The 60,948-nt window shown below is 32.7% G+C and overlaps 2 protein-coding genes and 1 long non-coding RNA gene across 22 annotated transcripts; 2 read left to right on the top strand and 1 right to left on the bottom strand.

Moving 5' to 3' along the window:
• Positions 1–3,308: 3,308 nt before the first annotated feature.
• LOC127711805 (transmembrane protein 199-like) lies at positions 3,309–15,411 on the bottom strand. Its single transcript, XM_052217961.1, has 6 exons — positions 15,219–15,411; positions 14,819–14,895; positions 14,226–14,318; positions 13,189–13,219; positions 3,899–4,026; positions 3,309–3,591 (listed from the first exon to the last, which is right to left on the bottom strand). Exons 1-6 carry the CDS (start codon positions 15,397–15,399, stop codon positions 3,511–3,513), a joined length of 591 nt encoding a protein of 196 aa, XP_052073921.1. The 5' UTR covers positions 15,400–15,411; the 3' UTR covers positions 3,309–3,510.
• Positions 15,412–15,611: 200 nt separating this feature from the next.
• On the top strand, positions 15,612–51,756 carry LOC127711801 (splicing factor, suppressor of white-apricot homolog). 20 transcript variants are annotated; one of them, XM_052217943.1, is made up of 21 exons: positions 15,622–15,814; positions 23,792–23,952; positions 25,092–25,199; positions 26,652–26,710; positions 28,745–28,906; positions 28,994–29,060; positions 29,496–29,582; positions 29,844–29,930; positions 31,745–31,831; positions 31,919–32,005; positions 33,967–34,144; positions 34,672–34,956; positions 35,702–35,927; positions 37,156–37,297; positions 39,620–39,745; positions 43,084–43,236; positions 44,075–44,288; positions 44,779–44,958; positions 48,058–48,171; positions 50,751–50,829; positions 51,592–51,756. In XM_052217943.1, exons 1-21 carry the CDS (start codon positions 15,636–15,638, stop codon positions 51,673–51,675), a joined length of 2,865 nt encoding a protein of 954 aa, XP_052073903.1. In that variant the 5' UTR covers positions 15,622–15,635; the 3' UTR covers positions 51,676–51,756. The 20 variants fall into 20 exon arrangements, with proteins under 20 accessions (XP_052073917.1, XP_052073903.1, XP_052073898.1 ...); XM_052217938.1 differs by lacking the exon at positions 28,994–29,060 and adding an exon at positions 43,996–44,020 and having other exon boundaries at positions 28,745–28,973; positions 29,409–29,582; positions 44,100–44,288; XM_052217952.1 differs by lacking the exon at positions 28,994–29,060 and adding an exon at positions 20,041–20,085 and having other exon boundaries at positions 15,723–15,814; positions 28,745–28,973; positions 29,409–29,582.
• Positions 51,757–52,697: 941 nt separating this feature from the next.
• LOC127711807 (uncharacterized) lies at positions 52,698–55,234 on the top strand. Its single transcript, XR_007986889.1, has 2 exons — positions 52,698–53,483; positions 54,054–55,234. It is a non-coding gene; the product is annotated as an uncharacterized LOC127711807 (long non-coding RNA).
• The last annotated feature ends 5,714 nt before the right edge of the window (positions 55,235–60,948 follow it).

The following is a 60,948-nucleotide window of genomic DNA, read 5'->3' as shown; positions in this document are numbered from 1 at the left end:
GAGGTCCTACCCTGAACAGTTGGGGCAAAAATGGACACAATATTCAAGCTTGATACAGGTCTGAATTTGGATTGTATTAAATATTTGACATATTATAGGTTTCTGAATAAATGTAGTCAAAGAACTTGAAATTGGTTATATGAATTGAATTTATATTCAATTAAAGATTTCTTGCTGTTGTGCAATACACTGTGCTATTGCGCATTCTTAGTAAATCTGTTGTCAGACTATAAACAAATAAAGTTCAATTAATTCTCAATGTCATATTAGAAATTTATGAAAATGTAAAGGGAGCTTACACAATAGATATAAACAATTCACCAAAGTTTCATACGAACTGCTGAAAGCATTTTTGATTTTTTGTCCGAAAACTGGAAAATCCCCCTTTTTTATGAATAAAACCCTGTAACTAGGAAACGTAAAATCTAAAATATAAAAAATCGAAAGGGAGCTCATGTCAATAGATATAAACAATTCACCACAATTTCTTGCAAGTTGGTGAAAGCATTCTTGAGTTATTGTCCGAAAACTGGAAAATCAGACTTTTTTTAATGAATAAATCCGCATAACTCGGAAACGTAAAATCTAAAATTTATAAAAAACGAAATGGAGCTCACATCAATAGATATAAACAATTCACCAAAGTTTTATGCAAATTGGTTAAAGCATTTTTGAGTTAATGTCCGAAATGTTGACGACGTACAGACAGACGGACGGACAACGGTATACCATAATACGTCCCGTAAACGGTCAGTCAGCGGTTGATGTCAAGACTTTATCGAATTAAATGCAATCATTTAAACACACAGTCCTTCCTTTTCAACACTGAAATTAAATATTACTGCCATACTAGTTTTTATGGTTCTATTAAGTTTGAGACAACCTGGGGAAAATGCTCCAATTTTTATTGAAGCACACAAATTAAGGAAATTTGTTGGGTTTTGACTTTATTGAAAAAGATATTAGTATACTGATGTAGTTCAATCCCTACATACAGTATTTTGCATGGGGATTATAATCAATTCACTCATTTTTAGTTGCTTACATCCGTCATTTGGTTTAATTTGATTTTTTGATTTGATTTTTGTTCTAATGCCACTTTTAAGCACTGCTTTTGGGCTGTTTCATGGCAGTCAGTTTTTATTGGTGGAGGAAGCCGGAGTGCCCGGAGAAAACCACCGACCATCGATAGGAAAACTGACAATCCTAGTCAATTAAGATTGGAGTCGAGTGCACCCGCACGAGCGGGGTTCGAACTCACAACCTCAGTGTTGACTGGCAAGTGATTACAGTAGTAACTACTTAGACCACTCGGCCACCGAGGCCCCCTCTGTCATTTGGTCTCTGGTAGATAGTTGTCATTGGCAATAATACCACATCTCCTTATTTTTATATAATGTATTAAAAAATAATTCTACTTTAATATTGTATACAAATTTACTAAAACCTTGCACAAGATCATGCATGGCATCTTGTAGTGTTAATAATATTCCTGTATGAAATCTACATTGAAGTACTACAGATGATACTAGAGTTTAGGACAGCATGATTTCATATCAGCAGATTAAAGAACTTTGAGCTTGCTTTTGGTAACTTGGAGCATTCTTTAAAAAAAAATCAATTTATTTATATATATACCTGTACTTCTGGTGTATATAATATAGTCTAGTGCATTTTCTGGATTAATTTAATTGTAAATTATGTTCTCATATATTATTGTTTGATATCCATAGATCAAGATTAATAGTAAAATGGGTTAAAATCTCCTGAAATTAGCTTATTCCTGCCACTGTTTCTTCAGTGGTTGTCTTTGGTTATTTTTTAATGTTTTTGTCATTTGGAGAATTTGGTGTTAATGACATATTTTGGATAGCCTCAGTGACATACATTCACAGCGCCTTTTAGACTCTGACCAATATAGAGCATGACAGGACATCTAAAGTTGAAGACCATGTAGTAACATCTGGTTGTTTATTGCTTTCTTGTGTTGTTCAGTTGCTTCTCATTGACACAACCCCCACTCCCTTACCAATATTTTTTTTTATCGTTCAGCCTGCAACATTTTGTCTCCGAAGCGAGACATAGCAAATTATAAGCAATCCTATTACATCATTGTCAACATGAAGGTGCATTTACAAATTTTTCTATAACACATTTTTATGGTACACTTTCTATACTTTAACTGTAGATTCATAATTCAAGTTGGGATAATTCAAATGAAATTTAAGTCAAGAAACAGAAAATCAGCAGATTTGTTTGTTGTATAGGAAACAAGCCTTTGTCATTTGAGTATCAACACTTTTCTTGTGTGACACAAGTCATGCAATTAAACTAAACTCATTCAAAAGAAAGAACTAGTTTCTCTCTCATGCATAGCTCCTTGTTTAGGTTTGACTTTACTTAGGATCCTTTTCTGTAATATCAGCACTTCAACATTGATATTAGGTTTTAGATTTTTCCATAGTTTGACCTCTAGCATCCTTTTATGAGGCATTAGTTGACCAAATGCACAACTGGTGCATTAAATTGGTACCATGTAATGTCATTCTGTCCTTAGATGTCTCTAATTTAAGTTTCAACAAAAATGTGTCCATAGTACATGGATGCCCCACTCGCACTATCATTTTCTATGTTCAGTTGACCGTGAAATTCTAATTTTACATTAAAGTTAGAAAGATCATATCATAGGGAACATGTGTACTAAGTTTCAAGTTGATTCAACTTCATCAAAAACTACCTTGACCAAAAACTTTAACCAGAAAAACTTCAACCTGAAGCTATGCAGACAGACAAACGGACAGACAAACGGACACATAGACTGAAAAACATAATGCCCCTAGGTGGGACATAAAAATATCTCTCCTCAAATGGATTTTAATGCTTTTGCTCATTCACATGTATAGGTACACAGCATGTGTCGACAACATATTTCTACTGCTTATTCAAGTGTGAACTGTCTGTGTCGACCACAGATTTTCTACTGCTTATTCAAGTGTGAACTGTCTGTGTGTCGACCACAGATTTTCTACTGCTTATTCAAGTGTGAACTGTCTGTGTCAACCACAGATTGTCTACTGCTTATTCAAGTGTGAACTGTCTGTGTTGACCACAGATTTACTACTGCTTATTAAAGTGTGAACTGTCTGTGTCGACCACAGATTTTCTACTGCTTATTCAAGTGTGAACTGTCTGCCCTTTATAGGTGAGAAATGTGTGAAAATAGAATAGTCCTTGAACAAATCTGGTAGAATTTGAAGAAAAAATAATGAGAACTCTTTCATATAGGCAAATTAACAAAGCAGTCATCAACTTAATCTCTGTTTATTATTTCAATAAATAGATAAATAACGAGTCTTGATTCTAGCACCGACTTCATCTACAATTCATCGTCTTCATTAGTGGTTTGACTTGGTCTATAGTTCTAGGCATTCTGATTGGTTTGGCTCCATTCAGTTTCATATTAAATGTGACTGCACTGTAAAAAACAGACTGGATTATCTCCCTTATGTGTCACCTCATGTCCTCTTTCACTAAGAAATATAGGTCAGCAAAGAACACGATGGTACCAAGTATTAATCCAGACATCAATTGCTGAAATTCAAAACAGATATTGTTATTACTGGTGTAGGAATACAAGAACCTAGGTAGACCTCAACACAATTTTTCTTTATTATTCATGTGTTGGATTTCTGTCTTATTGATGTATACACTAAATCTTATTTTATTTAAAGCTTATGTCTACAATTATTTAAAACTAAATCATGTGCTCAAAATTAATTTTTTTGCATACTTTGCTGTTTAACAGATGACGTCACATACTGCGTTCCAACAGATATAATTAGACGGAGAATAACTTCCCTTCAAAATATCAAAATTTGTAACATTCCTGTTAACTTACCAAAGGGAAAGTATCTTGCCCAGAATCTGCAAATGTGTACTGTGTAGCCTTGTATCCAAAGACAAAAGCCCCGCCCACTGTCAACACAAAGTTAAACACTCCTATCATCTGATTGTTCAGTTGTTTCACTGAAAAATAAACACAATGCTGATATAATGAACTTTTAATTTTTGTAAGAATAATCCAGTTGATAGTTGATTTTGAAAGACATTTAATATATTTCAGACAGGAGTCATCTTTGTTTCAAATGAAAATGAGGACACAAATGCCCCCACTCTAGCTTTGCAATTTTCCAAGTTAAAAAGAGGCATAACTCTAAAAAGATAAATTACTTACATCCCAAATTAGAACTCTGTCTGCGTGTTGTGGTTCTAAGCATTGTGTAAGAGTTTCATAAAATTTGGATGCATCAGACTTAAGTTAGAGTGCGGAAATAAAAAAAATTGCAATTTTCCAAGTAATAAAGGGCATAACTCTAGAACAGTAAGTGACTCACTGCCCAAATTCAAACTATGTCTGTGAGTTATGGTTCTTAGCATTGTGTATGAGTTTCATAAAATTTGCATGAGTCAAACTTAAGTTAGAGTGTGAAAACGAAAGTGGGACAGATAGAAGGACTTTTGTTATCAAGTACAGATTGTTCCCCTTTATATGAGTAAAACAAGATGTCGGGTATATATGTCAATGTCACAACAAATAGGGACACAAATAACTAAAATACATCTAGAGGGCAACATACTGTCTTCAACAATAGAGACACAAATAACTAAAACACATCTAGAGGTCACCATACGGTCTTCAACAATAGGGGCACAAATAACTAAAACACATCTATAGGTCAACATACCGTCTTCAACAATAGGGACACAAATAACTAAAACACATTTAGAGGTCAACATATGGTCTTCAACAATAGAGGCACAAATAACTAAAACACATCTAGAGGTCAACATATGGTCTTCAACAATAGAGGCACAAATAACTAAAACACATCTAGAGGTCGACATATGGTCTTCAACAATAGGGGCACAAATAACTAAAACACATCTAGAGGTCAACATACCGTCTTCAAAAATAGGGACACAAATAACTAAAACACATCTAGAGGTCGACATATGGTCTTCAACAATAGAGGCACAAATAACTAAAACACATCTAGAGGTCAACATATGGTCTTCAACAATAGAGACACAAATAACTAAAACACATCTAGAGGTCAACATACCGTCTTCTACAATAGGGACACAAATAACTAAAACACATCTAGAGGTCGACATATGGTCTTCAACAATAGAGGCACAAATAACTAAAACACATCTAGAGGTCAACATATGGTCTTCAACAATAGAGACATAAATAACTAAAACACATCTAGAGGTCAACATATGGTCTTCAACAATAGAGACACAAATAACTAAAACACATCTAGAGGTCAACATACCGTCTTCAACAATAGAGGCACAAATAACTAAAACACATCTAGAGGTCGACATATGGTCTTCAACAATAGAGGCACAAATAACTAAAACACATCTAGAGGTCTTCAACAATAGGGACACAAATAACTAAAACACTTCTTAAAAGCTTTATATTTTAGAAGGTGGAAGACCTGTATGCTTCATACTTTGTATATGGATGCCTCATGTTACGAAGTTTCTGTCAGTCACATGTCCAATGTCCTTGACCTCATTTTCATGGTTCAGTGACTACTTGAAAAAAAGTTAACATTTTTTGTAATGTTAAATTCTCTCTTATTATAAGTAGTATGATAAATATATTTGGTATGTGCGTACCTTGCAAGGTTCCTCATGCCCGTCAGACAGTTTTCACTTGACCTCGACCTCATTTCATGGATCAGTGAACAAGGTTAAGTTTTGGTGGTCAAGTCCATATCTCAGATACTATAAGCAATAGGTCAAGTATATTCGGTGTATGGAAGGACTGTAAGGTGTACATGTCCAACTGGCAGGTGTCATCTGACCTTAACCTCATTTTCATGGTTCAGTGGTTATAGTTAAGTTTTTGTGTTTTGGTCTGTTTTTCGTATACTGTATGCAATAGGTCTACTATATTTGGTGTATGGAATGATTGTAAGGTGTACATGTCTTGCTGGCAGGTGTCATTTGACCTTGACCTCATTTAAATGGTTCAGTGGTCAAAGTTAAGATTTTGAGTTTTGTTCTTTTTTTCTAATACTATATGCAATAGGTCAACTATATTTGGTGTATGGGAATATTTTATGATCTATATGTCAGTCGTGCAGGTTTTATTTGACATTGACCTCATTTCACAGTTCATTGCTCAGTGTGCATCTTACAATCATTCCGTCTGCCAGAATTATTCTGCCCCCCTGCTTACCAACGGGGAGGTGGAAGTGCTAATAAAGCAATATATAGTAGCACTATTATCGATCTATTTATTTATGTATTTATAAATATATTTTCGACAACTGTCTTTAAAATGACATGCTTTTGAATAAAGCAATATGTAGTAGCACTATTATAAATCTATATATATATCAATATATATTTGAAAATTGTCTTTAAAAAGACATATAGTAGAACTATAATTTGTGCTATCTGAACTGGTTGAAAGTCAGTGCAGATATGACTGAACAATTGAGTAATTATTACTAGGTGAGTTAAAAGTTAATCTGTACTCTTGAACTTTATCAAATTTCTTCTTTGATTGGATTCTAATTGCCAACTGATTATATAAGGTAATTCAATTAAATGTATTTGTTGTTTCAGGTGTAAAAACTTTAATGACATGTTATTTGGCTTGATTGGTGATTACGAAAAGTGTCAAAATTAGATTAATCTAATTAAAAATAAGTACTTCTAGTGTGCCGTGGTGAACTCACTCAAATCAACATTTTAGGCTCAAAGTTTTTACTATAAAGTTTATATTTTCGTATAATATATTTATTAATCTCACAGATTCATTAATTTCATGGACAGATATTATAAAACAAAGAAGAGATATTAACACTTGTGTCGATCAGTTCAATATATTTAAAGCATATATCGGCGAATATTAGTTCCGTCCGGTCAACTTTTTTTGAAGAAAAACATTTTTTTTTACTATAAAGTTTAAATTTTCGTATAAAATATTTATTAATCTCCAAGATTCCTTAATTTCATGGACAGATATAGTAAAATAAAAGAGATATTAACACTTGTGTCGATCAGTTCAATATATTTATTAGCATATATCGACGAATGTTAGTTCCGTCCGGTCAACTTTTTTTGAAGACAAACTTTTTTTTACTATAAAGTTTATATTTTCATATCATATATTTATTGATCTCGTAGATTTCTTAGTTTCATGTAAAAATATTGTAAAACCCAAAAAAATATAAACACTTTTTGTCGATCAGTTCAATATAATCAACGTGTACATCGGCGAATGTTAATACCGTCTGGTCAACTTTTTTTGCAGAAAAACATTTTTGTTTACTATAAAGTTTATATTTTCGTATTATATATTTATTATTCTCACAGATTCCTTAATTTCATCGACAAATATTGTAAAACAAAAGAGATATTAACACTTGTTTTCGACCAGTTGAATATATGTATTGCGTGTATCGGCGAGTGTGAAATCCGTCCGGTCAACTTTAATTGCTCAAAAATATTTTTTTTCACTTATTTTGTTTTATTTTCATAAAATATAGTATAATATCTCTAAGGTCTACAAATATTAAAAAAATCTACTGAATAACAAAAAATTTATGACTATTTATATCTCATCCGGTCAATCGTCCTGTCATTAGTGCTCCTGGATTATACGCAAATCTATAACATGTATAATAAATTATATTTTCAATCTTAAGCTAAGGGAAGTAATTTGATCAAAAGGGACAAAGTCACGTGGTGCAAATGATTTAAATAAAGTACCTTTGATTTTGCCATATGTAGTACACGTGTGCGCATGTGTCTATTGTGCGCAGGTGGGAAATTTAATTATGCATCCTAATTCTTCAATAATGCTTAAATTATCATTAATACCTTTGTCTAACGTTCATTTCGAGTATTTTCTTGAAGAAATAACTTGAAAAGGCTACTTAACTCAATCGTAAACGTACACGGATATTACGTATCCGTCTCTGATCCGTGATTTACCATTGTCAAGTCAACATCCGGCATTAGGAAAATGTGATTTTAAAAACGAAAGTAAAGTTTTTGACAACGTTATTTTGCACAAATAAACAGTCTAAAGCAGAATTAGTACGCCGATGTTGCACACTTCGAATGCTGCACTTTCAATTTAACACTTTACATCAGAACATCGAATTTATATCAAAATCAAGTTTAATATCGTTTTAATGTCAATCATTGCCATTGGTTATATGATGGCCAACTGATTATCATAATTGCCTAATTTACTAAGTCTGAAGGGATTTAAAATCAGGATAAGATATGAATTGTCCGGCTGGCTCAAAAATTTTTTGGAAGCCCTGCTAGAGGTCAACATACCGTCTTCAACAATAGAGACACAAATAACTTAAACACATCTAGAGGTCAACATACGGTCTTCAACAATAGAGACACAAATAACTAAAACACATCTAGAGGTCAACGTACCGTCTTCAACAATAGGGGCACAAATAACTTAAACACATCTAGAGGTCAACATACCGTCTTCAACAATAGGGGCACAAATAACTAAAACACATCTAGAGGTCAACATACCGTCTTCAACAATAGGGGCACAAATAACTAAAACACATCTAGAGGTCGACATAAGGTCTTCAACAATAGGGGCACAAATAACTAAAACACATCTATAGGTCAACATACGGTCTTCAACAATAGGGAGGGTTTTACAATCATGATAGTATGTATTAACTATTCTTTTAACAATAGTGCACACGCTGAAATGTCTCGCCTGTTTTAATGACCATTGATTTTATGTTGAAAGTCTTAAAGATGAAGGTTTTACTACAAGTATCACATAAACTTAACATTTTTAAAGATCCATGAAAATGAGGTCAAGGTCAGACAAGAGGCTGTCGAGTGACAGCAAACTGGATTTTCCTGTAGAGGTCGAATCCTGAACAGTAGAGAAAGAATGGACAAAACATTTAAGCTTGAAACAGCTCTGAATTTGTATTGTGATTGAATATCTTAAATAGATTATTATCTAATTAATAATAAAAATGATATTTGCAAATCTGAACCCCTAACAGGATCATGTAAAAATTAAACATTAACACACACAACAAAAATAAAATACCACATAACATTGTCAACTGTGATTTCTACCTTCATAACAACATGACTTAAAAAAAATAGTTGTAAAGAAATTTTGATTTTATCATTAATGGTTCATGGAGTAAGTTTGAGTTATTTCCCTTTGAACAGAAATATGGTTTAACATAGTACTCTGTCATTAGATATGATTCATGATTAATAATTCTCTAAAATAAGATATGATGTAACACAATGTATATCTATTTTCAAATTATAATCAAATATAATCAAGATAATTAATAGTTCCAAATATTTTTCTTTCATTTATCACAAACAAATACAGGTCTGCAACTTATCAATGTCAACAACTTTAAATTATTATCTAATTAAAGTAGTTCACTTCATAAAAAAATATATAAAGCATACAGAAAATTAGTTTATACAGAATAACAAACCAACCTACCACAAAATTCTTCAAAAAGTTTACCAAAGAAAAGAAAAAAATATATAGCATTCAGAAAATTAGTTTTTACATAATAACAAACAAACCTACCACAAAATTCTTCAAACAATTTACCAAAGAAAAGAAAAAAAATTCAAAATTTTATTTATCATTAATACAATGACTTTTAAAAATCTATAAAACTTATCTGTAATTATCTTCAAAATGTCTAATAATGAACAGTAAATTTCTAACTTTATTTATACAGTTCTATATAGCTTATAATCATCAACACTTAGAAAACAGAAAATTTTCAAATAAACCTGTCAATCCAATTATAATTGTGTGAGACATTTACCAGATGCTCTTATCTATCAAGAGGTGAAAATAAGTCATGTTAGTGTAATCAAACTTCATATATATAATTAACCATTTCTGTTCAAAGAGAAATAACTCCATCACATTAAAAATACCACTTTTGGATATTAAAAAGGGCGATAACTCAACAAGGAGAAAAGCTAAAATCGTGAAAATTGAACTGACCTTCATTTAGTCACAGGTAACAACATATCCAAATTTGAAAAAAAATTGTCAAAGCATTTTCATGTTATTGAGGAGACACTGTTTGGCAGCCGCCCGCTAGCCGTACATCCCGAAATCAATAACCGATATTTCCTTCGAAAATCCAGTTAATAAAAACTGTCACACAGAAATGATCACCTTACAATTATTCCATACAACAAATATAGTTGACCCATTGCTTATGTTAATTGAAAAACAGACCAAAACACAAAAACTTAACATTGACCAATGAACCATGAAAATGAGGTCAAGGTCAGATGACACCGGCTAGACAGACATGTACACCTAACAATCATTCGATACACTAAATATAGTTGACCTATTGCTTATAGTACTTGAAAAACAGGCCAAAACACAATAAAATGCTCCGCAGGGCGCAGCTTGATACGACCGCAGAGGTCGAACCCTGAACAGTTGGGGCAAGTATGGACACAACATTCAAGCTTGATACAGCTCTGAATTTGGATTGTGATTAAATATTTGACACAGCATAGGTTTCTGACACGAAATGAATGTGGTCTAAGAACTTAAAAATTTTAAATTGGACATTCGCCTATTATGGTCAAATATCCAAAATCTAAATACATGGTTAGATTCAGCATATCAAAGAACCCCAAGAATTCAATTTTTGATGAAATCAAACAAAGTTTAATTTTGGACCCTTTTGACCTCAATGTGGACAAAGTTGATAACGGGGCCCAAAAATCAAAAATCTAAATACATGGTTAGATTCAGCATATCAAAGAACCCCATATATTCAATTTTTGTTGAAATCAAACAAAGTTTAATTTTGGACCCCGATTTGGACCAACTTGAAAACTGGGCCCATAATCAAAAATCTAAATACATGTTTAGATTCAGCATATCAAAGAACCCTAAAAATTCAATTTTTGTTAAAATCAAACTAAGTTTAATTTTGGACCCTTTGGACCTTAATGTAGACCAATTTGAAAACGGAACCAAAAATTAAGAATCTAAATACACGGTTAGATTCGGCATATCAAAGAACCCCAATAATTCAATTTTTGATGAAATCAAACAAAGTTAAATTTTGGACCCTTTGGACCTCAATGTGGACCAATTTAAAAACGGGGCCCAAAATCCAAAAACTTAATACACGGTTAGATTCAGCATATTAAAGAACCCCAAGAATTCAAGAATAAAACCCCATTGAAATTGATCAAGAAATAAGCAATTTATACGAAGTATCTTCTTTTGCACAATACTGTGCAATTGAATATTTCTTGCTATTGCGCAATACTGTACAATTGACAATTTCTTGCTATTGCGCAATATTGTGCTATTGGATATTTCTTGCTATTGCGCAATACTGTGCAATTGAAGATTTCTTGCTATTGCGCAATACTGTGCAATTGAAGATTTCTTGCTATTGTGCAATGCAATTGAAAATTTCTTGCTATTGCTCAATACTTATTATATAATAATTTACACATCCTGTTTGGTGTGTATCTCCTACCATATCATTATTATTTGCTTTTAAATATAAATCAGAAATAACCAACTTAAAATGGAAAATTTTAAAAGAAAAAAAAAATGAAAAAAAGAAAAAAAAAATCCCCCCCCCAAATTTTTTGAACCCCCTTATGATTCATCACCCCCAAACTCAATCCCAGCCTTCCCTTTGTGGTATGGTACCTTGCAGTACAATTTCAGAGAGATCCATACACTTGAACACAAGTTATTGTCTGGAAACTAGAAAAATGCTTATTTTTGGCCCCTTTTTGGCCCCCAATTCCTAAACGTTTCGGGCAATTACCCCCAAACTCAATTTCAGCTTTCCCTTTGTGATATGGAATCTTGTAGTACAATTTCAGAAATATCCAAACACTTACACACAAGTTATTGTCATGAAACTAGAAAAATGCTTGTTTTTTGCCCCTTTTTTGGCCCCTAATTCCTAAAATTATGAGGCAATTACCCCCAAAATCAATTACAGCCTTCCCTTTGTGATATGGAACCTTGTGGTACAATGTCAGAGAGATCCATACACTTACACACAAGTTATTGTCTGGAAGTTACAAAAATCTTATTTTTGGCCCCTTTTTGGCCCCTTATTCCTTAACTGTTGGTACCATAACCCCCAAAATCAATCCCAACCTTCCTTTCGTGGTATTGAACCTTATGGTAAAATTTTATGGAGATCCATTCACTTAAACTTAAGTTAGAGTGCGAAAACCAATGTGTCTTCGGACGACGACGACGCCAACGTCATACCAATATGCGACCAAAAAATTTTTAATTTTTGCGGTCGTATAAAAACTTATCATTGACCAATAAACCATTAAAACCAGGTCAAGGTCAGATGACACCAGCTAGACTGACATGTACACCTTACAATCATTCCATACACCAAATATAGTTGACCTATTGCTTACAGTACTTGAAAAACAGATCAAAACACAAAACTTAACATTGACCAATGAACCATTAAAATGAGGTCAAGGTCAGATGACACCAGATAGACAGACATGTACATCTTACAATCATTCCATACACCAAATATAGTTGACCTATGCTTACAGTACTTGAAAAACAGACCAAAACAAAAAGAATTAACAATGAACAATGAACCATGAAAATGAGGTCAAGGTCAGATGAAACCTGCCAGTCTGACATGTATCCCTTACAATCATTCCATACACCACATATAGTTGACCTTCTGCTTGTAGTATCTGAGAAAAGGACCTAATCACGTAACTTTAACCTTGATCACTGATCCATGAATTGAGGTTGAGGTCAGGTTAACCCTGTCTGACGGACATGTAGACGTTGCACATGAAAATGAGGTCAAGGACAATGGGCATATGACAGACGGAAACTTTGTAACATAAGGTATATAAATACAAGGTATGAAGCATCCAGGTCTTCTACCTTCTGAAATATAAAGCTTTATACAAATAGTTTACGCCGCCGCAGAATAGTAATACCTATGTCTGGCATACTGAGACAGGTGAGACAAAAATCATATCTTCAAATAACTACCTCATTTTTGTAATTTGTAATCTTTAACAAACATGTTTTTATCTTTGTCATAAGGGGAGATAACTTACATTCTTTTCCAACTGAACCTGGTTCATGAACCTGAAAATAAACAAGATTTATATTGATCATTACAGTTTAGTTTGAATGTCACGCATGTAATAACAGTTGAGCAAACTACACATGTGTTTTGTGTTGGGGGAATCATATGAAAGACTGTAGACATGAACTCTAATAAAGTAATGCAGAAACAGAACTTATCACTAAATTCAATACTAATCAATGAACCATGATAATGAGATCGAGATCATAAGAATCCAGTCAGAGTGATATGTGCACCTTAAAGACCAAGTATATTCTAATTATTGCTAATTGTAGCTGATAATCTAAAAGTTGAAGCTTACTTCATATCTTATTAATATAAGTGCCTTTTAACCTTGAAAATGAGGTCAAGGACAACTCAAATGTGCCATAATGAACTTTTATAAAAACAAGAATGTGTCCATAGTACACAGATGCCCCACTCGCACTATCATTTTCTATGTTCAGTGGACTGTGAAATTGGGGTCAAAACTCTAATTTGGCATTAAAATTAAAAAGATCATATCATAGGGAACATGTGTACTAAGTTTCAAGTTGATTGGACTTCAACTTCATCAAAAACTACCTTGACCAAAAACTAAACTTTAACCTGAAGCGGAACAGATGGACGGACAAGCGGACACACAGACCAGAAAACATAATGCCCCTACTACTATCTTAGGTGGGGCATAAAAAATAGTTAACAAAATCTCTGCCTGCCTGAAAGAAAGCTTTGAAAATGCTGATTAAAATAATTAAAACTAATGTCTGTATGATACAGGAATAATCACTGAATAAACTTTGTAGTCTCATGTATATGATTGTCATAGGACTGAAACTGATTCAAAATGAAGTAGCCTCTGGTGTCTAGTATACTCCACAGTAAATGAAAACATCTTTTCTAGCTGTATAAGAAGTAGTTGTAATAAAGGTGTTCTGTTGGAAATCATTTCAATTTTGTTTACCCTAAACTATACAAAGTATATATCTTAATGTCTGTTTTAACACTATATTAACTATACTTTACCTTGAATGTTCCAACATTTTTTGTCATCTCTTTGTAGTCTTTGTTCTCTTGTTGTGTCTTCAGTTTTTTAATCCTAGCTTCAAGTTCTGAATTCTAAAAACAACAAAAATGATAGAAACTGCTGTGCAATTATCTTTTAGGAATAAAATTACTAAGATCTTTTTCATATCATGCCTTACATTCGTTTCAGTGAAAATGTTGTGATTCCTAGTCAATTATAAACTGCTATTTCACATGTGATATAAATCCTGTATATTTACCTCTGATGTCATATAACAAACGATCAAGAACAAGCAGAAAAAGATAAAAGTTCCTTGAATTTTCTACTTTATTGACATTCATGACATTATAAGTAATAAAGTGCATACTGAAACTTCAGAAATGTTTGCAAAGTTTTAACTATTGTGAACAGTGAATGAAAATTGTGACATGATAAGATTTAGTGAAAATAAAAAGTTGCCTGTAAATTTGATAGCATTATTTGTATCCAGCTGTTCCATAGACATAAAAGTGAAATGTGTCTGTGTGTGTGTTCTTCTGGGAGTTTATATTGCCAAATCTTTGAAAGTTTAAACATATAATAAGCAACTTACTCTTATAGGTGGAATGTATTCCTCTAACACAAGATCACTGTCTTCTAAAAGTTCATTTAAATATAAACTGCTTTTTTCTGAAAAGGAAAAATTATTTTAACATTATGTGTCACTAATTTTGAAAGATCGGAAACTGAAAAATTACAGTATTATTTTCATATGGTTGAAAATGAATCATCTACACTGTAGCTGGCCCGAGAACACAGTTATTTCGTAGTGCATTTCTTTTAGACAATAAATTCAAATTAAAAAAATCGCACCTGCTCTATCTCAAAAAGATTTTTACAGTGTAGTTTACTACTATTGATACAAATAAAGCATTGAAACTGTAAAATTTCTTCATAAACAAAGTTTTCATCATTTTCATAATCAAAATTGATCATGTGATGTCAAACTGTACCTGGTTTTCTGTTTTTATATGCAAAATGAACAAGTTTAAATGGTATTTCGGTATTCTTTTCATTTTTATGAATGTATTTTTTTATTTCTTCTATCTCATTTGTTGTGTCAGTTTCCAGTCTTTCAGTTACATCTTGAAGTAACTCTCTGATTCTTTCTGTAACTTTCACTTTAGGTTCCATTATGTACAGGAAATGAAATGGGGTAATCTTATTTTTGCTCTTAGGGTTATCAGGTTTCTTTTATTATGTGTAAATGCTAACAATGTTTGGTGACTGTAAAATAAATTATTCTTTGAAAAAGCTATTCAATAGATATTTGGAAATAATATGAAAGAGAAAATTGCGTTATATAAAAATATCTTTATGAAAATTTGTCCCACATTGGATTATTCCATTCGTGAAACTAACGTCGGAAGATGGCGGCGCTCATATGGGACATACCTGAGGAAGAAAGTCAACAATCAAAGGAACCAGAGGAGCTCTCTGTGTTTGGATATGCTTGTAAATTATTCAGGGATGATCGAAAAGCCTTTTCCATTGACGAAGGAGAACATCTGATACCATGGATGGGAGATTCCAGTCTGTTGATTGACAGGTCGGTTCTCAAGAAACAGCTGCTCTTACAGGTCTCGATTAGCTCGTATTTATCGCGACGCGAACGCGTTAATGACGTCATTTTCGTTTCAGGATATTTTTATTTGAATGAATGAATAATTTGTTAACATGATTGATGTATTAAGGAACTATTATATCAATACACAATACAGCAGAAATGGAGAAAATAATTTCTTTTCTAAATGACCTTGACCTTATGAATGAATGGAATGCCCAGCCATATGACAAATGTTGGTGGAAGCTTTTGTCAGTTGATAATATAAACTATAGTCTCTGTCATGTAAAATTGGCACCAGTTTTTTGCTCAAATATTTTTAATATATCATTCACTTTCATGGATCTTTTTCATTACAGTCTAGTCCAAATGTTTATCAGGTTGGGAACAAACCCCCAAATGAGGAACCGTCCCTCAGATAAGGGGTCATTTTGCTGTTGTAGAAAAGAAAACAGAAAAACTTAGCTTTTTAACTTGTAAGGGGAAAAAATCATTATATTTGGAACAACTTTTTTTAAAAAAGGGGTCCACTTATTATTAACAATAAATTTAAAGAAGATATAAGTCCATGTATATTACAAAATTTGACCATATAATACCAGATAGATATTTAGTTCTTTGGGAAAAGTTTCTTCAAATTATATAAATATGTGCCCTTTTGTATTTAAAAGTGGTTTTTACAAAAAAATATTTTTTATCACTTGAAATGTACCCCTCATAAAAGGGATAGTCATTACATTGAGGGGTTGTTCCCAACCTGATTATGAAAGGGTATTTTAAAACACCAAACTCCGTAAAATTTGGTGAAGCTGAATTTCTGTCCTATATACAGTGACATAAAATGAATGTTTTGGAAATTCTGATCCATCAAATTTACAGAGTTTGGTATTTTACACTCTCTGTAAGTCAGAAGGTTCTTGCACACATCTCAAATGGAATCATACATGTAGCTTATTTTATCATCACTTCGTTTTAGATATTTCTGCAAATATTTTGCACCAACAACATGAACAAGCACACAAAAGGTCAGAATTTGTATATATATGCAAAAATTTCTAGCCGTCAATAAAGATTTCATGGCAAAATTGGGTTTCGTATTTCCGCCAAAAGTTCTCTCTCACAGTCCAGACGAAAAAATGGCTTCAGCTTTATGACGTGGTAGGAAGACGTCACAGAAAAAAATTCAAATAGCCTTTCAAAACATAATAATTATTTGGACTAACTACAGTCTTACCTTTTATTGTGATTGTACTGTACAATCCTGACCTTCACATTATCCTGGAAGATTTGCAATGGTGGAATCTGACATTCTTTTCACCGGAAGTGTTACCCTGGAATTTCACATGCAGTTTATTTGCATATTTTTCAGACCACTCTGAAGTTTTGCGTTATTGCAAGGTAAGTTCAGAGAAATATTCTATATGCTACTCTAAAGCATGGGAAACTGTTCACATCAACGACATGAATATCATCGAAAAGTAACAAATTTTATGTAAATAAATATAAAGAAGTTATAGAAACCGAGATGGAGGATTTACAATGGAAAATTGTTTAGGATAATGTGAGGGTCAGGATTACATTTAACAAGCACAAAGAAAGGTATGACTGTAATGGTTTTTATACGACCGCAAAAAAATTTTTGTGGTCGTATATTGGTATGACGTTGGCGTCGTCGTCGTCCGGCGTCGTTGTTGTCGTCGTCCGGCGTCGTCCGGCGTCGTCCGAAGACACATTGGTTTTCGCACTCTAACTTTAGTTTAAGTGAATGGATCTTTATGAAATTTTACCACAAGGTTCAATACCACAAAAGGAAGGTTGGGATTGATTTTGGGGGTTATGGTAATAACAGTAAAGGAATTAGGGGCCAAAAAGGGGCCAAAAATAAGCATTTTTGTAACTTCCAGACATAACTTGTGTGTTAGTGTATGGATCTCTCTGACATTGTACCACAAGGTTCCATATCACTAAAGGAATGCTGGGATTGATTTTGGGGGTAATTGCCTCCAAATTTTAGGAATTAGGGGCCAAAAAAGGGGCAAAAAACAAGCATTTTTCTAGTTTCATGACAATAACTTGTGTGTAAGTGTATGGATCTTTCTGAAATTGTACTACAATGTTCCATATCACAAAGGGAAAGCTGGGTTTGAGTTTGGGGGTAATTGCCCTAAACGTTTAGGAATTTGGGGCCAAAAAGGGGCCAAAAAACACATTTTTTTCTAGTTTCCAGACAATAACTTGTGTTCAAGTGTATGGATCTCTCTGAAATTGTACTGCAAGGTACCATACCACAAAGGGAAGGCTGGGGTTGAGTTTGGGGGTGATGAATCATAATGGGGGTTCAAAAAATTTTGGGGGGGGATTTATTTTTTTTTCCTTTTTTTTTTTTTTTCCTTTTTTGTTTCTTTTAAAATTTTCCATTTTAAGTTGGTTATTTCTGATTTATATTTAAAATCAAATAAAAATGATATGGTAGGAGATACACACCAAACAGGATGTGTAAATTATTATATAATAAGTATTGTGCAATAGCAAGAAATTTTCAATTGCACAGTATTGCACAATAGCAAGAAATCTTCAATTGCACAGTATTGCGCAATAGCAAGAAATCTTCAATTGCACAGTATTGCGCAATAGCAAGAAATATCCAATAGCACAATATTGCGCAATAGCAAGAAATTGTCAATTGTACAGTATTGCGCAATAGCAAGAAATATTTAATAGCACAGGATTGTGCAAAAGAAGATACTTCCTATAAATTGCTTATTTCTTGACCAATTTCAATGGGGTTTTATTCTTGATTTCATGGGGTTCTTTAATATGCTGAATCTAACCGTGTATTTAGTTTTTGGATTTTGGGCCCTGTTTTTAAATTGGTCCACATTGAGGTCCAAAGGGTCCAAAATTAAACTTTGTTTGATTTCATCAAAAATTGAATTATTGGGGTTCTTTGATATGCCGAATCTAACTGTGTATTTAGATTCTTAAATTTTGGTTCCGTTTTCAAATTGGTCTACATTAAGGTCCAAAGGGTCCAAAATTAAACTTAGTTTGATTTTAACAAAAATTGAATTCTTAGGGTTCTTTGATATGCTGAATCTAAACATGTATTTAGATTTTTGATTATGGGCCCAGTTTTCAAGTTGGTCCAAATCGGGGTCCAAAATTAAACTTTGTTTGATTTCAATAAAAATTGATTATATGGGGTTCTTTGATATGCTGAATCTAACCATGTATTTAGATTTTTGATTTTTGGGCCCCGTTATCAACTTTGTCCACATTGAGGTCAAAAGGGTCCAAAATTAAACTTTGTTTGATTTCATCAAAAATTAAATTATTGGGGTTCTTTGATATGCCGAATCTAACCGTGTATTTAGATTCTTAATTTTTGGTTCCGTTTTCAAATTGGTCTACATTAAGGTCCAAAGGGTCCAAAATTAAACTTAGTTTGATTTTAACAAAAATTGAATTCTTAGGGTTCTTTGATATGCTGAATCTAAACATGTATTTAGATTTTTGATTATGGGCCCAGTTTTCAAGTTGGTCCAAATCGGGGTCCAAAATTAAACTTTGTTTGATTTCAATAAAAATTGAATATATGGGGTTCTTTGATATGCTGAATCTAACCATGTATTTAGATTTTTGATTTTTGGGCCCCGTTATCAACTTTGTCCACATTGAGGTCAAAAGGGTCCAAAATTAAACTTTGTTTGATTTCATCAAAAATTGAATTCTTGGGGTTCTTTGATATGCTGAATCTAACCATGTATTTAGATTTTGGATATTGGACCATAATAGGTGAATGTCCAATTTAAAATTTTTAAGTTCTTAGACCACATTCAATCTGTGTTAGAAACCTATGCTGTGTCAAATATTTAATCACAATCCAAATCCAAAGCTGTATCAAGCTTGAATGTTGTGTCCATACTTCCCCCAACTGTTCAGGGTTCGACCTCTGCGGTCGTATCAAGCTGCGCCCTGCGGAGCATTTTATTTGGGAATGTTTTAGATTCCGCTAAGTGAAAAACGTCACCTCGAATGAACACTATTGATAGTTTAAAAATATTTGAATGAAAACCAGGTGCCAATTTTACATGACAGCAACTATATATATAAAGACCTTTAAACATATTGTCTGTATTGTTTTTGGGCAATATTGGCACTTCAGAACAAAAATTATGTATATGTTGTGTTTGCGGAATGTTTAATTTCAGATTGCCTTGCAGCGACGTTATAACACACAGAGAGTAACACTATTGGTAATTATACAAATGTGTTGATTTTACAGGATAAGTATTGGTTTATGTGATCATTGGTCACATTTTCTACAATTTTGAGTCATCTGATAGTCCCAGAACATTACAACTTGTCCAATTTCTGCCATATGCTACAATTACACACTGACACAGTAAAAAAATAGAGCAATTCTATTTTCTGACATATGATCATAAAAAACATTTGATTTCTCCCATACATTCAACAGTTGCATTTATCTAAAACATATTATAACTGCAAATATTGTTGAAACAAACTGTTGTTGATAGTACTTAATCAGAAATTTTGAAACAATCAATATTCGAATTGGTTAGGAAAAGTAACTAAAGATAAAGCGTAACATTATTTATTTTCTTGGCCTACACTGACCGGGTCAAAACAAAGACTTAAAAAAATTGTATTTGCTGCTTCTCTCCTAAGCACACATCATGTAGGAGTAAGAGTAAAGACTGGTCAGCTGGGAGTCAGAATAATATGTCTGGGTAGGGTGACATGTCTTCTTCTCTGCTAAGCACACAACATGTAGGAGTAAGAGTAAAGACTGATCAGCTAGAAGTCAGAATAATGTGTCTGGGTAGGGTGACATGTCTTCTTGCAAACTGTTGCCTTTTGAACTAGCATGTAAAAATAAATCTCATCTTGTCAGTCTTGTATAAAGCAGGTTTCATATTCATATCACATAAACAATGATTAACATTTTCTTGTCCTGAATATGCATTTAACTTGTGGCTAGACGTTAAACAACCATCTATCATCCTCATCATTTTGGCTTACAATGTAAGAACGATTGTTACATAGAATGCAACATTGCATACATGTCATACACTATAACAAAAGATTCTCTTTGTTTTGTAAACATGGTAAATGCAATTTTAATATAAAAAAAACATCCTTTTCCTTTTTTAAAATCTTTTAATCTAGTACAAAATGTAAAATGGTAAACATGGTAAAGACATTGAAAAAAATTAGTATTAAACAGTAATTTGTCATATATTTTGTTAGAATCTTTTTGAAAACATGTCTGAAGAACCCCCCCCCCCAATTTTTTTTTAAATGATAAGCTTTTATTATAATGTAGACATTAATGTAAAATAGGGATATGTTTGTTTCCTAAACCTACTGTGCAAGTATCTCATAATTAGGAAAAGATTGTATAACATATCATAACTGAGGTTACATGGCAACAAACATATTTTTTAGGATAATGTCATTAATTTATCTTCATGCGTACATGTAGCATAGTGAGAAATTTTAATCTAATTTAAGGTGATTTGAAAAATTATATTCATTGAAGAATGTTTATATATATATATTTTTTTTTTGTCTTTTAGAATCTTTCGTAAATGTGCTTAAACTAGCTGAAGTCAAAGTTTTTCGGTTGAAAATGAATGTAAAATGCATAAAGTCAGAAATTTTAATAATTTTGGACATTATTAGGTCTTTCCACTTTTCCGTGGAAAGACCTATTGCTTTTGTTCTGATTATTATTATTATTATTTTTTTTTTTTTTCTTCCGCCTAATTTTTTTCTTACGTAGTATTGTTGTTTTACAAGATGTTGCTTAGATATTTGGTATATGATATCAAACAGTTTATACGCTTTTGAAACTGACAACCGCTTAACCGAATACTTTACGTTGTAAGAGTTATCTCCCAAAACACTGTTTTTCTTGTGGCCACTACTCCTTCGCAACCGTAAAAGATTACGACAAATTTATTTTACCAAATTGCTCGCTATATCTTCAGGATGTTGAGTTTGGTTTTCACCGAAGCGTTCCGGAGACTCCATATGAGAGTTATTTCCCCTTATGCATTTGATATAAGTGATATGCATTTCTAACTGGTAAACCATAAGTGATAGAGACCTAGGGTCTTTTGATTTGAGGTCCTTGGTCCAAAAAAAAAAAATTTGGTCAAGGTCATATTTTAAATTTTGATTTTAGCTTATTTTCACTTCTTTTCAAAAACCGTATAAGATATCGACAACATATTATTACTAAATTGTTAGTTTTGACATGTCGTAACACATACATTTTGGTTTAAAGGGTGCGCTAACATTAAATTAGAGTTTTCTCCCCTCTTGTATTTAAAAATACGCGTATGATGATATAACTCATTAACCATATATAATTAAGACCTAGGGTCTTTTGATTTGAGGTCCTTGGTTAATGACCTTGAAATTGAGCTCAAGGTCATAGGTAACTTTGACGTTCTAGATTTTGACCTTTGCTTTTACCTCATATGTATGCATGATAAAGCCATTGGACTTTTTGCATTAGGTTGCAAGCCATTTGACCTTGGAAAATCCAACCAGAAGTGACCTTGTGTAAACCGGAAGTAGCTATTGTTTGTACTTATTTGATATAAAAGTATATAGAACCATATATTTTTGGAATCAGTGTCAAGTAAACATTCAAATTATACCGGAAGTAACATTTTTCAAACCGGAAGTGACAAATTATCTCCCTTATTTAAAAAAAAATGTATAGAAGCCATATATTTTTGGAATCAGCGTACAATAAGCTATCAATTGACGCTGGAAATGACATTTTAAACCAAATTTTAATATTTTCATATCAAAATAGATCTTTATGGGTGGAAAGACCTTCAATTGTTCTCTGAACAATTGGTTTTTAATTGTATTTGAAATTATTGTGAAACGTACTTGTTACTACATACTGGTAGTGTCTGTTGACATTTGATTTCATGAGATCTTGGTATGGAATATATTTGGTTGTTTCTGTTGAATTTATGCATTTGTGAAACTATGTAGGCACTTGTTCATTGTTGAAGGTTATAACCTCCAGATGTCTTTTTTGTTGGATAATGGTGTAGTATTACATGTACATATCTCATTAAAGTTTTTGTTATAAACAATTTGTCAATGAGAATGACTTTCAATATTAAAAAGTATAAGGTCAAACATGCATACTTGTAGGTCACCATGGTTTTCCAATGAGTTACATTAATTGAATCATGTTAGTGTTCTCTCAAATTTAATAAATCATCATAAACAGGGAATTTTGAAATATCATCTTCTGTCTAGAAGTTATACAATCACATCCAATACACGATTTGTAAGAAAATACACATTCAAGCAATATAGCATCTAATTACCATGACTTAAAGGCCCTGGGAGAACCATGAGACTAAAAGGCCCTGGGAGAACCATGAGACTAAAAGGCCCTGGGAGAACATTGCATGTAACCATTAATATGTTTAGAATTCTGACACAGTGGTTTTCTGTTTAGTTTAAAACATCCATTGTTCGGAATCTACCTGTGTAAGAAAAACTTATCGTGCCTCAAATCACCTTAAGTAGATTGAAATAATCTCTTCAGTATGACCACTTACCATGCTTTCTATTACCAAATACATGTATATGAAAAACATAGAATATATAAGTTTCTCATTATATTTGCTGCAGTGTAACTTGAGGCAACTGTTTCCTAATTTGCACAAAAAAGATAGGTAGAAAGGAAAGAAAATTTGTTTATTTTAGCCACACTTTGTACAACCTACCCCTAGAAAAAACTACCTTAGCATACATGTGAACGATTTTGGCAAATTTTTGTAATATATGTATAAATGTATATTGGTGGTCATATTGAAGAGAGTAGTATTCTTAAACTTTACCGGTTTTCTTTTTATGGTCACATTTTAATTGTATGTATATATTCTGTACCTTCAGATATGATGGACGAGGTCATCTGTTTGACCTTTCAAAATATGATGCCACTCATGTAAAGCGGGGAGAGTTATCAGAGGAAGATAAACAGATCGAAGCATTATGTGACGAGGAAAGATACTTGGAACTGAAAAATGACCTGGCAGAAAAAAAGATGTATGAAGGTATAGATTAGACCGTTGGTTTTTCCGTTTGAATGGTTTTACACTAGTAATTTTTTGGGGTCTTTTATAGCTTGCTGTTCGGTGTGAGCCAAGGCTCCGTGTTGAAGGCTGTACCTTGACCTATAATGGTTTACTTTTATAAATTGTAACTTGGATGGAGAGTTGTCTCATTGGCACTCATACCACATCTTCCTATATCTATGTATTCTGTTATTGGTATGGGTAAAATATATATATTTCTCTTGTATGATGTCAGTGATCAGTGATCTTTCCTCTCTTTTCATTTATCAACAGAAATACTTAAAAATGTGCACGGGAGGAATGATTGGAAGTAATTGTCTCTTAAATTTTACTGCATATTGAAACAAGAAAAAAAGAATTATACTGATTGAAAAACTTAAATGTTTGTACATACAAAAATGTAGTACTCTCAGGAAAATGACCAAAAATGACCATCAAATGTCCTTTTTCACATGAAAAAACTCAACAGAGAAGTTAGGATCAGGCTTCAACAATAGAAGCTTGCAGCTACCATGGCCACTATTGATTCATATGATTCATAGGATATTAGTTTTTGTGGATTTCTTTGGTTCAAGTGAAGCACGAGTTGAAATTTTGAATTGCAAATTTTCAATAGGCTTGCCTGCAAATTTTGGCAAAATCAAATATCCATGTTAGTTTCCTCAGTCCACGAAAAAAATAAATGAAACCACAGTCCAAGGTAAAAATGACATTTTACATTATCAATGTTATGGATATATATTTATACAATGTCTATTGGCAAAACCTAAAATCTACATAAATTTGGATTTGCATGATATTAAAAGAACCAAAATAAGATAGTTTTAACATGTTTAAGCAATGATAGAATCTATTTTTTCATTCTAGTAGAATGTTGTTGATATGTGCGTGTTTATATTATGTATATATGTAGATTTAACATGTTTAAGCAATTACAGAATCTATTTTTTCATTCTAGTAGAATGTTGTTGATATGTGCGCGTTTATATCATGTATATATGTAGATTTAACATGTTTAAGCAATTATAGAATCTATTTTTTCATTCTAGTAGAATGTTGTTGATATGTGCGTTTCATATCATGTATATATATAGATTTTTGTTTTTTTTTTTGTGCAGAGGAAGAGTGGAAGAGATATTATCAGTCTTTGTCAGAAGGTTTCAATGCTGTAGGATTTAGCTACGATCACCAACATCACCAAGACTACATGGAGACACAAGTACAAGGTAGGTTACAGTCACCTACATATTGAATATAGAATTTTATAAATCACGTGGTGAGTACAATATCTTCTACAGTCTTCCTTCAATTCACATGACAGCGAGACTTTGATGATCACATGACATAGAGACTTTGATTATCACATGACCGTGAGACTTTGCTGATCACATGACATATAGACTTTGATGATCACATGACATAGAGACTTTGATTATCACATGACTGTGAGACTTTGCTGATCACATAACATAGAGACTTTGATTATCACATGACATGGAGACTTTGATTATCACATGACATAGAGATTTTGATGATCACATAACATAGAGAATTTGATTATCACATGACATAGAGACTTTGATGATCACATGACATGGAGACTTTGATTATCACATGACCATGAGCCTTTGCTGATCACATGACATAGAGACTTTGCTGATCACATGACAAAGAGATTTTGATTATCACATGACATGGAGACTGATGATCACATGACATGGAGACTTTGATGATCACATGACATTGAGACTTTGATGATCACATGACATTGAGACTTTGATTATCACATGACCATGAGACTTTGCTGATCAGATTATACTAGGCGGATCTAATCTCACCTCATGTTCTAGGCCTTTTGGAGGGTTGAAATGGGGGTACCTTCATGACGAATAACGGTAAAAATTCTTGCCAAATGACGTTAACGGTAATTTTTGGTTCATGACGATAAAATGTACACTTTCTTTTAGACGACAAAAAAAAACAATTGATTTTGACGATTCACGTTAATTTTTTTCCAAAAATAACGGTAACGATAATTATTTGAGACCTCTGTACGAATCATGATAAGGATATTTCGACGAATTACGGTAAAATTTTAACAAAATTGACGCTAACGGTAGCCGAAAATGACCGTTTGACGCCTGACGGTAAAGGGCATTCCTTCCCTCCTTTTGAATACCTCTCTACAAAGTAATCCTGTGTGTTCCATCCCAACACAGATAGTTGTCAATGTCAGTCTACACAAGAAAACTATTTCTCAAACATCAACTCCCTCTACCGATTAAACGAATCTCTGATTTTAAGAGACCCTGACATTTTTATGAGGATTTCTACAAAAAGTTTTCACTAACTTCTAACTTATATCATTAAACTATTCAACAGAAATGATCACAAACACATTGATCACTGTCCCTCTGTCCATTGATGATATGCAAATGGTCAAACTTCTGGTCAAGTGTGTGTATAAACATGATAAAAAAGCAGAACTGGTCTAGGAGAGAATGATAGACAGTCTAACACTAAAATGTTTAGTACAGTAACATGCATAAATACACTTAATGATATGCTTTGTGCCAAAACTGTCAGAAAGTTATAGAAATGATTGTTTTGAAACTTTAACTGACAGAATAGAATTTCTTTAATTATAAATGTAATTTATTGTTATTTTCTGTCAACAGAACCTGAACCAGTTTTTATAGTACCAGAAGATTTACAGGTTCCTACAGATATGGAAGTAGTAAGTTACTTAGGTTTATTTCATTAAAATGGATGTCAAAGGATAGGATAGGACATTAAAAATCCCCATATTTCTTTGTGTTATTTTTATAAAATATTTGTGACATAAAACCATAAATAGTAACCCACAATTCATGTGCAACTATACTGTTCCCTTTCCTACCCTCAAACATCTATTTTAATGGAACAGCCCTTACTGAATACAAAACCTATTCAAAATGAAACAGCATATTGATTTTTATACGATCGTATATTGGTATGATGTTTGCATGGTCGTCGTCCGTAGATACATTGGTTTTCGCACTCTAACTTTAGTTTAAGTGAATGGATCTCTATGAAATTTTACCATAAGGTTCAATACCACAAAAGGAAGGTGGGGATTGATTTTGGGGGTTATGGTACCAACAGTTAAGGAATAAGGGGTCAAAAAGGGGCCAAAAATAAGCATTTTGGTAACTTCCAGACATAACTTGTGTGTTAGTGTATGGATCTCTCTGACATTGTACCACAAGGTTCCATATCACAAAGGGAATGCTTGGATTGATTTTGGGGGTAATTGCCTCCAATTTTCTGGAATTAAGGGCCAAAAAGGGGCAAAAAACAAGCATTTTTCTTGTTTCATGACAATAACTTGTGTGTAAGTGTATGGATCTCTCTGACATTGTACCACAAGGTTCCATATCACAAAGGGAATGCTGGGATTGATTTTTGGGGTAATTGCCTCAAAATTTTAGGAATTAGGGGCAAACAAGGGGCAAAAAACAAGCATTTTTCTAGTTTCATGACAATAACTTGTGTGTAAGTTTATGGATCTTTATGAAATTGTACTACAAGGTTTCATATCACCAAGGGAAAGCTGGAATTGAGTTTGGGGGTAATTGCCCAAAACGTTTAGGAATAAGGGGCAAAAAAGGGGCAAAAAAAAAAGCATTTTTCTGGTTTCCAGACAATAACTTGTGTTCAAGTGTATGGATCTCTCTGAAATTGTACTGCAAGGTACCATACTACAAAGGGAAGGCTGGGATTGAGTTTAGGGGTGATGAATCATAAGGGGGTTCAAAAAATTTGGGGGGGATTTTTTTTTCCTTTTTTTTCTTTAAAATTTTCCATTTTAAATTGGTTATTTCTGATTTATATATAAAAGCAAATAATAATGATATGGTTTGAATAGGTAAATTAAAAATTTGTAAGTTCTTAGACCACATTCATTCTGTGTCAGAAACCTATGCTGTGTCAAATATTTAATTACAATCCAAATTCAGTGCTGTATCAAGCTTGAATGTTGTGTCCATACTTGCCCCAACTGTTCAGGGTTCGACCTCTGCGGTCGTATCAAGCTGCGCCCCAGCGGAGCATTTTATTATCTCTATTTTCTCATTTTGCTTTGCTTTCTTTTTGTGATAATTTTCATATCATATTACTCAGCTTAGAATGGTTTTCTCTGTCAAGTAGAGAGAGAAAATGACGACGTTATAGTTATAAGCCTATGTTATTGATGTTGCCTTGGAAAACAGCGATAAACAGAATATCAATGATCTCTCACACTTGATGATGTTTCTCAGCTACGTCTCATCTCAGGGTTATAACTCTTCGATGAGATTACACCCTCTTGTATGAAAAACCATTGATAATCTATAAATTCACAACATTTCAGACTTTGGAAGTTTTAGACCTAGATATACTGAATAAGCACCTATTGTTAAAGACTCGGTGTGTTGATTTCTTGATATCTATTGTTTTTTTCTCTGGATTGCTGTCTCATTGACGTATACACCACATCTCTTTTTATTCCTATTTTTTATTAAACTAAAGACCAATAAAAGATCATGAAACCAAAAGGAATAGCATTTATGTAAGATTTTAGGTTAAAAGAAAATTTTGAAAAATTTAAATGATGAATAGGTTAGGTGACTGAGGGTAGCTCAGTTTCTATTTATTCTCTTGAAAAGTCTGAATAACTTGTAGTAAGGTCTACAATGTAATAAAACAAGATCTTGTTAATGTCTTCATGATTAGATATAACTTCTAATTTCAGCCTGATACAGAAAAACAACATGCATTTATAGAGAAGACAGCCAAGTTTATTGCTGGTCATGGAATGCAGATGGAAATTATAATTAAGACCAAACAAGCCAAGAATTCTCAGTTTGATTTTCTTCATTTTGAGGATCCGTTAAATCAGTATTACAAACATATGGTCAATATGATTAAATCTGGCAAATATAAACCAAAACAAATTAAAGAGGAAGATGACGATAGCAAAGGTTAGTATTACAAACATTAGGTCAATATGATTAAATCTGGCAAATATAAACCAAAACAAATTAAAGAGGAGGATGATGATAACAAAGGTCAGCATTACAAACATATGGTCAATATGATTAAATCTGGCAAATATAAACCAAAACAAATTAAAGAGGAAGATGACGGTAGCAAAGGTTAGTACTACAAACATATGGTCAATATGATTAAATCTGGCAAATATAAACCAAAACAAATTAAAGAGGAAGATGACGATAACAAAGGTTAGTATTACAAACATATGGTCAATATGATTAAATCTGGCAAATATAAACCAAAACAAATTAAAGAGGAGGATGACGATAACAAAGGTCAGTATTACAAACATATGGTCAATATGATTAAATCTGGCAAATATAAACCAAAACAAATTAAAGAGGAGGATGACGATAACAAAGGTCAGTATTACAAACATATGGTCAATATGATTAAATCTGGCAAATATAAACCAAAACAAATTAAAGAGGAGGATGACGATAACAAAGGTCAGTATTACAAACATATGGTCAATATGATTAAATCTGGCAAATATAAACCAAAACAAATTAAAGAGGAGGATGATGATAACAAAGGTTAGTACTACAAACATATGGTCAATATGATTAAATCTGGCAAATATAAACCAAAACAAATTAAAGAGGAAGATGACGATAGCAAAGGTTAGTACTACAAACATATGGTCAATATGATTAAATCTGGCAAATATAAACCAAAACAAATTAAAGAGGAAGATGACGATAGCAAAGGTTAGTACTACAAACATATGGTTAATATGATTAAATCTGGCAAATATAAACCAAAACAAATTAAAGAGGAGGATGACGATAACAAAGGTCAGTATTACAAACATATGGTCAATATGATTAAATCTGGCAAATATAAACCAAAACAAATTAAAGAGGAGGATGATGATAACAAAGGTTAGTACTACAAACATATGGTCAACATGATTAAATCTGGCAAATATAAACCAAAACAAATTAAAGAGGAAGATGACGATAGCAAAGGTTAGTACTACAAACATATGGTCAACATGATTAAATCTGGCAAATATAAACCAAAACAAATTAAAGAGGAGGATGACGATAGCAAAGGTTAGTACTACAAACATATGGTCAATATGATTAAATCTGGCAAATATAAACCAAAACAAATTAAAGAGGAAGATGACGATAGCAAAGGTTAGTACAGTACATTCCGGTTATTTGCATAGCCTATTTGTCAGACAAAATTATGCAATAAAGCGGAGTATGCTTATATCCGAAATGCCAAATTACGGAGTCAAATAACATCGATAGAACAGATCAGTAAAGGAAATCCCTGAAGAAAGATGAACGTCTATAATCCAATTACAACATATTGAATGTTGATTTATTCTAATAAAAGTTATATGTCTAGTGTCATACATGTTATTTCATTTTGTATTATTTCAATAAAGATTATAAACACATTTTGTTTTAGTTTATTTGCGTACCGACGTTTCCTTTACCAGTTTACCTGGGATACGAAAATAAATTCGTTCTAAAAATAGATTTGTTTCTATGACCCGTATGTACAATGTACATTGTTACGCTTTGATTGAAATAAACTGTTTAACAAAACTACACAGTTTATAATCATTTTAACAATAGATGTGTACTAAACTGCCTTTGATATACAATATTTACAGCTTGCAGAGTGAAGAAACACTGTTTATTTAACTTCGTTAGTTTCGTATATGCAAAGCAGTAATCGGGCCCTGTACGGGTTATTTGCTGGACACGAGTATTGAAAGTGAGAAAATATAATAATTAGAAGTAAATGCTCTTTTCAAAATACATTAAAATTAAATGATTGATGTATAAAATTCTTTAACCATATATAAATGCCCTATAATATTTAACATAAATGCAGATCACCCAAGCCCAATATTAGAGAGTTCACATTGGATAATGATCGATAATTAGCAGGCGTTATTGTTTTTGAATTTCACCCCAAATGTAATCTATGGACAATGTTTGAAATCCAATCAATTATTTACACCTTTTAAGATAGAATGGTCAGTGTTTTTACAACAATTACCTGTATGACATTTTTATGACCTCGAGGCTTAAAATAGAACATGGGAAACTTTACCTGTGTAGATATCGAGGTTTATTTTTAATCAAATTCAATCAAATAAACACGAAAGAAACTGTTTTAAAACTTTATTTGAATAACACAAAAGTAAATATGAAATAATAATGAAAATAATGATGCATTCAAGAAAAATATACTCACCAACTTGCCGTTTCCGGTCAAAATTTTTTACAGATTTAACCAAGCATATCTAGATGGCGATAATTTTCTATGCAATAAACCGAAAGGCCACTTGTAGAGCTATGCATATAACCGGACAATTTAACATTAGATGAATGGGAAATGGTTTTGTGCAGGCGAAAACTATGCAATTAACCGAATTATGCTATTAAGCGGTATGCAATTAAGTGGAGTCGACTGTACTACAAACATATGGTCAATATGATTAAATCTGGCAAATATAAACCAAAACAAATTAAAGAGGAGGATGACGGTAGCAAAGGTTAGTTCTACAAACATATGGTCAATACGATTAAATCTGGCAAATATAAACCAAAACAAATTAAAGAGGAAGATGACGATAGCAAAGGTTAGTACTACAAACATATGGTCAACATGATTAAATGTGGCAAATATAAACCAAAACAAATTAAAGAGGAGGATGACGATAACAAAGGTCAGTATTACAAACATATGGTCAATATGATTAAATCTGGCAAATATAAACCAAAACAAATTAAAGAGGAGGATGACGATAACAAAGGTTAGTATTACAAACATATGGTCAATATGATTAAATCTGGCAAATATAAACCAAAACAAATTAAAGAGGAGGATGACGATAACAAAGGTCAGTATTACAAACATATGGTCAATATGATTAAATCTGGCAAATATAAACCAAAACAAATTAAAGAGGAGGATGATGATAACAAAGGTTAGTACTACAAACATATGGTCAATATGATTAAATCTGGCAAATATAAACCAAAACAAATTAAAGAGGAAGATGACGATAACAAAGGTTAGTACTACAAACATATGGTCAATATGATTAAATCTGGCAAATATAAACCAAAACAAATTAAAGAGGAGGATGACGATAACAAAGGTTAGTACTACAAACATATGGTCAATATGATTAAATCTGGCAAATATAAACCAAAACAAATTAAAGAGGAAGATGACGATAGCAAAGGTTAGTACTACAAACATATGGTCAATATGATTAAATCTGGCAAATATAAACCAAAACAAATTAAAGAGGAAGATGACGATAGCAAAGGTTAGTATTACAAACATATGGTCAATATGATTAAATCTGGCAAATATAAACCAAAACAAATTAAAGAGGAAGATGATGATAGCAAAGGTTAGTATTACAAACATATGGTCAATATGATTAAATCTGGCAAATATAAACCAAAACAAATTAAAGAGGAAGATGACGATAGCAAAGGTTAGTACTACAAACATATGGTCAATATGATTAAATCTGGCAAATATAAACCAAAACAAATTAAAGAGGAAGATGACGATAGCAAAGGTTAGTATTACAAACATATGGTCAATATGATTAAATCTGGCAAATATAAACCAAAACAAATTAAAGAGGAAGATGACGATAGCAAAGGTTAGTATTACAAACATATGGTCAATATGATTAAATCTGGCAAATATAAACCAAAACAAATTAAAGAGGAAGATGACGATAGCAAAGGTTAGTATTACAAACATATGGTCAATATGATTAAATGTGGCAAATATAAACCAAAACAAATTAAAGAGGAAGATGACGATAACAAAGGTTAGTACTACAAACATATGGTCAATATGATTAAATCTGGCAAATATAAACCAAAACAAATTAAAGAGGAGGATGACGATAACAAAGGTTAGTACTACAAACATATGGTCAATATGATTAAATCTGGCAAATATAAACCAAAACAAATTAAAGAGGAAGATGACGATAGCAAAGGTTAGTATATTCTGTTATAGCAATGTTGCATGTTTATTCTATTGTGTCAACTTAAATATCTCTACTCCTATAAATAGAAAAAGATTTACCAAATCTTAGTAATTTCTTCACAGTTTGACTAACAATATGGGTTAGAATCCAGGACGGGTCAAATCAAAGACTTGAAAATTGGTATTTGCTGCTTCTCCACTGTTTGGAGTCAAAATAATGTGTCTGCATATGGTGACACAACTTCCTGAAGACTGTTACCTTGTGTCCACTGTTTACAGTCAAAATAATGTGTCTGCATATGGGGACACGTCTTCCTGCAAACTGTTACCTTGTCTCCACTGTTCACATTCAAAATAATGTGTCTGCATATGGTGACACATCTTCCTGCAGACTGTTACCTTGTCTCCACTGTTTGGAGTCAAAATAATGTGTCTGCATATGGTGACACGTCTTCCTGCAGACTGTTACCTTGTCTCCACTGTTTGGAGTCAAAATAATGTGTCTGCATATGGTGACACGTCTTCCTGCAGACTGTTACCTTGTGTCCACTGTTTGGAGTCAAAATAATGTGTCTGCATATGGTGACATGTCTTCCTGCAGACTGTTACCTTGTCTCCACTGTTTGGAGTCAAAATAATGTGTCTGCATATGGTGACACGTCTTTCTGCAGACTTTTACCTTGTCTCCACTGTTGGGAGTCAAAATAATGTGTCTGCATATGGTGACACGTCTTCCTGCAGACTGTTACCTTGTGAACTAGCACATTAAAAGTACAGTACAGCGTGTCAGTCTATAAAATATACAGAGATAAATTGCAGCTTGAATTTACCCAAAAAAAACAGTATTTAGTGTGAATAATTGAGAGATTTTTAATTGACTTTGAATGTTCTGAATATAAATGTAAAATGATAAAACTCTTTTTTCAGATGATGATGCTCCCCATAGTCAGCATGGATATTTACATCCAAGTTTAGTGCAGACACACACTACCAAGCCTAACTTAGCACCTGCTGTCAAGATGCCAGCTATATCTATACATGATACACCGTATGGTAAATTGCTCAAACATCTGAAAAAATCTACTCCTGACTCCGATAGAAACAGGTGAGTATTAGATTACTCAAAACAAATGTCTGTGGTTTGAAAAAGGGGAAGTCATAAGTCCTGACTCAGCAATTTTTTCAGCAGATCCTTTGACAATAGGGTCTGTAAAGTCTGTCGAAGCATTGTTTGTAGCTAACTCTTCTTTTAACAAAGTTTTTGTAGAGTTGAATGGTATTGACGGAATTTGTCTTAGAAGAGCAACATGAACGATTTTGTTGACATTGCAGAAAACATTAACACGATTAACTGGTGTCATACCCCTTTTGTGACAGCCTCCAGTTTAATCTATCTTATAGTGAAAAAAGTGTTTACCTGTTTCAATCACACCAAAGTTGTTAATGATAATGTATTGATATTATTGAAACTTTCATGTTTGTTTATGTAGATGGTGGACAAAGTCTGTAAGTTCTGTTACTGTATGATAATATACCTTTAAAATATAAATTGATATATTTTAATGCATTAAATTATCACACAAAATATGTTTAAGATAAATTAAAATTAATTGATATGTATTTTCATTTCAGTAATTCACCAACACCTAATCAGGACCCATACTCAGGAAAAAGTTACTCTCCCCAGCCTACGAGCAGCACTCCTCCCCCGGAGTCAAGTAATACGTTTATACATCAGACAACAGACTATCATCACATGCACCCTGGTGTTCCCCCACCCCCAGGACTGGAACCTGTCACCTTACCATCATCTAACCAGCCTCCACCCCCAGGTACAGAGTTAGAGGGACCATTGATCCCACCACATCTACAACAACAAGTTATGGAGGAGGAACCAGAAGAGGAAAAGCCACCAAGGTTTGTCTGAGGAAACAGTTCAATCATATACTAGTTAAACAACCATTTAAAGGTCATTATTATATTAAAGATCTTAGCTGCTGGTTATAAAAGTAATTTTGACTTAATAAAGACTGCAACCAAACAACACTCCAATTATGAAATCAATTACAGACAATCAAAACTTGTACAAGCTTTCAGCTTAAAGTACTACCATGCTTGCTGATCTGTAATGACTTAGTAAACCTTTAGTGTTATTTTTAAACACATTGTAAATGTTGTTACTTAATTACTGTGGATTCATTTTTCATAGGGTTCTTATTTTCGTTTGATTATATGAGTTTAGGTGAATTGACATTTAAAGTTGGTATTCACGAAAATATAGGAAATCTACAGTATTTCATGTACTCTATTGGTGTAATAATATGTCATGTTAAAAAAAAATGCTAATTTAGGATCAATAAATCGTAGTAAAATTTTAAAGTATTTGTTAGATTTGATTCACATTTTTTGCGGTGAAATTTATCAAGAATATTCAAAAATCTGTATTTACCTAAGCTGTATTTGGCAAAACATTTTGGAATTTTATGTCCTCAATACTTTTCAACTTCATACTTTTTTGGGCCTTTATAACTTTTAAAAAAGTATGAATGTCACTGTTGAGTCTTTTGTTAACGAAACGTGTGTCTTGCAAACAAAATTTGAATCCTGGTATCTATGATGAGTTTATTTTGAACATAACAGTATTTTTGAATCTGTTTTCTAGTGTTCAGCATGCCCCAGTGATGATGGGTCCATCATTAGAGCCAAAGGTTATACCGCCACCACCTGACATCCAGCCAATCATTGATCGTATGGCCATGTATGTTGCCAAGAATGGTGTGGAATTTGAGATTGTAGTCAGAAGTAAAAATGATCCACGCTTTGAATTTCTACAACCATGGCATTCATACTTCAGATATTACAACTCTAAAAAGAAAATATTTATTGAGGTAGGTAATGTAACCATTGTTTTGCACATGAATAAGCCCACTTCAACATTTGTTGACAAGTGAAATTAAGCATGTACAACAAAAACATATTTAAATGTATTGATCGACTAGGCAGGAGTTGAAAACAAAAACACAAAAACCTTCAACACTAGAGATGAGCGTACTACCACAAGATCACTTACCGTCTTTAGGTGTGTATAGTACACATTTTTTTACCCCCAAAAAGTAGTTGGTAGAAAGGGTGTGGTATGTATTATACTCAACTATAGACAGTTTTTGATATGATTTTCATTCTGAATTTATTATTCTGTCAATTCCCGTTTTCATTTCATTTAAAAATCGAAAGTAAACGTGATCTATTCTTGATTAATTTACAATATACAGTCATTAGAATCGTTTGTACAAATCCTTGGTTCCAAGTTTATAGAAATGAATTCCAAATATCGATTTAACCGTTTTTACAAGGATAATGATTATGCAGTGAAATAGTCTTTACAGGTTCATTTATGCTGTGATTCTTGATTTAAAAAAAAGGAACCCAACTTTTGTTGATCAGGAATGTCCCCTGAAAATAACTGAACTGAAATTGTAAACTAGAAATCTGGATCCTTATTAGATCTTATTATAATCTTCATACTTAAGCACCACATCTATAAAATTATGCGATAACTGCCTGAGCATGCCTAAGTCCTTCAAAGATGTATAGCTAGTAATACATATCTTTGGTCCATTGCTTTTACCCCAAAAAAGGTTGATTTTTTTCTCGTGCAAAAGTGACTAAAGCCCTCAAAATCCTAGCTGAAACCCTGATTAAAAGTAAGGAATGAAAAATATCAAAAATATCAAATATGGATTTATTATTAATTGTGGGATACCAATTTTTCTGGAAATCCACAAAAATTAGTACTCACGAAAAATAAATGAACCACAGTATTCTAGTTTTATCAAAACTGATTTTACATATATAAATATAAATCCAGGTATGAAATAAGCAGAATTCAATCGTTACAAGCTTAAAGGGTTAATCGTATTTTTATAAAAACAATATTTTTCGTCGCTTACCTAAGATATCCAACACCTAGATAACAGGCTAACTAATTTGGTTCACCATACAAACTATAATTTACTAAAAGTTAAACCTCGACATTTAGTTTAAAGTTTAACCACACTTAAAGAATATGAAATTATGTGAATTTGTTTTGAATTTTTTTCTTTCATATATTTCCAGGAAGTATTGAAGGAACGAGAAAAACTTGAGAAAGAGAAACCAGCCAAACTTAGTTTCTCTATAAAGAACAAATCCAAAGATCAAGATGGTGTTGTCTCATCAGAGAAGAAAGTGTTTGACCATGATAGCAGTGGAGACGAAGGTAAGAAATTAGTAGTGACGTAGTATCATCAGAGAAGAAAGTATTTGACCATGATAGCAATGGAGATGAAGGTAAGATACCAGTGATAAAACAAATTATATTTGTGCTTACTTTTTCCGTGTTGAACCCTTCTTGGCTTACTTTTTAGCACTTTATTTTCACAGTTTTTGTCAAGTTTTTTAAAAACATGTAAATAAATTTCTTGTGAAAATTCATTATTTGCTGTTTATCATAATCATTCAGTGATTTCCCTAGGCTATTCAAGCATTGCGGTACTGCTACGCATAAATTTCGACCGCCATGCTTTTATCATTGCCGCAATGCATCCCGCTATGTGTGAAAATTATAACTGTGTAAAATATTTATTATCAATATTTTGAAAGTGAAGTGACAAGTGACAACACTCCACAGGTGTTTTAAACTCATCCGACTGATAATTGGATGCATCACTTCACGCGTGCCAGGATTTTACAACCTTCTTGATTAGTTGGTTATACATCGAGACTTCGGTTACATAATAGAAGTGGCCAGTTAGCTGATAAATAAATAGTCAGATTAATCTCCAATGCACATCTTTCTGTGCTAAATAAAAGTTTAACCTTTTCCAGTATAAATTTCACCTTTAAAACGGGTGTTTGACACCGTTATTTTACTGTTTACCTTTAAAAAGTATAAATTTAAAATTTGGTATAGTCTCTGGTATCATAAAATAAAACCAACGTAATTTCACAGAGAATGAACAAAACATTTTTTTTAATGAAGTTTCGCAGTTATTTCATCGGCTATATTTACATCGATGAATTATTTTTTGATTGGTCACAACAATCAGTTATTTTTAGATTACTCGTGGTTGATTGATTATATCAAAGAATACACATCACCGCCACCGGGCCAAGAAAAAGACGTCTCTTATGAAATATTTAAAAGATTTCATAGAAAAACTTTAAAAAAAAAACGTAGTTAGTTACGGAAATATTGTTTTTAATAAACTTGTGTTGTTCTATTTGTATTTCAATGGGTCACAAGCTTAAGTGTAGCGGATTCATTTGCGGTTTTTTACACAAGTGGGGCTTAATTTCTTTCACTTCGGCAAGATTGGATTTTTACAATTATGAAGCATTATAAATAAATCGGACAGGGATGTATGTAAAAAAATAGTTAATTGTCATGAAATAAAATGTAAGCTTACCTTCCAAACAGGTTATTGCCAAATATGTCATCTGTATGTACGTAGGTCAGATCTTCTTCATTGACGACTTCTGTAATTAACGCAAATATTTTTTTTTTATAATATTGTTTCCTGTAAAATCTCTGTGAAGCAATGATGACATATAAAGTTTTATTTAACAAGTTGCTGTTGATGCTGAAATCATTCTATCAGCAAAATTCGAAGAACAATCATCAATCGTTTAAACAACCATGTCCAAGCAACCATCAAAGAAAGGTTGCCTTACTGGCCCAACTTTTTTGGCAAGTTGGTTAGAGAAGAATCAGAAAAGTCTACTCCTTCATCAAATTGTTGTCAGACAGATAAAAATCATCACCATGAGCAAAGCCCTGAAGTTGAGAAACAGACTATGTCAAAAAGTGCTGAATTGCTTAATGCATATACAACATGTATCAATTGAAGGACCAAAGAAGGAAGATTTTAATTTTGAAAAATGTGTGGTGACCTTTGGAAAGTTGAAACAGAGGAAGATATCAACAAAATAATGTGTACATGGCATTAATTTGTAAATTACTATTGCAGACTGGATTTTTTTTATTATTGCTTATAAGGTCTTTAGTTAATTACTCTCACCTGTGATAAATACTTTAAAGTTCCATGAATTGTATGAATTGCTGTACCTATATTAAAACAATTAGATTGGTATATGGCTTTAAACATAAATATTATGTAGTGTAACTAATTCTGAAAAAGAAGCGTCGCGTGCCGCGTTGCAAATTCACCATGGACCCACCATGCATGAAAAATTTTCTAGGGAAGACACTGTCATTGTGATATGATTCCACCGTATCTTTATTTGAAATATTTATTCTAAACATCATTTACAAACTGATTCTTTTGATATACTACAAATAAAAGTAAAGATACAATTGGTCACAATGCATATGATGAAAACTTGATAATCATCTTCATGTTTTGGTGTGACAGTAGACTTCATCTTTGTGATAAATGATGAAAGAGTTCGTTTCCAGCATAAGGTGAGTTATTATTTCTGAGAACTCTTGATTATACCTGCTATTTATAACCTGCTACTATCTTACTAAATATTAAAAAGGTTGCTTAAATTGAGCTTACATTTATTTTTCTAATTTTAGATTCCGAAAGTGCACGAGATAGAAGTATTAGATCTGATATGTCAGGAACATCAACACCTGTGGATGGAGAGTCAAGTAGAATATCATCAGACGAGAGGCAATCAGAGAGGTCAGAGAAAAAACTAGGTAAGATCAATCTGAGGTATATAATTGAGAGTAAAGCCAATCTGAGATGTTACTTCATGAACTTGTTAATTAAGGGTAAATCTGATTCCGATGAGATGTCACCACACAGGTTTTTAGAAAACTCAGTAGATTATTACAAGAGACACCACAAACAAAGGGCTTAGAAGACCATCTTTTTTTTAGATGTCCCAATAAATCAAGAACAGTATGGTACTAAAGATAAAACATTGTGACAAATTTTTCAATTAAAATGCACTGTTGAAAATCTCCATGAAAAGCAATTGTTTTAGGGTTGAAAGTTACCTAACCACACATTTAAATTGAAGAGGACAGAAAAATGTATTCTAACATCCTCCCTTCAATACATTGTTTAAGAAATAGTTCTTTCATGCCATGCTCTATGCTCATTTTAACATGGGTAGGCATTATATTTGTCAATATCTTTATACCGAGCTGTAGCAAGGTGTAAAATGTTGACAAATATAATGCCTACCCATGTTAAAATGAGCATAGAGCATGGCATGATAGAATTATTTAGATTCTTGTAGGAATATTTTGAACTTTTGTACTTCGAAGCGGACCTATAATACACGTTCAAAAGGCAGCCATTTTGATTTGATGAACCAAAAACATAGAAAATCCACAGTTTATTGATAAAAATTAACAGATACATTTAAACTTACTTTTAGAATGATTTTATTTAATTTCCTAGCAAGCAACACCAACACAAATGTCCATTTTGATCTCCGGCGTTGTTCAAAATTCAACTGATGTTGCAGTTTCAATTGTGACGTCAATCACGTGCAGCCCATGTTTTATTGGAATTAAAACATGGCTTTGTTTCCAAAGCAAAAGAAGAATGTCATAATAGAATCTGAAGTACAAATTGTCCCCATCCTTTCTCGCTTCTTTTTCTAAAATAGCCGCATTTTTGATGAAGTTGAAGTGCAATCAACTTGAAACTTAGTACACTTGTTCCTTTTGATATGATCTTTATAATTTTAATGCCAAATTAGAGTTTTGACCCCAATTTCACAGTCCACTGAACATAGAAAAATGATAGTGTGCATGGGGCATCAGTGTACTATGGACACATTCTTGTTTAAAAGAGTTATGCCCCTTGGAAATATTAGAATTATGGAAAATGGCCTCGTTAGCACTCTCACGGGTACAATTCTTGCAAGATTTTTATAAAACTTATACTTTAGGTTAATATCAGCAATATCTCGGACAAGTTTTAAAAATGGTTGTCGATCGACTTTTTTTTAAAAGATTTATGCCCCTTGGAAATTTTTAATTTATGGAAAATGGCCTTAAGCTTGTAAGCGCTATAAAAAAAAAAGTGTTTTATTTAGTTATTGCCCTTGTACCTTGGATAGATAAAATATGTGCAACGCGGGGGACATTGGAACTCTGTTCTTTTCTTATTAATTTTTTTTTAAGGACTTTGATTTAAACCCACATGGCTTCAGGGAAGGTGCTTTGAAAATAGTTACCATCCTTAGAAGCAATTCTGAAGGCCTGTATACATTTTAATATGTGCAACATACTGAAATATTTCACACCCACCAATAATGCTAAATTCAAGTTGATTTCCAGATTCCAAGTATATTTTTATGCAATTTTTATACGACCGCAAAAAAATTTTGCGGCCGTATATTGGTGTGACATTGGCGTCGTCGTCATCCGAAGACACATTGGTTTTCGCACTCTAACTTTAGTTTAAGTGAATGGATCTCTATGAAATTTTACCATAAGATTTAATACCACAAAAGGAAGGTGGGGATTGATTTTGGGGGTTATGGTACCAACAGTTAAGGAATAAGGGGCCAAAAAGGGGCCAAAAATTAGCATTTTTGTAACTTCCAGACATAACTTGTGTGTTAGTGTATGGATCTCTCTGACATTGTACCACAAGGTTCCATATCACAAAGGGAATGCTGGGATTGATTTTGGGGGTAATTGCCTCAAAATTTTAGGAATTAGGGGCCAAAAAATGGCAAAAAACAAGCATTTTTCTAGCTTCATGAGAATAATTTGTGTGTAAGTGTATGGATCTTTATGAAATTGTACTACAAGGTTCCATATCACAAAGGGAAAGCTGGAATTGAGTTTGGGGGTAATTGCCCAAAACATTTAGGAATAAGGGGCCAAAAAGGGGCCAAAAATAAGCATTTTTCTAGTTTCCAGACAATTACTTGTGTTCAAGTGTATGGATCTCTCTGAAATTGTACTGCAAGGTACCATACCACAAAGGGAAGGCTGGGATTGATTTTGGGGGTAATTGCCTCAAAATTTTAGGAATTAGGGGCCATAAAGGGGCAAAAAAAACAAGCATTTTTCTAGTTTCAGTACAATAACTTGTGTGTAAGTGTATTGATCTTTATGAAATTGTACTACAAGGTTCCATATCACAAAGGGAAAGCTGGGTTTGAGTTTGGGGGTAATTGCCCTAAACGTTTAGGAATTTGGGGCCATAAAGGGGCCAAAAAACAAGCATTTTTCTAGTTTCCAGACAATAACTTGTGTTCAAGTGTATGGATCTCTCTGAAATTGTACTGCAAGGTACCATACCACAAAGGGAAGGCTGGGATTGAGTTTGGGGGTGATGAATCTTAAGGGGGTTCAAAAAATTTGGGGGGGGGGGGGATTATTTTTTTCCTTTTTTTTCCTTTAAATTTTCCATTCTAAATTGGTTATTTCTGATTTATATATAAAAGCAAATAATAATGATATGGTTTGAATAGGTAAATTAAAGATTTTTAAGTTCTTAGACCACATTCATTGTGTGTCAGAAACCTATGCTGTGTCAAATTTTTAATTACAATCCAAATTCAGTGCTGAATCAAGCTTGAATGTTGTGTCCATACTTGCCCCAACTGTTCAGGGTTCGACCTCTGCGGTCGTATCAAGCTGCGCCCCAGTGTAGCATTTTATTCTAATCCAGTCTGATGCAACATGCAATGCATATTAAGGATGTTTGCTACTCTTGTTTTTGACTTTTGTTAGATATTCGGAATCCTCTGGTTTATCCATGTAGTGCAAATAAAAATTTTGCCCGCTAACCCCTACTTTTCTTTTCATAATTTTATTACATACAGTTTAAACTGTATAGTTTAAAAAGCCATTTTTGAAAATTTTATAAAATTCTTATTATTTTTTCATAGTTTTTTTGAAAGAAAAAAGGTGTTGATTTTAAACCTTTCAATTTTTTTCTGCTTTTTAAGTTCTGTTATTTATAGACTTTCAATTTATAACAGACTTTTAAAAAGCTAAACGGATTGCACTAATTGAATTAGTATATTAATTGATTTATAAATTACTCAAATTTGTTGCAGCTCATGAAAAATTGAAAGATAAATTAGCAATGGCTGCTAGAGAAAAGTTATCTAAAGCTAGTCGAGAAAAACAGATCCAGGCTGAGAGGAAAAGGAAGGCAGCCATGTTTATCAATATGTTAAAATCTACAAAATCTTCTGATGAAAACAAAAGTAGGTAGAACTTCATCACTTTAAAATCATCTGTGTAATCATTGGCTCATTTCTGACCTCCAGTATCAAATTTATAATTAAATGGGCTATGTTATATATGACAATTCTTACATTCATGCATTTGTGTTATTAAAAAAAATTATATAATTGAGAATGGAAACGGGGAATGTCTCAAAGAAACAACAACCTGACCAAAGAGCAGAAAAACAGCTGAAGGACACCAATGGGTTTTCAACATAGTGAGAAAATCCCGCACCTGGAGACGGGCTATAATCTTTTTGAAAGTAAAGTTTGACACTGTAAAAAGATTTATTTTTCTTCATCGTAAAATTTTTAAAAAATGTCAGAAAAATTTAACAATTACAGATATATTTTATGTTTTGAAAAAAGAAATTATGCGGTAAATGAAAGCAACTGAAATACACAAACGACATCTAGAGATCATTATACAATCATCACAATAGATAAATGTCTCTGAATCCTGCAGAATCTGGAAACGATGTTAATTAATTAAACAGAGACAAACAAAGCTCTGCCGTGAACACTGAACACCCTAGAGAACACAAAAATACAGTAAAATATACAACTAAGGACAACCACTGACACGATTCTTTTGACAAGCTAGTTCTTTCTTTTACAATCCTGTCTCCTTAGTTTTATCTAGAACATTCTGTATCAAAATGCACATGCACTAACTGAAAGCGAGCTCAATGTCCTTACATCATTGATATAGAAATGATGGTGTTTATCTATTTACAGACGGAGGAACACCAAGTAGTAGTAGGTCACATACACCTGCTCCATCTGACGATCTTATCTTATGTTTATCTATTTACAGACGGAGGAACACCAAGTAGTAGCAGATCACATACACCTGCTCCATCTGAGGAACCAAGAGAAGACAACGAGCCAAAGAGAACGAAAAAGTCCAAATACTCAAGGTCAAGATCAAGGTCACCAAAGCGATCCAAACCACGTTCAAGGTCACGGTCACCTAGGAAACGAAAATCTCCAGCACCACCACCACCAAGTGCCTTCCCTAGTATACGAAGGTAGTTATCTACAATCAAACCTATATAATTACAAAATATATAATGTCCGCTACTATTTCATATTATTAAAATTTGTGATTTTTTATAAAACATAACGTTTTGAATGAAGTACAAGAACAATGTGTAAAAAAAGTGTTGATTAATTAGGTTGGCAGAGCTTATAATTCTATAATTGTAAGTTGTTGGAATCAAATGATTTGTCATTCAGCCAATAAAAGATAAGCATTTGTGTGAACACCTATTGTAAATATTTGAATATGATTTCTCACCTAGCCTGGTTACCATATTTTTCACATTTTAATTACATTGCTGATGTGTATTTTTATAGATTTCGTTTGAAAAAAAACCAGAAGACTTGTATTGACACCTGTCAATTGCTATTTTACTATATAGCCTAAGATTTGGTAGGTAATTTCATTATCTCAGTAAAATGAACTTGTTGTTTAACTTAAATTATACTTCTTGTTACTGATCTTTTTTTTTTTTTTAGGTCAGAATCTAGGTCACCAAGTAGATATAAAACTTCCAGACAGTCTAGTCCATATCAAAAGTCAAGGTCACCTAGTCGTAAAAGGTCAAGGTCACCATCAGCTGTAATAATTATAGATCCACCAACTAAAACATCAAAGAAGTCAAAGAAGTCAAAGAAAAGTTCAAGGACAAAATCCAGGTATGATACATGAAGTGTTGTATGGAAAGTTTTAAGTGATACATTTTTATGTTGGAATGTATGGGATTGAACAAAAAATATGTTTGAATTTACTTGAATCCAAAATAATCTTTAAATAGACATTACAAGCTAGAAGGGATGTTTCTTTGTAATTTAAATAAAAAAAAGATAATATATGATATAATTGCCATGGAGACAACTATATATTCATCAGAGACCTAAGGGTGATGATGTAAATCTCAATAAGCAAAACCCACACTTAATATTAATGCCATACTGTACAGTTAACCTGTACTGTATAGTAAGCTGTTAAAGGCACTGACAGGACACAATGTGAAACATTTCAAAGAAAAATACACAATAGCCTGATTCATGACAAAACAATAAATGAAAACAAATATGGCAGACAGCAAACATGTATATGTAAATATATGAGAAGCCTAAAAAGATATGTTTGAATGTAGGTTGCACTATGTAAATATAGCTGATTGACAAACCACACCTCTTTTGTGGAGATACTATATTCATAATATGTTATGTTGTATTTGAATAAGGTTCTAAGATAAGATCTCAATGTTTGATCAAGACTCAATTCGGGTGTTTTACCAGTACAGTTAACTCTCGTGTCTCAAAATTTCGGATGAGTCGAAGTTTTCCCATGGTTCCAAACTTTAATAATATATATGTATTTCTACTCCTGATGAGTCAACATTTCAGTTGACTCTAACCAAATTTACAGTCTCAAGGTTACCAAAAGTATTCAAATTGCATTATTTATAACAAACTAATACATATATGTAAAAACATGACATCAAGGATTCAAATGGATTGAAGAGTTCATCTGACAACTAATAAGACTCTCACGTCAACCGTTTTGTGTTTACATCAATAGGAACGTAATAAATATTTCCAGTCACTGACCATTGTGTTGATTTATGACATTCTGTTTCCACAAGTGTTTACATAAGATGATCTTTGATCACCATGATAAATAGTTAGTGATACATTGTTATTGTTAATGAAAAATTATTAAAAACGTTTTAAAAACAATTAACAGTAATCATACGTTAACGAGCTTGGTTGTGCATAAAGTAGGAATTAAGACCTATGATCAACTCAAAACTAATCCGCCGTAGCGGAGGGGGCATTAAGTTTTACCCTTGTCCGTCCGTACGTCCCAAAGTTGGTTTCCGTTCTCTAACTTTAGTTTGCCTCAACCAAATATTATGAAACTTATACACAATGCTTATTACCACAAAATACAGATCAAGTTTGAATTTTGGTGGTGTCACTTTTACTGTTCTAGAGTTTGCCCCTTTACAAATGGAAAAACTGCTGAATTTTTCATTTCCGTTCACTAACTTAAGTTTGCCTCAACCAAATATTATGAAACTTATACACTATACTTATTACCACAAAACTCCGATCAAGTACAAATTTGGGTAGATTCACTTTTACTGTTCTTCAGTTATGTCCCTTTATAACTTTATATGATATGCAAGCGGGGGCATCATCTGTGTCCCATGGACACATTTCCCATTTATTGTATTTTCTCTTGCAGGAAAAGATTGAAATAAAAGAAAATGAGAATATTAAATCTCTTGTATACAAGATTGAACAAATTTGTCAACTTTAAATCAAGCTAAGATATAAAAATCAGGAAATTTTTTTAACTATACAAAGAAATAAATAAGAGATGAAAAATAATAATTTAATTTTATTATATTAATAAAAGACCATTACATACAGATACATTAATCTCAAACCAGAATATCGATCCCCTTCCCATATTCATCTGGATCTATTTAAGCCTTACCAAGCTAAGCAAGAGTTGTGTCCCTGGGTCTGTCAAACTTCCAGTATAAGTGTGAGTCGAACTATGGGTTTCTCGAAATATTCTCTGGTCGTACTGACTTCAAACATAACAAGAGTAGACTGTATGTATACAGTTGGGTAAAAAAAAACTTCTCAGGAAGACTCAAAGTAAAGGGAGAAATACCTTTAAAAGGCTTGTATAGTCCGCGGTTTTATTCTCCAAAATTGACCCTGACAGCAGGGGTGCGGACTATAGAGTACAATAACCAAGAAATAAGAGAGAAAATTTCAATTTCGTGATGTGGTTTGTTTACGTTCCGCCATGTTTGTTATTGACATTGTAGAGGGCGCTCTTATCATTTTTCAAACCAACAATTTTACCCAATCCATATTTTAAAATAAGTTATTTTTATTCACTATCAAATTAATACTGATAAATCTAAAAATTAAATGCTTCATTACAAAATTCTAACTTCTTTTCAATGCATTGCTAAATATAAACTGGTATCTGCTTGAATGACATCGTACAAAAAAAGTAAAAAAAGACAACCGTAAACCAGCTTACGATGTGTAAACTACAAAACCTAATCGGTTATTATTCGTTCCGTTTTGGTGTTTCCTATTGACAAATATGTTTTGTATTAGCTTAAGACCCTTCAAACATTAATGTGATAGACATATTAAACACTGTTTTACATAAGGAGGGAACTGTTTTACTTTCAAAGTCGTATTATAGTGATATCTATTATGTATGGATTTCGACTCTTACTGGGTTTTTTCATCTTTTACACGTGCTTTTCAAACTCCCAGTTTAAGCAAACACAAGTTTCTAAATTGTGTTTTGTGTGATTTAGACTTATTTTAACCAGCGTGAAGTGTTTTAGAACCATTTACAAGCAGTTTCAGCTTCTGTTTGGTGATGGAAAATAGTTTTTTCCAAGAAAATACCGCAAACGACCACACACGATTTAAAATTACCGGAGTTTCATTAGACCTTTTCTAACAGTTACAAAAAGTTTTTTTACCTGAAATTTCGTGGGGAGAAGGGGGTGCGGACTATGCACCAGTGCTAACTAAACAAGCCCGATTACGGTAGTATAAACTTTTTTAAATGCTTTATTATGGATGAGTAAAAAAAGGAAAAATATGAACAGTAAATGTTTTGGAGGCCTATTATGATGGGTACAAACTATGGGAAGCCATTACAGATTACTGTAAGTAAGATGGTACAGAAGAAAAATTTTAAAAGTTAATGCACTGTATATTTCTAAATAATCATTTCAGATCTCCCAGTAGAAAATCATCTAGAAAATATGAAGACTCTGATGCATTAGATAGTATAAGGGAGAGATTATCAGCTAGTCCGGCACCATTACCTACCTCAATTTCACCAGACATGTAAGTACTAGACATTAGATAGTATAAGGGAGAGATTAACAGCTAATTATCAGCTAGTCCGGCACCATTACCTACCTCAATTTCACCAGACATGTAAGTACTAGACATAAGATAGTATAAGGGAGAGATTATCAGCTAGTCCGGCACCATTACCTACCTCAATTTCACCAGACATGTAAGTACTAGACATAAGATAGTATAAGGGAGAGATTATCAGCTAGTCCGGCACCATTACCTACCTCAATTTCACCAGACATGTAAGTACTAGACATAAGATAGTATAAGGGAGAGATTATCAGCTAGTCCGGCACCATTACCTACCTCAATTTCACCAGACATGTAAGTACTAGACATAAGATAGTATAAGGGAGAGATTAACAGCTAGTCCGGCACCATTATCTACCTCTATTTCACCAGACATGTAAGTACTAGACATTAGATAGTATAAGGGAGAGATTATCAGCTAGTCCGGCACCATTACCTACCTCAATTTCACCAGACATGTAAGTACTAGACATAAGATAGTATAAGGGAGAGATTATCAGCTAGTCCGGCACCATTACCTACCTCAATTTCACCAGACATGTAAGTACTAGACATAATATAGTATAAGGGAGAGGTTATCAGCTAGTCCGGCACCATTACCTACCTCAATTTCACCAGACATGTAAGTACTAGATATAAGATAGTATAAGGGAGAGATTATCAGCTAGTCCGGCACCATTATCTACCTCTATTTCACCAGACATATAAGTACTAGAAAGTTGATAATATTTGGTGAGATACATTGTGGCGTCATTTTCACTATTCTCCAGTTATGTCCCTTTATAAATGGAAAAATTGCTGAATTTGCCATTTCTGTATTAAGTTTCACAGAAAAGGAAACGTCAGTAGGTTTGAATTAGTATATTAACTCTTGCAAATTTACAAGCAGGGCATCTGTCCCATGAACACATTCTATTATTTTTTTGTCATATTGATTTTAGTGGTTTCCAGTATTAGAAGAAGTTTTGACCATTCTACATACCTGTTCTGAATGAGATGCAATTCAAGCTTTATATTTAACGAAAATGATTCCAATTTATCATTGTAAAAATAAGGAAATGGGTTATTATTGCCAATGAGACATCCATCTATCAGAGATCAAAGCGCAGGGATTTGAACAGGTCACTGTTGTACAGCATTCAGCAATGAACAAACCGTATTTCACTCTTAACAAGGCTTTGGGGTGACAAAATGTGAAATACTTCAGTTCATGTTTTATTTAGCTTATCAAGATTTGCAAATTCAGAAATTATTGCTAGGATTTTATTTATGTGAATAATGTGACTGGGTGAGGATGGAATTAATAAGAACTCGCATTCTGAATTTGATACATATATTTGTATGCAGATTATCATAAAAATCACAGTAATAAATGCACACAATAATTTCTGAATTTACAGTAGTTTCAAGTTGTCAATATCTGATGTTGAAATGCAACATTGATTTTATTATTTAGATTGAAACTGGCTACTTATGAACATGGTTTTAATGCTATACTATATAATATAGATAAGAATCTAAACGTGTAGGACAAATGTTATGGAGACATTAATCCATCAAAAAGGACTCCTATTACTGTAATGACCAGATAATTGCACTGTTATATGAATCTTTTAGTTTTGACAAGTTTCTGAAATGATCCAGCACAATTCTAAATAGATAAAAAAAAAAAACAACCACTCCCTGACAATGCTTCTGACTTAAGACATACACATAAACATGTTAGGTTAAACTACTTTTATGAGTACTCTGCTCTCCCAATTTACTTTAGTTAAAGAACAAGTGAATTTGAAGACAGTAACAAATAGCACTATCAAAATAAATCCAGAAAGAATACTTATTAAGTGTTTCTGGTTATGACATAGCATTGCAACATGATAGTGATGTAGTCTATGCTAAAAAACTATTTGACTTTCCAGCCTGAAAGTCAGTCTTTCAAAAAATTTCTTTTAAGTTCATTTGGCTTATGAGCCTCTTTTCAGGAAAATTATACTGGCCCACCCACCACATTTTTATGGGCCATATGGCTTATGGTTATTTGTAAAATGGATGTATTGATGAATATTTACAAGCATTCCATCTGATGACATATGACTGTTATTATAGAAATGATTGTAAATGGAGTTGGAAATATTATAAAATTTCTTGTATCATTTGCATGTGTGATGGGTATGAGAAAAAAAAAAACTTGAACTGCAAAACCTCTTCCTTTCTTTCTCACTATATTTTTTTTATGAATGTTCCTTTCTCAAATATTATAAAATACTGTATTTTTTTAAAAAGTTTATATAACAGTATAAATTTACAATGGACTGAAACTAATTCTTTTGAATTGCTTGTCATTAGTTTACTATATATACAAATAGTGCTTGTAGTTAATTGTAAGACTGTTTACAAGCATTCCATCTGGTGACATATGACTTATAGAAAAGGTTGTAAAGGGAATGGAAAATATTTTAAGATTTCTTGTTATTTTAACATGAGTGTCGCTGTTTCCACAAGTTTTTATCTCAATAATGATTTTATTTTATTAGTTCTGCTAGAATCTCACAGCCTGTAGATGAAGACAGTAACAGTACCATGTCTACTGACAGTTCTAAAAATGTTTCTAATGTAAGTATGAACAACCTTAGAGTTAAATCTAGAAAATGTCTTATATATATATATATATATATATTTGTCAACCAGAATAAAAGGCAACTTTGATTTGGGTGTCATCAGTTTACAGTAATATATCAAATTCAGCACTAGATCAACAGGTATTACAAAAAAAGTCTGGACAATACAAATTTCATGAAATTTTTTAAGTCCAAATTGGACTGTAATTCAATGAAAACAATGGTCAACTAGGTGCAAGGGCTAAGAGGAATGCATACATTTTACTGCTTAGAACACCCATACTTGTAATTCAAAATACATGCATCAATGAATAGGAAGTCGGTGTTGGACAGATATGAAAATCATAGAAAAATGCTGCCAGCAGGAACAAAAGCCAAATTCTATCGTTAAGTTATCAGTATACACTAATGTATCATGATTAGATTCAGATCTGCAGGCAATGCCAAAAAAGTCTTCCAGTACAATTTTCATGACATTTTCTTTGTAAAATGGGAGTAATTTAGCAAAAAGTTTGAAATCTATTATGCATCATTACATGTGTATCAAAAATGAATTCATAAATCTGCAGATTTAAGGAAATATATGTTTTAACTTTCATCAAGACGGATGATGGTAGGACAGACACATGTAACACAAGATAACCAGCCAATTATTGGCAGAGCATAACAATCCTCTCCCCATTGAAAACCTTTCAAACTGATCTTGAGTTATACCTGTAATTTACCTAAAATTTCAATTTTATTTTTTTCATTCCAGTACATGTTACACAGGGTTAGAGCACTGATTAAAGCTAGTAAAGAAGCAGTGAAGAAAGAAGAAGATATATTTGAAGACACGTGACATTATGTTCCATATTTTACAATTGTTGAATCAGTCTGTATTGTATTCTGTTATCACTGTAATAAAGATACTTATAGTGTTTTGATATAGTTTCGAAGGTAATCACAACTGCACTTTAATTTGAATCCAGAGGACAATACATGTAGGAAAGAAATTAGAATATATGAAAAAGGTAGGGAAACTAAAAAACTGAAACAGAATGTGTAAAAAAAGGGTAAAATATCCATTGCATAGTTTGACATTTTCCTGAAATGAATTTTTAAGCAAATTGAAAATACTTTGCAGTTCAAATTATTTATAGCTTTGACAGTAATTTTAAAAAGCCTAATTAAAAACCTAAAACAGTATAAAATCAATCCACCAGTTCATGTGAGATTACTTGGGTAATAGATGGAACAAGTGTACTCATAGTATGAAACTAAAAGCATGTGAAAAGGGTTGAAAAAATGTGTACTCAACTTGAAAACTTGTTACTTTGCAAATGCAATTTAAAAAGGGTGCAAATGTTAGGATCCAAAATGGAAAAGATCTAAGAAATTACCTTTAGGTTTTTTATGCATATTCAAATAAGTTTAAATCTTTCAGCTTTTAGTTAATTTTTAAAGATCTGTTGGTTTGAATTTTTGTCAAGCCTGCTTCATTTTGTCTTGGAAGCAAAACATAGAATTCCTACCTTTCCCTTTCATCATTCTTGTCTGTGGCATCCAAATTTAGCTTCAGTCTGTTGTCATTTTGTTGTAAACATCAGTAGCTTTGTCAAACTTTCATGCAATTTTAGGAAACTGGACAGAAGCTTTTTTGTCTTGCCTCAACAAAGTTGAAAAAGCTGTTCAGGCAAGTGTCCGCCGCATCAACAATGTATTTATTGATAAGATCATTTTAAAGAGAACCAGTTGTATTACCATTGGCACATCTCATTCCCAAGATTTACATGAAAACGCTTTGAAGAAATTTGTTCAAATTTAGATATGTTGTTTCCTGTGACTTATTGAAGGTCAAGTTCAATTTTCATGATTTTAGTTTTTAAAGGCAGTGCTTTAATGCCTTTCTAGTTGCCGGGTTAATCCTTCCTTCCGCGATATCCATCTTATCTACGTGGGGGGTCGTTAGGCTCCAAGTAGATCCGGAAATGTTGAATTCTCTCCTCTTCTTATTGCGATATAAAATGTTTTTTGTTTCATTTCGTTTACATTGGGAAATAGAGAAACGATCATTGTGTTTTGTTAGTTTTAAAAACTTTAAATATATTTGTATTTTGCATTATAAGCAGTCAACCGATTGACAAACTAGAATTATTTGAATTCCGTGTGGAAAGAGCTCGGGTTAATTTCGAGTGTTATCTGCAATCTATATGTTTATAAATCATTTCAGTCGTTGATATAATAATTAAAGGTCGACTGAACATGAATTATATTATACAATTTAAAGCGCATTTCTGTTTATGCACGTGAACCCGTCTAACGTTATTGTTATTTCGCAGTTTTATAAAGTAGCTAATTATCGTTCCTGAATAGGTGGCGCCGTGGTAGCCGATCCTGTTCCTCAATTTCCGGTTTCTGCACTGTGCAACTATTTCAGTTACATTTTTAATTAACGATGCCAAGTACTTGTTGTTGTGTACCTGGGTGTCATTTAAGAGGAGGACATGCATTTCCAAATGACTTAAAAAGAAGGAAAAGTTGGATCAACGCCATGGCCCATACGCAGATTGGACGAGAACACGATGAAATCGTGGAGTCCATCTCAATCAGCTGTTGTTTGCAAGGCACATTTTACTGAAATAGACTACGTGCAGGAAACTATTCATGGTAAAACTCTATTTTCTTTTTGAAATATATAGTTATATATGTTATCGCCATGCGAATAAACCAAAGTCTGTTTACAACCGCAATTATCGTTTTAGAATAAAAGGGGGTGGTTCATTCAAGACGTCATAATTTTTTGGATTACGATTCAATATGATCTGTTTGAGATTTTTTGGTGATTGCTACAATTTTAATGATTTCTTACAAGAGGTATATCATACTGAGAATTATTTTAGCAGTAATTATGCTAATGTAGTAATGACAGGAATGCATAAGCTATGCCTCATAGACTTTCTTGAAAAATATCAATGACAATGTTAACAGGAACAAAACAATGACATGCTCTCATCTATATTATAGTTATTTAGGTATAAACAATGTACGTTTGTTGCATAAGTCTCTCATTGTTTGTCCTTTTGATTTACATAACATACATTGAATTAGGCAAACATAGTTTTATCCAGATTGTAATGAATAAATCTAGTTAATATTTCGCCAGGTAATACAAACTATACATTGCTAATGGAAGTTCATTTAATTATCAAAAAACTAATGTTTTATAACCTTTTTCAGGGCGCAAACCCACCATTCAGAGACTTAAGTCTACTGCAATTCCCAGCCTATTTTCCTGGACCAAGCAAGAGACTGAATCGTCCGCAAAAAAAAAATCAGGGCAGTTTCCTGTGAAAACAAAAGAATCAAACTTGATGAATATTGTAGTAGAAATCTAGAGGAAAGTTTTGATTGTAAAGTTGGTTTTCCTGAAGAAGTCATTCATACTGCAGAAAGGATTTATGACTGTCCACCACCAACTGCCGAGCAAATGTTGAGCTTCACAGATGGAATTATGCAAACACCATCAATGCCTATGTTTTCAGCAGAGAATTTTGAAATGAAGACATGTGACACAGCCATGCATTTTTATACCGGTTTAGAGTTGTATACTAAATTTTTATTTGTTTTGACCACACTTGGTCCAGCAGCACATTGTTTGAGATACATATATTTTCAAATTGATAGGGTGTCAGTTGAAAATCAGTTTTTTTATGACTTTGATGAAATTGAGGCATTATACAACCAACTTTGAACTTTCTAGATTCTAGATTGAATCTAGTGTTAAGAATATTGTGTATACATGGATTGTTTTTATGTCTAAACAGTGGTGTGAGGCTAACACTTGGCCATCTAGTGGTTTAGTCAGGTATTTTTCACCATCCAACTTCAAATTAAAGTTTCCTACGACTTGGATTATTATTGACAGCACAGAATATCCCGTGATAAAACCTAAAGCTCCTAGAGCTCAGGCAACCTTTTCATCATATAAAAACAGAAACACTGAAAATACTTGTATGTTCGACACCTGGTGGTTTAGTCAACGATGTCTCTAATGCATATGTTGGTTCTACCAGTGACTATGAAATAGTTGAAAGATGTAGAATAGTTCAATTATGTGATCCAGGTGACAGTGTGATGGCAGACAAAGGTTTAAATGTGCAAGATTTGTTTGCTAACTTTTTTCAAAAAAAGAAACATAATTAGTTCCAAAACTCTTATACGGGATAGAAAAGTCTCCAATTAACATGTGCACATAGAGCGAATTATTGGACTTGGCAAAACATACAAAATTCTAATAAATCCTATGAATGGAACTGAAACAAAACTTTCATCTGAAATAACATTTAGTTGTACTATGTTGTGTAATTTTAGAACTTGTATTGTGCCAAAGGATGCATAAATAAAAGTGACGCAATGAATTTTGTTCTGATATATATATATTTATAATTACATGCACATGTAAATTGTAATGCATATAAAAATAAGGAGATGTGGTATGATATTCAGTGAGTTTATCGAACTAAAGTGCATAAGAAACGGGTTTAAGCAGTTACAGGTGTTACTGTCACCGTACAATCTCCAACAATGAGAAAAACTTGTACCATGTAAAACATTTCAGAGATCTTACCACTAAGTTTTGTTGTCTCACCTTGACTTTGGTGAATTGTTTATATCTGTTGATGTAAATATAAAAAAGAAGATGTGGTATGATTGCCAATGAGACAACTCTCCACAAGAGACCAAATGACACAGAAATTAACAGCTATAGGTCACAGTACGGCCTTCAACAATGAACAAAGCCCATACCGCACAGTCAGCTATAAAAGGCCCCGAAATGACAATGTGAAACAATTTAAACAAGAAAACTAACGGCCTAATTTATGTACAAAAAATGAACGAATATAACAAATATGCAACACATAAACAAACAACAACCACTGAATTACAGGCTCCTGACTTGGGACAGGCACGCCACATACATGTACATACAGAATGTGTCGGGGTTAAACATGTAAGTGGGATCCCAACCCTCCCCCTAACCTGGGACAGTGGTGTAACAGTACAATATAAGAACGAACTATAAAAATCAGTTGAAAGAGGCTTAACTCATCAGATGGATAAATACAAATACAAGTGGACGTGGTCGGGTAGTTGTAAATCCAAACAACAAAAAGACACTAAGTACAGATCTGAGAGTACTCAAAGTTACTGACAGCTAGTTCAAAGCCACTAACAACTGATAAAAAAATCTTGCATCTAAGACTAAATTATCAATCCGTAAGCTCCCTTTAGAATTTTATAAATTTTAGATTTTACATTTCTGAGTTATGGGGTTTTATTCAGGGGGGATTTTCCAGTTTTTGTCGAGCCTGCAACTTTTGTCGCAGAAAGCTCGACATTGGGATAGTGATGTGGCGGCGGCGTTAGCTAACTTCTTAAAAGCTTTATATTTTAGAAGGTGGAAGACCTAGATGCTTCATACTTTGTATATGGATGCCTCATGTTACGAAGTTTCCGTCAGCCACATGTCCAATGTCCTTGACCTCATTTTCATGGTTCAGTGACTACTTGAAAAAAAAGTTAACATTTTTTGTAATGTTAAATTTTCTCTTATTATAAGTAGTAGGATAACTATATTTGGTATGTGCGTACCTTGCAAGGTCCTCATGCCCGTCAGACAGTTTTCACTTGACCTCGACCTCATGTCATGGATCAGTGAACAAGGTTAAGTTTTGGTGGTCAAGTCCATATCTCAGATACTATAAGCAATAGGTCAAGTATATATATGGTGTATGGAAGGACTGTAAGGTGTACATGTCCAACTGGCAGGTGTCATCTGACCTTGACCTCATTTTCATGGTTCAGTGGTTATAGTTAAGTTTTTGTGTTTTGGTCTGTTTTCTTATACTGTATGCAACAGGTCTACTATATTTGGTGTATGGAATGATTGTAAGGTGTACATGTCTAGCTGGCAGGTCTCATTTGACCTTGACCTCATTTTCATGGTTCAGTGGTCAAAGTTAAGATTTTGAGTTTTGGTCTTTTTTTCTAATACTATATGCAATAGGTCAACTATATTTGGTGTATGGAAATATTTTATGATCTATATGTCAGTCGCGCAGGTTTTATTTGACCTTGACCTCATTTTCACAGTTCATTGCTCAGTGTTAAGTTTTTGTGTTTTGGTCTGTTTTTCTTAAACTATAAGCAATAGGTCAACTATATTTGTTGTATGGAAGAATTGTTAGCTGTACATGTCTGCCTGGCATGGTTCATCTGACCTTGACCTCATTTTCATGGTTCATTGGTCAATGTTTAGTTTTCTTGGTTAATGTTAAGTTTATGTGACAGTTGTAATAAAGCTTTATATTAAGGACTATCAACATGATATCAGTGATTAGTAAAGAAGGCGAGACATTTCAGCGTGTGCACTCTTGTTGGACAACAACTCAAAAATGCTTTAAGCAGTTCGCATGAAACTTTGGTGAATTATTTATAGCTATTGATGTAATCTCCCTATAGATTTTCATAAATTTCAAATATGACATTGAGAAGAAATTGAACTTTATTTGTTTATAGTCTGGCAACAGATTCATTAAGTATTGCGCAACAGCACAGTGTATTGCACAACAGCAAGAAATCTTTAATTGAATATAAATTCAATTCATATAACCGATTTCAAGTTCTTTGACTACATTTATTCAGAAACTATAATATGTCAAATATTTAATTACAATCCAAATTCAGACCTGTATCAAGCTTGAATATTGTGTCCATTTTTGCCCCAACTGTTCAGGGTTGGACCTCTGCGGGTGTATCCAGCTGCGCTCATCGAAATCAGTTTATTTCTTAATTAAGAACTCCTTTTTTCATTCATAAATTACTTTAAACTTGGAAATATAATTTTGCTTGGAGTTATAGTTTCTTAAAAAAGTATTGTCATTGAAAGAGTTGACATGTTGGAATGTACATTTATTCTACATAGTTCTATGGTACCAAATCAAAAGTTTATATAAAAGAAAGAAGTCAAAGGTTTCCCATCATAGTTAAGTTACATACATTTTTTTTGTACCTGAGGTCGTTGAATATAGATCATTATATAAATAAGGAGATGTGTTATGATTGCCAATGAAACAACTATCATCCATACTTAACAGTAACAAACCACATTTGCAGAGTTGAATAAAATACAGTTGATAACATTTACTTATTACTAAAAAGAAAATGCCTAACTATTTTAAACAGTATTTGAATATCAATTATATGGTCATTTTTATAAACTTCCTGTTACAAAACTTTGAATTTTTCGAAAAACTAAGGATTTTCTTATCCAAGAATAGATTACCTTAGCCGTATTTGGCACAACTTTTTGGAATTTTGGGTCCTCAATGCTCTTCAACTTTGTACTTGTTTGGCTTTATAACCATTTTGATCTGAGTGTCACTGATGAGTCTTATGTAGACGAAACGCGCGTCTGGCGTATTAAATTATAATCCTGGTACCTTTGATAACTAATTTGACTATAAACATAGATAAAAAAAGGTACAAACTGGACATAATGCACTAGTTCATAAACAAGTGAGAACAATCACCTTCATATAGTGCTCAGAATATGACATTCATATAACTTGTTCAATATCATTAGAGAACTCTAAATCTTAAATACTGAAAGCCACCTCTGATAAGTACACCTGTAATTAACTGCCTTTACAGCGCTTTCGCGCTTTGATTCTCGTTCAGTTATAGCCCTTTCCCAAGAATTCAATTTTTGATGAATTAATCCATTTCTGTACAAAGGGAAATAACTCATTTTTTAAAAGATTTTTAAAAGACATTGTATTAATGATAAATGACATTTTGGATTTTTTTTTCTTTTCTTTGGTAAATTGTTTGAAGAATTTTGTGTTAGGTTTGTTTGTTATTCTGTATAAACTAATTTTCTGAATGCTAAATATATAATTTTTGATTCAGCCATGCTGGATCTATGCGATCATGTTTTTGGAGATGGTGCAGAATACTAAGTTGAAGACATGTCATGAAACTAATTATGTGTTTTTATGACTTGCAGAAACTTTCTACACCATTTTAATCATCAACTGCCAACTTTTGACATGTTATTTGCCCTTAAATTAAGAAAAGATTGGTTGAACAACCCTTTATTTTAGATATACACTTGCATATTGTTCCTTTGTAAATCAAAATTTATAATGATTTACTATTTATGAATTAATTTGAAAAAGTATTTTTACATCAAATGAATCAGTTGATAACAATTTTGAAAGTATTATATTATTATCTTATACTTGTGTAAGTTTTTGTTGTATGAAATTTAGGTCAACATGTGTGTTAATATATCTCAGTTGATTCCCACACTTTTTTGAAATGGTATTACTCTAATTCTTTCCATAGGCAAGTAAGAGTCAGTATGATTATAAACTGTCATGATTTTCAAATAATTACACTCAAAGTTAATTAGATAATAATCTATCATAAATATTCAATCACAATCCAAATTCAGAGCTGTTTTAAGATTAAATGTTGTGTCCATACTTGCTCAACTCTTCAGGGTTCGACCTCTGCAGGAAAATCCAGTTTGCTGTCACTCAGCAGCCTCTTGTTCTAATATCAATTAGGACCTGACACTAAAATTGAGCTAGCGCTAGTCATGGAAGTATTATGCATTTACAAGCTTTTGTAATGTGTTTAAGTTAATTAATGATTTAAAAAAAAAAATCACACTCATCTAAATGTTTTATGTACCAATGTAAGATTCAATGAAAGCAAATATGAAACTCGCTATCAAGATAATTTATTTCCTTAGTAGAAAAATGTGCCACTTTTTAAACCACTTGGTTGAATATGAATACCAGAAACATTTTGCTTTGATGAAAAAATTAAAAGAGGACATTTTTATTATTTTAATGCTGAACAGTTGCCTTCCAGAAAGAAGTTTGAGATTGCATTTTGGATATCTAAAGTTTCTTTTTTCTTAAATATTTAAATATAGTGAAAAATGAACATATTCATTTAGTTGTTAAGTTTGCATCAGTATGCCTTTACAGCTGAACTTGACACATTTCTTTTTTATACGACCGCAAAAAAATTGTTGGGTCGTATATTGCTATCATGTCGTCGTCGTCGTCGTCCAAAGACATTTGGTTTCCGGACAATAACTTAAGTTTAAGTGTATGGAGCTCTATGAAATTTTACCAAAAGGTTCAATACCACTAAAGAAAGTTGGGATTGTTTTATGGGTGATGGTCCCAACCATTTAGGAATTAGGGGCCAAAAAGGGGCCCAAAACAAGCATTTTTCAAGTTTCAGGACAATAACTTGCATAGAAGTATATCGATTGCTCGGAAATTGTACCACAAGGTTCAATACCACAAGTCAAAGGTTTGGATTCATTTTGGGGGTAATTGTCCAAACAGTTCAGGAATTGGGGGCCAAAAAGGGTCTAAAACAAGCATTTTTCTAGTTTTCAGACAATAACTTATGTTTAAGTGTATTGATGTCTCTTAATTCTTTGTATATAGTCTGAAAGCAGATTTACTAAGCATTACGCAACAGCACAGTGTATTGCACAAAAGCAAGAAATCTTTAATTGAATATAAATTCAAATCATATAACCAATTTTAAGTTCTTTGACTACATTTATTCTGTGTCAGACACCTATAATGTGTCAAATATTTAATTACAATCCAAATTCAGACAGTTTCAAGCTTGAATATTGTGTCCATTTTTGCCCCAATTGTTTATGGTTGGACCTCTGCGGCTGTATCCAGCTGCGCTTGGCGAAGCAGTTTATCTATATAGTTCATAATGGAAAACAAGTTAAAAACCAGCATTGAAATACAAGCAAAAAGTGACTCACCATGGAAATTACACTGGGAAAAAAAATGGTTTTCAAATATAATTTCATTTAAAATCCTTTTTAGTGAATATTCCTTTGCAAATCTTTTTAAAGTAGCTTTGTCATGAAAACCAGTTTGATGCAATATTTTAGACAAATAGTAATATATAGTTTAGCATCATCAAAGAACTCCAAACCACTTGAATTGAAAATCATCAGTTCGTAAAACCATGTTATTTGGTCTAATTCCCGAATGTACCAATATTTAATAGTCCAAAT

Source organism: Mytilus californianus, unplaced genomic scaffold (assembly GCF_021869535.1).
Source record: "Mytilus californianus isolate M0D057914Y unplaced genomic scaffold, xbMytCali1.0.p SCAF_8, whole genome shotgun sequence".
In the NCBI taxonomy this organism is placed as follows: domain Eukaryota; kingdom Metazoa; phylum Mollusca; class Bivalvia; order Mytilida; family Mytilidae; genus Mytilus; species Mytilus californianus.
This window is presented reverse-complemented; position numbering and strand designations above follow the sequence as displayed.

Bases quoted from the DNA above. Each gene is read 5' to 3' on its own strand.
- LOC127711805 (XM_052217961.1), bottom strand. From the start codon at position 15,399: ATGGAACCTAAAGTGAAAGTTACAGAAAGAATCAGAGAGTTACTTCAA. The intron at 4,027-13,188 runs GTAAGTTATCTC...TTTATTTTTCAG, and splicing joins AGGTTCAGTTGGAAAAGAAT to TGAAACAACTGAACAATCAG. The intron at 3,592-3,898 runs GTAAGTTAACAG...TTTGAATTTCAG, and splicing joins GGCAAGATACTTTCCCTTTG to CAATTGATGTCTGGATTAAT.
- LOC127711801 (XM_052217937.1), top strand. From the start codon at position 15,636: ATGGCGGCGCTCATATGGGACATACCTGAGGAAGAAAGTCAACAATCA. The intron at 15,815-23,791 runs GTCGGTTCTCAA...CTGTACCTTCAG, and splicing joins TCCAGTCTGTTGATTGACAG to ATATGATGGACGAGGTCATC. The intron at 29,931-31,744 runs GTTAGTACTACA...ACGATAACAAAG, and splicing joins GGAGGATGATGATAACAAAG to GTCAGTATTACAAACATATG.